Genomic DNA, 72,089 nt, shown 5'->3' with positions numbered 1-72,089 from the left:
AAAGCTAACTTTTTTGGAAAGGAAAGTGACATTTTTCCTTTAATGAAAGAGGAAAGGTTTTTTTGTTTTTTTTTTTTCAGAGAAGCTGAGATAGGTTATGGGAGAGTAATAAGGGGGAGCTTGAAGAAAGTGAAAGGGTAGGATTGGAAAAGTGAATATAAGGAAAGCAATAAAAGACTCAAACAAAGGAATTAAATAGCTTTTACCTGAGATCTTATAAAAGGCATTTCAAGTGTAACTAATCATTAGGGTTACATGACTTTCTCAAGCAATACTTGGGAGTTTTGAGAGGTGAGAAAATGGATAAGAAAGTTTACCCAGAGCTGGGAAGTGCCCAGATTGACTGGGCTGTAGGTCAAGGGAGTGAGGCATTTTGAGGTGCTACTGAGATCACATACAGATACACATTTGTTGAAATCTAAGCAAGGCTATTGACTTTGATATGAAATTTAGTATATTAAAATTTACACGAGGCTCCATTCCCTGACTTGGCACATAAAATATGTTGAAATCCAAATGCATTCAATGATAGGTAATGATGACTCTAACAGAGGAAGACGTTTTGGCTTCACATCGAGAAATGATTAGAATAGTGACCAGAGCCCTAAATAATTAATTTGGTAATTCACCTTTCCTGCTTTCAGGCAGGTCACATTTCAGGTATTGGCTAAAATATATAGATTTAAATATAGATAAAAATCAGGCCAATAAATACAAAGTGCTACTTCCATTGATTATGCTTTTTTTAATTCAACAGACAAGGCAGTTTCTGAAACATTGCTCAAGCTGAGGAATCTGTTCTGTTCTCCTAATCCAGATCTGAAGGCTCAAACTTCCCAGTTGTTTCTCAAACCTCATTTTAGCCACAAACCAGTTCATAAGTTTTATTTGTGACAGAATTTTTGAGATATGTTCCTCCAGACAGCCACGGAATTGAGCTTGGTACTTTCTGTTCTTTGAAATGCTCTCTTTCAGTTCTGAAATTTGGCACAAAATATCCCCTCTGCTTTGGAGAAGGCAATGGCACCCCACTCCAGTACTCTTGCCTGGAAAATCCCATGGACGGAGGAACCTGGTAGGCGGCAATCCATGGGGTCGCACAGAGTCGGACACGACTGAGCGACTTCATTTTCCCTTTTCACTTTCATGCATTGGAGAAGGAAATGGCAACCCACTCCAGTGTTCTTGCCTGGAGAATCTCAGGGACGGAGGATCCTGGTGGGCTGCTGTCTATGGGGTCACACAGAGTCGGACACGACTGAAGCGACTTAGCAGCAGCAGCAGCAGCAGTCCCCTCTGCTTAGAATGCTCTCCCACCACCTTCATTCCTTACCCTCCCACCCTGCCCTCTTCCCTCTTTTGTTTAGACAACTCCTTCAGGACTCCAGTGAAGTATTCTGGTAGGCTTTTTCTGGACATATAATCCCATAATATCGTGATCTTACTTCCTATTTCATACAGTGCATCCCAGTTTAATTATATGTCTAGAATTTTTCTGCCCTGCTAAACTGTAAGATTCACCAAGCAAGGACCATGCCTGGCATGTGGTAAGTATTCAATAAATATTTGTTGAATTTTTTAATGAATAACTGTGACTGGAAAATGAGTTGTATGGGAGAGAAACCAAGGCAGGTAGCTATCACAGTCAACAGACAGAGCAGACTCCTCTTCTGTCCACTCCATTCTGTTACAATTTGCAGCACACTGACCCCCAGTGTGCTTTCCCTCCCAACAGCCAGCACCTGCATCTCTTGGTCTGAGGACTGCCTCCAGGCTGCCAGAGCCTTCCTGTCGCCTGTTTTCAGAGCCGGCAGGGCCTGGAAATTGATGTCCTTTAGGGACAGCCCTTAAGTAATGACTGACAAGTACAACACTATAAATACCGCAGCTCCCTTGCCTCGTTAATAAATAGGCAAAACTAAACAATATGTTGTTTAGGGATATATAGGTGGCCAAATATAGAGAAAAGCAAGGGAATGATTAGCACAAAATTCAGGATTGTAGTTATCTCTGTGAGGAGGAGCTAGGAGGAGGAGAAGGGGGAGGATGTGATTAGAGAGGAGCTCCAACATACTACTAGTATTTTATTTCTTGAGCTGGGTATGGGTATATAATGTTCATTGTGTTATTTTTTTGTTATATATATATGGGCTTCCAATTGTAGCTCCATTGGTAAAGAATCCGCCTACAATGCAGGATATCCCAGTTCAATTCCTGGGTCGGGAAGATCCCCTGGAGAAGGAAAGGCAACCTACTCCAGTATTCTTGCCTGGAGAATCCCATGGACTGTAGCCTGTCAGGCTCCTCTGTCCATGGGGTCACAAGAGTCAGACACGACTTAGTGACTAAACCACCACCATCACATATATATATACACACACATATATACATATAAACAACAAAGGCAACAACAATAATGATCTAGTAGATTGAAGAGAAAAAGTAATGGGAAGCTTTTTTTCATACTGAAGGTGTATTGCGATGATTGTGGATGTAAGGCAAGGAAAAAGAATAAGGAGAAAAAAAGTGTTGGGAGAAATGAAGCAGGTTGTGCTAGCCTTGGGAAAATGTTGGACCATATAACCCAACAATCCCATTCCTAGGTGGAACCCAATAGGAAAGAATATATGTGTTCACCAAAGTATGTGTATAAGAATGCTTAGGAATGGCGTTGTGACACATGCTACCACATGGATGAACTTTAAAAAAGATCTAAGTGGAAGAACCCAGTCACAAAAGGACAAATATTATATGATTCCACTTATCTGAGGTACATAGACTAGGCAAATTCATAGAGACAGAAAGTAGAGTAAGGTTATGAGAGGTTGGGAGGAGGAAGGAATGAGAGGAGTTATTGTTTAATGAGTACAGGCATACCTCAGAGCATATTCTGGGTTTATTTCCAATAAAGAGAATATCATAATAAAGTGATTCACACAAATTTTTTATTTTCAAGTGCATATAAAGGTTGTGTTTAAACTGTAGTCTATTAAGTGTGCAATAGCATTATGTCTAAAAATGTACATAGCTTAATTTAAAAATAATTCTATTGGGAAAATGGCACCAATAGATTCACTTGATGCAGGGTTGCTACAAAACTTCAATTTATATATATATAAGAAAGCAAACAAACAAACAAAAAAAAAACAGTATCTGCAAAGTACAATAAAGAGAAGTGAAGTGAAGTCTCTCAGTCATGTCTGACTCTTTGTGACCCCATGGACTGTAGCCTACAATGCTCCTCCATCCACGGGATTATCCAGGCAAGAGTACTAGAGTGGGTTGCCATTTCCTTCTCCAGAGGATCTTCCTGACCCAGGGATCAAACTTGAGACTTTGGCATTGACAGGCAGATTCTTTACCATTGAGCTACCAGGGAACCCCAGATCCAGTTCCTCAGAGTAGAAGACCAATAAATTGTACATTTTAAAACTTATATGTAAAGATACTATATTTCCCCTTTGTCATCTTTTCTCCATGCTGAATCTCCCAATTACTTTCAACTTTTTTTTAAATATTTTATTTATTTATTTTTGACTGTGTTGGGTCTTCATTGCCTCACAGACTTTCTCTAGTTGTGGAGAGTGGGAGCTGCTCTCCAGTTGCAGTGCAAGGACTTCTCGTTGTGGTGGCTTCTCTTGTTGCAGAGCACAGGCTCTAGGGCACATGGGCTTCAGTAGTTGCGGCACAAGGGCTCAGTAGTTGCCGTTCCAGGGCTCTAGAGCACAGGCTCAATAGCTGTGGCATGTGGGCTTAGTTGCTTGGAGGCATGTAGGTTTTTCCCAGATCAGGAAATGAACCTGTGTTTGCTGTTTGGCAGGTAGATTATTTACCACTGAGCCACGAGGGAAAATCCCAAATATTATTTATATGACATGCTCCCCAGGCTTTTCAGTCTTGGATCTTGTCTTTTAGATATATGCCATTTAGTTACCATGCCACATGATACAGAATACATTACACCAAATATTATCTTAAAAATTTTTTTTATTAAAATATAGTTGATTTGCAATGCTGTTATTTAGTTCCAGGTATATAGTAAAGTGATTTAGTTATATATGTATTATATATATATTCAGTTATATATATATATTCTTTTATATGTGTATATTAATTTTTAGTTCTCTTCCATTATAGGTTATTACAAGATATTGAATATAGTTCCCTATACTATACAATAAGTCCTTGTTTTATATATATTTTATATATAGTAGTTTACATGTTAATCCCAAACTTCTAATTTATCCCATTCCCGCCCCACTTTGGTAACCGTATGTTTGTTTTCTGTGTCTGTGAATCTATTTATGTTTTGTAAATAGGTTTATGTATATCATATTTTAGATTCCACATATAAGTGATATTATATGATATTTGTCTTTCTCTGACTGAATTCAATATGAGAATCTCTAAGTCCATCCATGTTGCTGCAAATGGCATTATTTTGTTCCTTTTTATGGCTGAGTAATATTCCGTTCTCTATATGTACCACATCTTCTTTATCTGTTCTTCTTTTGATGAACATTTAGGTTGTTTCCATGTTCTGGCTATTGTGAGTGGTGCTGCAATGAACATTGGGGTGCATGTATCCTTTCAACTTATGGTTTTCTCTGGATATATGCCCAGCAGTGGGATTGCTGGGTCATATAGTAGTTCTATTTTTAGTTTTTTAAGGAACCTCCATACTGTTCTCCATAGTGACTGTACCAACTTGCATCCCCACCAACAGTGTGGGGGGGGGTTCTCTTTTCTCCACACCCTCCCCACTCTTTATTGTTTGTAGACTTTTTGATGATGACCATCAAGCCCCTAATCTATTACTTCCAGCCTAGAATACTTCTATGGTCTGAGAGGCTAGGGAAATGGAGGACCCCGCAACCCAGGAGCATGTATCTCCATAAGAACATCATCCTTAGAAGGTTTTTTTGAGAATCTATGATAGATGTGAAGGGATAATAAGCTGAAGAATGCTAATAAAACGTGAATTGTGGTTTTATTACAAGAAGTCTTCTTACAGAAAGGTCTCTGTTTGCAGCTCCTTGGCCACAAAACAAGAACTCAGAGAAGATGGCAGTGGAAATCATGGTCCATAGTTGGACCAATGTAAAAGTCAAAGTCACTACTTATTCTACTCTTTTCTTCTTGATTTGTATCCATAATGTTGTCTATACTAGCCAAATTTTAATTAGAAGAAAATGGAATAGTAAGATACAATTTTTCACCTATAAAATTAGCATATAGGTGGGAGTATTACAGCTTTCTTGGAAAGCAATCTGAGATACTGTTAAGAACTTAAAAGATGAACATGAGTACCTATCTTAAGGAATTAATTAGAGAGACCAATGAATATTTTGACAGGATTATTTATCATTCTGAATAATTGGAAACCTAAATGTACAATGTCTGATATTGAGTGAATGAATATATAAAATAGCATACTAAAAAAATTAGTGTATTCAGATAATATGCTGATATGCATTCATTAAAACAATGTTTTAAAATATTCATTTAAATGAATATGTTTATGATATAATGTTATAAAAATTATGTATAGCATAAAATCTCATTTGGAAGATAATATTGGTAAAATATTAGTAACTAGTTATCTGCAGGTATTGGCTTTAGAGTAATGCTAATTCCTTCTCTATCCTTTTATGTATTTTCCAAACTTTGCATAATACACAAATGTCATGATTATAATCAGGAAAAAAATCAATTTGAAAAATAAAAGAACTTGATCTGAAAGTGGAGATACCTATTGATCATAAGAAGCTTGGTTTCAGATGCTCTTCATTACCAGTATCAGTTAACAAGACTAAGACTTTGTTGGCAAGTGCCTGTGATCAGGTTTGCTAGAATTTTAAAAAGACCTCTGTCTGTGAGCAGTAGACGGGAACAGCTTAGTTTTATAACATGGTAAAAGAATGGGCAAATGGAGCCTGATTCTACCAGCCTGTCTGCCTTTGAAATTGTGTGCTATTTGTGTAACTGCTCGTGCTTGGTTGACAGATCAAGGGGCACCCTGCTGATCCTCACATGGCAAGAACTTAGATGGTAATTTCAGTCCACAACAGATGGGAACTGTAAGCGCAGAAGGTCACTCAAAATATTAGTTGCTTTATCTCTGTAAAGCTATGGAGAGAGGAAAAAAGTTGCAGACCTGCCATAAGATAATGTATTTGGTTCATTCCAGAATGCTCCTATCAGTACGCATGAAGGGCGGAGTACATACAAGCGCAGACTTTCAATTAAGTTACTCACCAAAGACCATTGGGAACAAGGACAGAGAATGACAGCCCGGCCAAAGACTGTCAATGACAGCCTGGCTAATAAACAGTGAATTAGGGGTTTCCATATACATATAATATCACAAGGCCCAACAAGTACAAAATATATTCTGGAAAAAAGCATGCTATACTGTTATTATTCTTAGTAATTTAGGGCCTTAAATGATTCAGAATGCAATTTAAATGAAAAAAAAGTTTAAAATATTGGTAACATAATACTTAAAGTGGTCGAATTTGCCACTGAAATCTTCTTTAGAAATGAATTTTCCTTTTTAGGACTGAGGTGGTGCCAGTTTTTATAGACAAAAAGTGTTTAAGGAGTGCAGCTAACTATGAAAAATGTTTTCCAGATCTTAATAAGATTACTGAGTTTATGAACAGGATACTTTTAAAGAGTAAAAAGTGATGAAGTCATGGGATGTGAATTAAATTTAGAATACATGAGACCAGTTGGGCTTTGAGGATCATGGCCCACAGTTTTTCCCCCTGCCTTTAGCTGAATTTAATGAAGACCTTTGAAATTTTCAAAAGTTTCAAAATTTTGAAATTTTCAAAATTTTCATCATTCAAAAGAACTCTTCAAATATGCTTCATTGTAGAAGGGTGACACCATCATAGACATATAATTAGATAAAGGAGAATAAAAAGTGACACAGAATTAAGATAAAAAGAAACAAAAAAAACATTTGAAAATTGCTTGCATTTAATTTAGAATATATTTGAAGGAGTTATTAAAGAAAAACAGGGAGAAAAGTGAAGTCGCTCAGTTGTGTACGAGTCTTTGTGACATCATGGACTGTAGCCTACCAGGCTCCTCCGTCCATGGGGTTTTCCAGGCAAGAGTACTGGAGTGGGTTGCCATTTCCTTCTCCAATTAAAGAAAAATAGGGAAAACTTTTATAAATAAAAATATTTATTTATTGTATTTTTTAAAACATTATGTCTGATGTCTTGACATCTGCTATTTGATCTTCTAAATGGACTTTTCTTAACTGGTACATAAACTATTTCCATAATAGGCAAATTGTCAGAAGAGTAAAAACTTTACAGATTAAGAAATGGTTAAACTGAATGATTTTATATTTAAGCAAATGAGACTCTTCTTAAGTCTTAATACAAAGATATAGAAAATCTTGACTGTGGATACATTTTTACGACTACACTTTACAAAGAATTTGAAAGTTGAAACTTAAAAACTATATGGACCACTTCTTTGAAGAAAGTAATTGAAAAGCACTCATAGACCTGGCCTGGGCTTTCTTGTTCACTCAAGCAGTTTAAGTGACATTGTTTTGTGTGTGACACCAATGGAGAGGCTCGTCTGTGCATATATGTCATAAAGTTGAGTAAGGAGATGGAGAATTTCTAAATATAGTCCTTCTTTTTGATTGTATGTTCAATGTAGTGAACATTTGTTTAGGTGACTACTATGTGCCAAACACTGGGACCACAATGACTAGACAAAGTGAAGTGAAGTTGCTCAGTCGTGTCCAACTCTTTGCGACCCCATGGACTATAGCCTACCAGACTCCTCAGTCCATGGGATTTTCCAGGCAAGAATACTGGAGTGGGTTGCCATTTCCTTCTCCAAGGGATCTTCCCGACCCAGGGATCAAACCCAGGTCTCCCACATTGTAGGCAGACGCTTTACCCTCTGAGCCACCGGGGAAGCCCTGAATAGACAAAGTCTCTATGCAAATTGTTCATAGCTCATGCTGTCCTGCCTCAGCCCCCAACCCACATATATAAGCAAAATGATGTCTACTTTGCTAATCATTGCCTTACTTCTTAACTTCTTCAACTTAATATGCCTCATTACTCAAAACCCTGGCCACAGATGATTAGACCACAGATGATTTGACCACAGTCAAAATCTCTTCTGGGAATGAAATTAAGACTGTGAATGTTGATTTCAATTAGAGATGGTGGACACTTAAACAGAAAGAACATGTGAAGTCAGAACTGTAGTCAACATTTGGTAATTAAGCCTCTAGAATCAAGTCTAGAATTAATGACTTAACATCGCTTCCTACCAAGACATCCTGACTTTTCTAATCTGGCAACTACCAAGAATAGCTATATCCATTTATATCTATGGGTTTTTACTCATTTTTCTATCATTACCTTTCCCTTTCCACCTAAATCAAAATTTTCCAACCTTTCAAGAAAAATCCTCAAGCCCTACTTCTTTTATAATTTTTTTTTTAAATTGAAGTATATTGATTTACACTGTTGTATTAGTTTCTGGCATATAACAAAGTGATTTACTTATACATACATATATATATGTGTGTGTGTATATTTTTCATATTTTGTCCACTATAGTTTATTACAAGATATTGAATATAGTTTTCTGTTCTATACTAGGACATTGCTATTTATCTATTTTATATATAGTAGTTTATATCTGTAAACCCTAAACTGCTAATTTATTCCCATCTCTACCCCTTTCCCCTTTGGTAACCATAAGTCTGTTTTCTATGATGTGAGACTGTTTCTGTTTTGTAAATAAGTTCATTTGTATCATATTTTAGATTCCACATGTAAGCAATATCATATATTTGTCTTTGTCTGACTGACTTCACTCACTCTGAGAATCTCTAGGTCCATCCATGCTTCTGCAAATGGCATTATTTCATTCTTTTTATGACTGAGTAGTATTCCATTGTCTATATATTCCACATCTTCTTTATCCATTCATCTGTCAATGAACATTTAGCTTGCTTCCATGTCTTGGCTATTGTGAATAGTGCTTCTATGAACACTGCATGCATGAATCTTTTTTAATTTATGGTTTTCTCTGGATACACAGCCAGGAATGAGACTGTTCTATCATATAGTAGTTCTATTTTTAGTTTTTTAAGGCACCTCTATACTGTTCTCCGGAGAAGGCAATGGCACCCCACTCCAGTGGGTGGATTTTCTTGCCTGGAAAATCCCATGTATGGAGGAGCCTGGAAGGCTGCAGTCCATGGGGTCGCTGAGGGTTGGACATGACTGAGCACCTTCAGTTTCACTTTTCACTTGCATGCATTGGAGAAGGAAATGGCAACCCACTCCAGTGTTCTTGCCTGGAGAATCCCAGGGATGGGGGAGCCTGGTGGGCTGCCATCCGTGGGGTCACACAGAGTCGGACACGACTGAAGTGACTTAGCAGTATACTGTTGTCCATAGTGGCTATACGAATTTACATTCCCAACCACAGTGTAGGAGGGTTCCATTCTCTCCACATCCTCTCCAGAATTTGTTATTTGAAAACTTCTTGAGGGGGTTCCCTGGTGGTTCAATGGTAAAGAATCCACCTGCCAATGCAGGAGATGTGGGTTTGATCCCTGGAGAAGGACGATCTCTTGGAGAAGGAAATGGCAACCCACTTCAGTATTCTCGCCTGGGGAATCCCATGGACAGAGGAGCCTGGCGGCCTAGAGTCCATGGGGTTGCAAGAGTCAGACACGATTTAGTGACTAAACAACAGCAATAAGACTTTTTGATGATGGCCAGTCCTGAATATTCATTGGAAGGACTGATGCTGAAGCTGAAACTCCAATACTTTGGCCACCTGATATGAAGAACTGACTCATTTGAAAAGATCCTGATGCTGGGAAAGATTGAAGGTGGGAGGAGAAGGGGACGACAGAGGAGGAGATAGTTGGATGGCATCACTGACTCAATGGACATGAGTTTGAGTAAACTCCGGGAGTTGGTAATGGACAGGGAGGCCTGGCGTGCTGCAGTCCATGGGGTCACAAACAGTCAGACACGATTGAGCAACTGAACTGAACTGAACTGATTCTGACTGGTGTGAGGTAATACCTTATTGTAATTTTGATTTGCATTTCTCTAATAATTAGTGATGTTGAGCATCTTTTCCTGTGTCTGTTGGCCATTTGTATATCTTCTTTGGAGAAACATCTATGTAGGTCTCCTGCCCATTTTTTGATTGGGTTGATTTTTTCTTTGTTTTGTATTTTGTTATACTGAGTTGTATGAGCTGTTTGTATATTTTGGAAATTAAGCCCTTGTCAGTTGCACCATTTGAAAATATTTTCCCCCATTCTGTAGGTTGTCCTTTTATTTTGTTTATGGTTTCCTTTGCTGTGCAAAAGCTTATAAGTTTGACTAGGTACTATTTGCTTATTTTTGCTTTTATTTCTATTGCCTTGGGAGACTGGCCTAAGAAACCATTGCTACGATTTATGTCACAGAATGTTTTACCTATGCTTTCTTCTAGGCGTTTTATGGTGTCATGTCTTATATTTAAGTTTAAAAGCCATTTGGAGTTTATTTTGTGTATGGTATGAGGGAGTGTTCTAATTTCACTGATTTACATGTAAAAGAAAGTAATTCAATAAGCAGAAACTAAGATGTTCTAAAAATATTTGTTCTAATAAGGGGCAAAAAAAGAAATATTGGAATAAGTTAGCCAAAGCAATAACTAATTTTTTGCTTATGATGAAAACGAAAATTATACATTCCTCTGAAACCATAAAGCTCCTAAAAGTTAATTAGCTTTGTATTAATATTTTGATGCATCTCTGCACTTCTTAATCTAACTGCAAATTATTATTACATCAGCCATTCTGTCTGTGGCAAAATTAGGAAGGACAACACAGCCCCCAAGGTTGCTTATCCTTGAAAGATTTTCAGCTTGATATTTTGCTATTTGTCTGTTGGCTTATTTCACCCAGGATAGAAAAAGAGGAATGATTATCGTGTGGGTGTTTTTGCTTCATTTCCTTAGCAGTAGAACTATATTTCATCCACCTATCGAGGGTTGAGAAACCTCAGCTTAGAAAAGGAAGTAAACACAACCCATTTTCAATAGAAAGGAAACAGATCAAGTTATACCTGACATTCAGGGAGCCCAAGGGACTCTATTCCCCACCAATTAGAACAAAATTGAGTCTAGTTCTTTCTGCAGCTATTCTAAAGGAAGGTTTGGGGTGAAGTTTTCTGAACCTTCTGTTCTGTTGATGAATGATGGGGAAGCCATTGTTGATATCAAGGGATTAGTGGAAATGAGAATGAAGTATTGGCTCTCAGAGTTGGAAGAGAATTCAGAAGTCATTTATGTTTAAATATCTCCTGCAATGTTCCCACCAACTGGTCATTGCCTATACTTAAAAGCATTCCAGAGAATACTTGGATTCCAAGGTTGATTCATTCCATCTTTAGGTGGCTCATCATCATATTAGAGTGAAACATTTCTTCCTTTCCAGTCCCTTCATAGTAATAAATTATTATTTTAATATTGCCATAACTAGATTTTATTATCATTATAGCAATTACTGTTTTATACTTATTACGGTGTGTATCTACTAACAAGATATTTGACAAGTATTTCCCCCACATATAAAATTATAATAATAGGTACTGTTTATTGAACCATTATAATAAGAGATCAAAAAAATTAGTTATTTTATTGTTATTGAGCACTTAGGAGATCTTTGAGGCATAATGTTAACCACATTATGGATACTTACTCATAAAATTCTCACAATCATATTATGATGCAGATGTCATGATTTTTGTATTGCAGATCAGAAAACTGAGACTCAAAGAAAACCATAGTTGTGTTCAGAGTCATACAGCTCAGTGGTAAAGTCAAGTTTCCTAGGTCCTAAGTTGGTGCTCAAAAAACTAGTCTGTACCACCTCCCAAATCAAGAGAGTAGCTCCATGCAAAGTCGCTGCAAACATTTCCTTGCATTGGATCAGATAAGTTCACTCACAAGGCTTTATGTAGTATTGCAAACATTAGTTCTGTGTGCATGTCTAATAGTAGCAAAAAAAACAACAAAAAGAACAAAACCTAAATTCACGAAAGCACATATTTTGCCAGTGTTGCTAGAAATCACTAGGGAAGAGTGCCCTCAGTTCATGCCATACTGGCAGACGAGAAAATGTCCCACTTTTATGGCCATGGCACCCATCCTTTGTTTCAGCTCAAGTACACCCTGAATTACTCTTTTCCACTTTCTCTGTGCCAAGGGGCAGATAAACATTGATTTGACATGAAGTCAACCCAATATATCCACCCAGAGCAGCATGTACTCTCAGCATCACAGAGGATAATATCTAAAGTAAAAGAAAATAAGAGAAAACTCATGTTCCACCTGATATCACATGAACATACTTTAAATGTTTTTGCTAGATTTTGAAACTCTATTAAATATGTAGTGGATCATTTTGATGTTGTTTCAGTTGTTCTTCCAGCCACTATTATTATATGCTTGTCTCTACAAGAATCATGTTTTAGTTGCCAATTCCACAAAACTCTAACTAGTATCTTAAGTAAACTTTTAAAATTTGATTGCTTATTTTGTTACTACACTGGACCTCATCTGTAAAGCTTGTTTAGTTGTCTGATTGTTTGCCTCCAAATACATGTAACCTACCAAAAGTCTTATAAATTAATGCAACTTCTTGGCAATGAAATTACTCTGCAAGAATCCTGTAGACACGGGAAGGCTGTCTTTTTTGTCTAGAGATTATAGCAAAATTCTACCAACAGTCTCTTCTGAGCTAAGTATTGAGTACAGTATACAAAAGTGTAGTCCATCTTCATTACCTATTGTCTTAGTCACATATCACATTCATGGGGAATCTTGGATGACAAAGTTACTGCTGAACCACTTCACACCCATGGTGATAGCTATAATTAAAAAAAAAACAATAAAGAAACAAGTGTGTGAAAAGAAGTGGAGAAATTGGAACCATTGTGCATTGCTGGTGGAAATGTAAAATGGTGCAGATGCTATGGGAAAGCAATTTGGTGGTTCCTCAAAAGTTAAACATAGGGTTATCATATGACCCAACAATTCCACTCCTAAGTATATTTACCCAAAGAAATTGAAAGCAGAGGCTCAAAGAGATACTTAAACAATAATGTTCATTGCAGCGTTAACAATGATAGCCAAAAGGTAAAATAACCTAAATGTGTATCAACAGATGGATGAATAAACAAAATGTACTATAATCATACAATGGACTCTTATACAGCCTTTAAAAGGAATAAAGTACTTGGAATTAACAGATATATACTACTACACATAAACCAGATAAACAACAAAATCCTACTGTATAGCACAGAAAGCTATATTCAGTACTTTGTAATAACCTATCATGGAAAAGAATCTGAAAAATAATACAAACTATGTATATATATAAATAAATCACTTTGCTGTATACCAGAAATTAACACAACATTGTAAATCAACTATACTTCAATGGAAAAAAAACAGAGAATGTGGTACTGACATATGCTACTACATTTATGAACCTTTAAAACATTATGCTAAGTGAAATAAGCCAGTCACAAAAAGACAAATATTGCATGATTCCACTTATTTGAGTTATCTAGAATTATCAAATTCATAGAAGGAGAAAGTATACTAAAGGTTTACAGGGGGTGGGAGAAAGTGAGAACAGAGAGTTATTGCTTAATGGTTTCAAAGTTTCTGTTTTGGAGTGATGAAAAATTTTGGAAATAGTAGTGAAGGTTGCAAAACATAAACATAACTAATACTACTGAATCTGTACACTCAGAAATGATGAAAATGTAAAATTTTTATGTTATGTATACCTTTACCACAGTTTAAAAGTATTAATAATGTAAAATACAAAAAAAATTGAATGGGTAAATTGTACAGTGTGTGAATTATATCTTTTAAAGCTGTTATAGAAGAAAAACAATATTGCTGCTGAACTAGCAACAGTAAATTTGATGATGATGATGAAAGACAATCATTCTAACAAAAGCAACAGCTACCATTTGGCAAGCATCATGCTAGGAGCTTTACACAAATTTACCTCACAATAATTCCTTAAGTTAAACATAACTGTATTGTCTCACTTTTCCATGAGGTGCAAGGAGCTCAGGTAGCTCATGTTATTTGTGTAGGATCACAGAACTAATCAATGGTGAACTGAAGTGTGTCTGAATCCAAAACGAATGCTCAAACTACCTCTCCAGACCATATCCCTTGAAATTTGGAGTATTTGTTGAAGTGTGAGCCTATAACTCCATTTGGGGTAAGGGAGAAAGGAGGAGTCCTACTCTTTCACTTTAATAAAAGAAATCTAATGCCTTCATGTGAGCATCTCAAGTTCCAAAACGATGCTAGTCTTGAGCCACATATACCTCTATGAGATAAAGTCTGAGTTGGAATAAAAGATATGATGACTAAAAGTATGGCAGCCAGATAGGGACTAATTAGGGAGACAGAATGTTGTTGAATTAAGAACTTGGTCTCTGTTGACAGATCAACTTGAATTTCAATCAATCTTCCACTTTCTCTCTGTGTCATTTTGTGCAAGTCACTAAATCTCTCTAAAACCCACTTATCTCATCTATAAGATGAAACTAATGCCTTTACTAAATAAGTCTGATGTGAGGATTAAGGGCAATAATGCTTGTAAAGCATCTGGAACAGTTCCTGGCATAGATTCAACACTCAATGCATGGCACCTTTTATTGCTACAGTGTAGAACTGGATGGTAACTTTAGCAAAATAGAGTAAAGAGGCAGAAACTGTACTAGTGAGGTAAGATACAGAAATCACAAGACGAGGTGAGTTCAATATTAGGGAAAAAAACAACTGTGTTTGTCCTGTGTTTTTCTCTCAACAGCAGAAGGAAATTAAACATCTTCTCCAGAGATATACAGGGCTGGGTGAATCTGAAGGGACTTGGGGGAGGAGAAAAAGGGCAGAGTTAACTTTCTGTGGACTCTTAGGACTTTATGGAATCAGTACAAAATTATTTTATCCCAGCCTCTACACTCAGTGTATATTGAAGATAATTTTATAACTATCCCTCTCCCTTCCTCTCTCTTTTAAGCAATGAACTTTATGTAGATGCCATCTCAGACATTACATACATAACTAAGAGATAAGTAAGAGGTTACAAATATTGTTACCATTAATAGTAGGGAGAGCCCAGATTCCACAGATGACTCAGATTTAGTACTAAACAATGTATATTGGGTCCTCCTCAAGTGGTTCTCTTGTCTCCTAATAATCTGAGGATGAAATGAAAGGGTTCAGTAAAGACTCCCATTCTGCCTCACTTTTTAAAATTATAAATATAATATTTACATGTGGGAATAAAAATTAAACCATACAGAGGTAAATAAAAGGAAAGCCTAAAATGCTTCTCCTTCCCACCTTTGTTCCACCTCTAATCTTAATTTCCAATTGTAACAGGCAGTTTTTATATTTAATTTTTCTTGTGGTTACTTCCATTACTATAAATTAGTGGTTCTCAAATATCTGTGTACATAAGAATTACCTGAAAAGCTTGCTGCTTGCTTAGAAAGCAGATTACTGGGCATCACTCCAAAAACATATGGGGTATAGCCAAGGAATCTGAATTTTTTAAAACTACAGTGGGTAATTTAGACTCAAGTAGTTTGTGGGATGAACTTTGAAAGACACTATTATAAATTATAAATTATGCATTTATATCTCTATATTTTAACCAAACAACTTATTAGCAGTGACTTTTCAATATTGAAGATGGGAAATTTTAGCACACAATTTGCTCTCCCTTTCAACATTTTGTAACATTATTTTAGTCTTTAGTTCTCTATTGATTGCCATTTTAATTTTATAATGCAACTAAACTTTCACTTATTGACACATCATGTGGTTCAGTTCAGTTCAGTCACTCAGTCTTGTCCAACTCTTTACAACCTCATGGACTGCAGCACGCCAGGCTTCCCTGTCCATCACCAACTCCCGGAGTTTACTCAAATTCATGTCCATTGAGTCGGTGATGCCATCCAATCATCTAATCCTCTGTCGTCCCCTTCTCCTCCTGCCCTCAATCTTTCCCAGCATCAGAGTCTTTTCAAATGAGTCAGTTCTTCGCATGAGGTGGCCAAAGTACTGGAGTTTCAGCTTTAGCATCATTCCTTCCAAAGAAATCCAAGGGCTGATCTCCTTCAGAATAGACTGGTTGGATCTCCTTGCAGTCCAAGGGACTCTCAAGAGTCTTATCCAACGCCACAGTTCAAAAGCATCAATTCTTCGGTGCTCAGCTTTCTTTATAGTCCAACTCTCACATCTATACATGACTACTGGAAAAACCACAGCTTTGTCTAGATGGACCTTTGTTGGCAAAGTAATGTCTCTGCTTTTTAATATGCTGTCTAGGTTGTTCATAACTTTATGTGGTATATATTGACTTTCACAGTATAGAGTAAGAAATTTAATCTTTCTTACACTTATCTACCTTTCATCCTTACTCCACCTCCCAGACATCTGTCAGCTTTGTGCTCTGTGCTCTGTCACTCAGTCGTTTCCAACTCTTTGTGACCCTTTGGACTGTAGCCCATAAGACTCCTCTGTCCATGGGATTTCCCAGGCAAGAATACTGGAGTGGGTTGCCATGCCCTCCTCCAAGGGATCTTCCTGACCTATGGATCAAACCTGAGTCTCCCGTGTCTCCGGCATTGCTGGGGAATTCTTTATTGCTGAACTATTGGAGAAGCCCAGCTTTACCTTTACTATAATCAAATTTACTATGAAATGATTCTACAACCAAAAGGCATAAACATATCTATATTGATATGATTAATGTAAACCTTATTTCCTTCTGAATCAAGGTGCATTTTTGTACAATCAGATCAGATCAGATCAGTCGCTCAGTCTGTCGACTCTTTGCGACCCCATGAATCACAGCACGCCAGGCCTCCCAGTCCATCACCAACTCCCGGAGTTCACCCAGACTCATGTCCATCGAGTCAGTGATGCCATCCAGCCATCTCATCCTCTGTCGTCCCCTTTTCCTCCTGCCCCAAACCCTTCCAGTATCAGAGTCTTTTCCAATGAGTCAACTCTTCGCATGAGGTGGCCAAAGTACTGGAGTTTCAGCTTTAGCATCATTCCTTCCAAAGAAATCCCAGGGCTGATCTCCTTCAGAATGGACTGGTTGGATCTCCTTGTAGTCCAAGGGACTCTCAAGAGTCTTCTCCAACATCAATTCTTTGGCGCTCAGCCTTCTTCACAGTCCAACTCTCACATCCATACATGACCACAGGAAAAACCATAGCCTTGACTAGACGAACCTTTGTTGGCAAAGTCATGTCTCTGCTTTTGAATATGCTATCTAGGTTGGTCATAACTTTCCTTATAAAGACATATAAATATATGTCACAAAACCTTAAGCACTAAGAATCTGTGCTACTGCTCCAGTTTTTCTTACACTGTATCAATTGCTTAAAATCAAATCAGTTTCCTCCATATTTGAGTTGTGACTTTCTTGTATATATTTTTCTTTCTGGAGAACTTATTTTATCCTAATGATCAGAAAATATATACTTTTATTACTATATCACTAAGATCATACAATTTCTTAGTCACACCACTACTTTCTGGGTTGGCTGAATCCTGGGAGCTTCTTTTTAGTATAAGACTATATTATTCTATTGCTTCTTAGAAGCACCCTCTCCTCAACTTCATGTTAGTTAAAAGTGAACTCAAATTTCCAAAATGGAAAATTATCTGAATCTTAGCACATCTGAAAATATCTTTATTTTGCCTTCATAAATGATTGCTATTTTAGGTGTGTGTAGAATTCTTGGTTGAAAATAATTTTCTAGGACTATTTGAAAATTTAAAACTTCTCTGCATCAAAGGACACAATCAGCCAAGTGTAAAGGCAACCTATGGAACAGGAGAAAATATTTTCAAATCATATACATGACAGAAAGTTGATATCTAGAATATATAAAGAGCTCCTACAACTCAACAACAACAAAATAACTCAATTAAAAGATGAGTAGGGAGGGAGTTTTCCTGGTGGTCTAGTGGTTAGGATTCAACAGTTTCACTGCCATGGCCCAGGCTCAATCCCTGGTCAGGGAACTAGATCCCACAAGCCAAAATGGGGGAAAAAAGATGAACAAAAGACTTGAATAGACTTTTATCCAAAGAAGATACATAAATGGTCTATAAGCATATGAAAAGATTCAGCACCACTAGTCATTAGGGAAATGCAAATCAAAACCACAATGAGAAATCACCATGTACCTATTAGAATGACTAATATAAAAAAAAAAGAAAGAAAATAACAATTGTTGGTGAAGATGCAGATAAATTGGAATCTTTGTACACTGTTGGGAATGTAATAAAATTATGCAGCCACCATGGAAAACAGTATGGTGGTTCCTCAAAAAGTTAAAAACAAAACTGCCACATGATCTAGTAATTTCACTTCTGGATATATCACCAAAAGAACTGAAAGCAAGGTCTCTCTATTCACCCATGTTCGTATGAGCATTGTTCACAATAGCCAGATGGTGGAAGCAACCCAACTGTTCATCAATGGACAAATCAGTAAACAAAATGTCATATGTATTACATACAATGGAATATTATTTAGCCTTTAAAAGGAAGGAAATTCTGATACAGGCTTCAATGTGGATGAAACTTGAAGATATTTTATTAAGTGAAACAAGTCAGTCATGAAGATAAATGCTAGGGACTTCCCTGGTGGTCCAGTGGATAAGAATCCTCCTTGCAGTGCAGGGAATGAGGGTTTGATCCCTGGTTGGGGAACTGAGATTGCACATGCTGCAGGGCGGCTAAGGCTGCATGCCACAACTAGAGAGTCCATATGCTGCAATGACTTCGGGTGCCACAACTAAGACCCCACACAGTCAAACAAATAAATAAATATTTTTTTTAAAAGACAAGACTGTATGATTCCTTTTATATTCAGTGCCTAAATGAGTTGGATCCATAGAGACAGAAAGTAGAGTAGTCTTTGCCAGGAGCTAAGGTAGGGGAATGGGGAGTTATTGTTTAATGGGTATAGAGTTTCAGTGCTTCAGGATGAAAAAGTTCTGGAAATTTGTTGGATAACAATGTGAACTTAACATCACTAATCCATACACTTAAAAATGGTAAGTTTTTAAGATGGTAAATTTTGTGCTATGTGCATTTTATACAATTTGAATTTTTTAATGCTAAAAATAATAATAATAATTTTCCACTAGAAATATGAAAGTATTGTTGTATTCCCTCCTGATAATTGACTAATACAATTTTATTGTGATTCTTTTGTAGCTAAGATGTTTTTTCCTCTCTAAAATACTTTATGTTCTTCTCTTTATCTTTGACATTCTGAAATTTCATAAGAATATGTCTAATTTGTCTTGCTGGACATTAGAAAGGTTTCTTTCAATCTGAACATTACAACTTTTCTTCAGTTCCTAGAAATATTATATTATTTTCCATAATTTTATCCCCTCATTCAGTTCAGTTCAGTTCAGTCACTCAATTACCACTGTCTTATTTTTAAGAATTTAGCATGGATCCACCTTCTTAATCTCTCTTCTCATATTTTTACATTCTTCATCTTTTTCTTCTGTCACAGATTTCTTTGATTACTTTATTCATGTCTTTTTATTCAGTTTATATTTTGGCAATAATGTTGTTCTTATTTGTACTCTGATAATTCTTTTTTCTTAGCAGATTAATTTTGTTTTATATACAAGCTCAAATGTCTCTGATGATACTCATTAAATTTTTTTTAAACTTTTCTTCTCTGAATTATCTGATTCCACTATAGACTTATCTGCTCTGTTTATTGACTTTTGTGCTGGTTGGCTTTTCTCAAATGTAGGATGGTCCTTAGTTGTCCCTTTATTGTTCTCTAAAGTCACTTTTCTGAATAATCAAATAGCTATCTAACAACATTTAGCTGTGACTAGGACACCATTGGAGAAGGCAATGGCACCCCACTCCAGTACTCTTGCCTGGAAAATCCCATGGACGGAGGAGCTTGGTGGGCTGCAGTCCATGGGGTTGCTAGGAGTCCGACACGACTGAGCGACTTCACTTTCACTTTTCACTTTCATGCATTGGAGAAGGAAATGGCAACCCACTCCAGTGTTCTTGCCTGGAGAATCCCAGGGACAGGGGAGCCTGGTGGGCTGCCGTCTATGGGGTCGCACAGAGTCGGACACGACTGAAGCGACTTAGCAGCAGCAGCAGCAGCAGGAGCAGGACACCATTAAATGGCAGCCCCCCTTTAAGTAACAGAAGCAAAGTAGCATTCAGGCAGGATGGCTGCAAACAACCTTTGCCTTACCAAACCTCCTTATACACACTATACATTCCCAGCTACCATTAGATAATATCTCAAGGCACACAATATAGCTAAGTCATGCTTCATCATCAGATAGGATGTACCTAAATCTGTATTTGAAATAGTTTATCAAAGAATTTTAAGGGTTGGCTTTGGCTGAAACTAATTATCATTGTATTCAATTCTTTTTTTTTTTTTTCCTTTGACTGCACCACGGGGCATGCGGTATCTTTGTTCCCCAGCCAGGGACTGAACCCATACTCCTGCAGTGGAAGCATAGAGTCCTAACCTCTGGACCACCATGGAACTCCCTGTATTTAATTCTTAAAGAGCACTTCAATTTTCTTTTTATTCATTTGTGCTTGAATTATTGTTGTTGTTGTTGTTATTCTTCACAGAAATCTTTTAGGCTATTTGTCAATTTTGTGACAAAGAGTCAATCATCTTGACTATAATTCAGTTCAGTTCAGTCGCTCAGTCATGTACGACTCTTTGTGACCCCATGAACCACAGCATCCCAGGCCTCCCTGTCCATCAACAATTTCCGGAGTTCACCCAAACCCATGTCCATTGAGTTGGTGATGCCATCCAATCATCTCATCCTCTGTTGTCCCCTTCTCCTCCTGCCCTCAATCTTTCCCAGCATCAGGGTCTGCTCTTTTCAAATGAGTCAGCTCTTTGCATCAGATGGCCAAAGTATTGGAGTTTCAGCGTCAGCATCAGTCCTTCCAATGAATATTCAGGACTGATCTCCTTTAGGATGGACTGGTTGGATCTCCTTGCAGTCCAAGGGACTCTCAAGAGTCTTCCCCAACACCACAGTTCAAAAGCATCAATTCTTCGGTGCTCAGCTTTCTTTATAGTCCAACTCTCACATCCATACATGACCACTGGAAAAATTATGATTAGAGCACATTTAAAGCAATTATGATTAGAGCACATTTAAAGTACAAGATAACACAATATACTGAAAATGAACAGATGAGTGAAAGTCTTAGTTTTGGTTCCCTCAGAAGCAGAGCCTAAGTAGAGGATTTGAGTGTAAGTAGTTTATTTGAGACGGAGAAGGCAATGGCAACCCACTCCAGTGTTCTTGCCTGGAGAATCCCAGGGACAGAGGAGCCTGGTGGGCTGCCATTTATGGGGTCACACAGAGTCGGACATGACTGAAGTGACTTAGCAGCAGCAGCAGCAGCAGTTTATTTGAGAACTGACTCTAGGAAGCTCCAGGAAGAGAGAGGGGAAACAAGAAACAGAAGTAGGCTAATGAAGAGTACATTATTGAGCAAATGACCACGGTGGATGACTGGGACAGAATCCTGCTGGCAATTTCTAGGAGATCACATAAGTTATCCTGTAGAGTTATATACTATATACTTCATAGTGCCTGCCCACCAGTTTTTCTTTTCCTTTCATTTTTTTGCCTAAAGGTTTCCTAATTTCTTGCAAGCTCAGCTATGACTCTAATAATTTTCATAATAGTTGTATTTTCTAACTATTTCTGTATTTTCTAACTATTACATTGTAGGAGAGTTTTCAGTTTAATTTACCATATTATCCATTTCCCCACAAATATAAATGTTAAGACTAAAGAAAGACTAAACAAAATCAATAAAATTATAAGATGTAAATATCTTAGAAAAATGCCTAGCACCCTATGAGAGCTTATTAAATGTTGTCATTTGCTAATAATGAGATGATAGTAACAGAAATCATAGATGTAGGTGCAGTATTGAAAGAAAAAGAGTGAAAAATTGATAGGACTACTCTTGGTGTTCCTGAAAGGAAGAACAACAAGAGTGTCCCAACAGTGTTCCATTTCTATTACTCTCACTAAAGTCCCATTCTCTGAACATGTCTCAGTTTGCATACTTGAACAACATATATGAATTATGTGAGAAAACATTTCATTTTATTAGCAGGTGGTATAAGAACATTTTTGTAGGGAAAGAACAGTTTTATTAAAAAGGGTTTGATAAGCTCACTATGGGGTAGAAATAATTTTCAGATTGCTGAAGTTTCATCAGAAATGAGAGAGGGTCACAGCCTATTAAATAAGAACATGTTTGGGAGTTTCCTCGGGGAAGGATCAAGGAGATGAGGCCCCTAACTGTTGGAGTGCCTGAAGAAAGATTTAGAGGAAGAATCAAAGTGTTGAATGGAGACATTTCAATACTGCTGTGTGTTGTGAACTAAAGCTTCTCTCCTGTAAGTCCCCTTTGAAATCCTTGATACAACTTTCACTATTCGCTAATCATTTTAAGTGAATGGAGTTTCAGTTTGGAGGAGCCCAAAAAGACCTGAGTGACATGGAATTCCCTGGTGGTCCAGTGGTTGGGATGCCACTCTTTCACTGCTGAGGGTGCAGGTTCAATCCCTGGTTGGGGAACTAAGATCCCACAATGCTCAACACACAGCCAGAGAAATAAAAAAGACCCGAGTGACAATACCAATACTCCTCCCCCTTGAGAGCGGGAGCAGTGAGATATTCTATGAACTGCCCCTCCAACTAAAGGACTGAATGGAGAAAAGAAGGGCCTTCTGGAGAGAAGGAGCAACGTGGAGCATCTTCTTGGAAATGAAAGCAGATCAATGACGATACATACCAGAGTACTGGGTGGTAATGAGGCAAGACGTTTGACCAGAAAAGGCAGGGGAGAGCCTTCAGTGCTGAGCCAAGGGCATATAATTTTTAATATAGATGATAAGGATCATTGAACATTTTTCAAGCCGGGTATGTATTCCCATTTAATAGGTAATTATTGAGAGTTTGAGATAATGCTTTGTAGAGAAGTAAGACCAAAGGCAGGCCAGAAAACTAATTTAGGACTATTGTACAGTCTCGGCCTAAGGAGGGTGAGAACATAGATTAAAAAAAAGGACAGCTGGCCTGGAGGTGATGGGAAAAATTCGATAACTATCAATAAGATAGAACTGATGAACTTAGGAACAGCATTGTACTAGTAAGGTAGGCTAAGCTGCAGTAAAAAATACACCTAAATATATACAATGGTATAAACAATATAAAAGTTTATTTCTTGTTTATTCTCCAAGAAAGATGTTCCTTGTCAGCTGGAGACTCTCCTTCATTTGATGATTCAAGAATCCAGTCTCCTTCCATCTTCTGATTCCAATATCCATTAGAATCTTCATGATAGTCAGCAAAAGGGGAGGGAGAATGTGAAGGGGGCACACCCTCATTTGAAAAACTGGCCAAGAAATGGCTCACAACATTTCCACACACATTCCACTCACTAGTACTTAGTACCATGGCCATATCTTACTGAAGTTTGAGAAATGTAGTCTAGCTGCATGCCCACAAAGAATGAAAAATGGATTTTGGAAAACATCTAGAATTCTCAACATGATCACTGAGGGAAAGAACAGATCTTAGAGTAACTCCCAGAATTCAGATTAAATAACTAGATGACTGGAATACAGGTTTGATTGGAGAGAGGCAGGATAATGAGTTCAGTCTGAAACATTACTGAGTTAGAGATGCTCATGAATTATTAGGTTGGTGCAACAGTAATTGCGGTTTTTACATTGTTGAAATTTGCCTTTGATATAGAAATACATTCTTAAATAAATGTGGTTATGTTATACATCATTTTAATGAGCATTTCTCAATTTATTATTTTTTTGCTAATGACTTACATATTTTAGACTTTGGAAATTATGCTAGACAAAAAGCAAATTTGAGCGATTTTCTTATTTGAGTTCAAAATGGGTCATAAGGCAGCAGAGACAACTTGCAACATCAACAATCCATTTGGCCCAGGAACTGCTAACGAATGTACAGAGCAGTGGTGGTTCAATAAGTTTTACAAAGGAGATGAGGGCCTTGACAATAAGGAGCATGTGGCCAGCCATCAGAAGTTGACAACAATTGAGAACCATCATTGAAGCTGATCCTCTTACAACTGCATGAGAAGTTGCTGAAGAACTCAACGTCGACCATTCTACAGTCATTCAGTGCTTGAAGCAAATTGGAAAGGTGAAAAAGCTTGATAAGTGGGTGCCTCATGAGCTGAATGCAAATCAAAAAAATTGTCGTTTTGAAGTGTTGTTGTCTCTTATTCTATGCAACAATAACGAACCATTTCTCTATTGGACTGTGACCTGTGATGGAAAGTGGATTTTATATGACAGCTGGTGATGACCAGCTAAAGTGGCTGGTCCTAGAAGAAGCTCCAAATTACTTTCTAAAGCCAAACTTGCACCAAGAAAAGGTCACTGTCACTGTTTGGTGGTCTGCTGCCCGTCTGATTCACTACAGCTTTCTGAATCCCAGGGAAACCATTACATCTGAGGAGTATGCTCAGCAAATCAACAGGATGCACTGAAAACTGCAGTGCCAGCAGCCTACACTGGTCAACAGAAAGGGCCCAATTCTTCTCCGTGACTACACCCAACTGCATGTTGCCCAACCAATGCTTCAGAAGTTGAACGAATTGGGCTACAAAGTTTGGCCTCATCTGCCATATTCACCTGACCTCTCGCCAACTGACAACCACTTCTTCAAGCATCTTGACAACATTTTGCAGAGAAAACACTTCTACAACCTGCAGGATGCAGAAAATGTTTTCCAAGAGTTTGTCAAATATCGAAGCACAGATTTTTATGCTACAGGAAAAAACTAACTTATTTCTCATTGGCAGAAATGTGTTAATTACAATGGTTCTTATTTTGATTAATAAAGATATATTTGAGTCTAGTTGTTTGTTGTTGTTGTTGCTACTGTTCAGTCACCAAGTTGTGTCCAACTCTTCATGATCCCATGAACTCAAGTACACCAGGCTTTCATGTCCCTCACTATCTCCCAGAGTTTGGTCAAGTTCATGTCCATTGCATTGGTGATGCCATCCAACCATCTCATCCTCTGTTGCCCTCTCCTCGTTCTGCCCTCAGTCTTTCCCAGCATCAGGGCCTTTGCCAATGAGTCAGCTGTTCACATCAGGTGGCCAAAATACTTGAGTTTCAGTTTCAGCATCAGTCCTTCCAATGTGTATTCAGGGTTGATTTCCTTTAAGATTGACTGGTTTGATCTCCTAGTTATAATGATTTAAAATTCAAGGTCTGAAACTGCAATTACATTTGCACCAATCTACCTGTGGGAAATATCCACTATATCAGTCTATGCACATCTTTAAGGATTATAGACATACAACTTTGGCTATTATGTTCCCCTGGAGCTTCCTGGGTGGCTCAGTGGTAATGAATTTGCCTGCCAAAGCAGGAGATGCAGGAGATGTGGGTTTGATCCCTGAGTTGGGAAGATACCGTGGAGGAGGAAATGGCAACTCACTCCAGTATTCTTGCCTGGACAATCTCATGGACAGAGGAGCCTAGTGGGCTACAGACCATGGGATTGCAAAGAATTGGACACGACTGAGCACACATGCACTAAATCTTGTATAAGCTTTAAATGTGTATGCAACATGCAGAAGATTTATTTGAATCAAATCTCTGAAAACTTTTCCATTGAATCCTCCATTGGTCTGTACTCACAGGCACAGATGGGAAAAATACAACTTAATATTATTCCAAAGCAGGAAGCAAATTGATTTCCCATGAAAGCTAAACGATATGTTCTATTCAAAACAGAATTATTACACAGTGCACAGCCATCCACAATCGAAAGAGACTGTGAGCATTATCCTGGCATGGCTGTGCTTAATTTCAAATCATGGGACTGGCAGAGGTGGGATTCTTTGCTTGTTTATTTTTCAGAGATCTCCTTTTAAAAATAAGCTCTATGCACTTGAGGAAGCTGAAAAGGAGCTGTTAAAGTATCTGATGCTTTGAGAGTAGGCTCACTTCAGTTCTGATTCTCTCAAAGTAAATTGCTTCAACATGAAATCAACTCTCAAATTCTAAGGTACCATCTTCTCACTGTCTGTAAACCAGCCATTAAGACAAATCTGAGTGTTGTTAAGCTCACTTGGTAAGTCAACAAGACTTCAGTGTTTTTGATGATTATCTTGGGGCCTGAGAGTGTCTTGTCACCTATAAGACAGGTTTTTCACTTGAATGATCCAGGTGACTGGATAAATTTAAATAGTTCCATCTTTTTTTACCTTCAAGAAAATAATAAAGTATGTATCTTCATTATTAATAAACCCATATAATAACACTTAAATTAAGACTTTCTGAACCTTTTATGTGTCAAACTTTGTTTCATTATTAATTGTGTGATATTGGTACAAGATAAATGCCTCACTTGGTACCATCACAAAACAGGAAGTTTGGTGAGTCTACATATTTTAACACATTCAGTCAAGGTCAGCTGAGATAATATAATTCAATAATAAATGGCTATAAAGTATGCTTAAGGATTGTCCAAAATATTATCATGTGAAATATAGGAAAACAGGAGAAAAAAATAAAATAAAATATATAAAATAAAAACATTATGGAAACCTGTATATCACAAATATACCCAAGTATTTCAAGAGAGAAAGGGAGAGAGACACACAGAGAGAATGTGTACACAGTGCTTTTTGCCTTTGGAGGAAAAAGACTCTGGCTGTACAATAGTTTGAGTGTTAGAAAAGACCCGAGCACAAAATGCCAAAATGATATAAATGAAAAAGGCTCTCTTGCTATCCTTCACAGAACAAATATTTTTCTACTCATACCAATGAAAACCCCAGATACTAAACAGCCAGCCAATGTGTGTTTACTTCTCCCTATTATGTAACCTGTCTTTCCCCTAACTCTCATACTCCACAGGGAAGTCAGAGTTCTACAAACAACCTGAGATGAAATCATCATTATTATGGCTTTTGCATGCCGTGTTATGGCCTGGTCCCATAATTCTAAGGGCTAAGCCCATAGAGATGAAAAAGATTAGCAAAAGCTCTTTGCCACTCTAGCTGCGGGAGTCCACTTGGAGGGCTTCTCCACTGACTAACCCCCATGGAAATCTAGTGCCGGATTTTGTATCACTACAAAACACAAGGCTGCTTTATACACCTCTTTACGTGGATGCCAGATGGAGCTGCCAGTAGGAGAAAATGACTAGGTCTTGAATCTATATTTCTTCCAGGTTTGAGGGAAAAAGGAAAATCCGTCACATGTCAATTGATAACATGTCTTTGTCAGTCTTTGTCCTTCTCCCTCATTGGGAGTTCATTGCTTCAATTAATTTCTACCTTAATTAATATTCATTAAGTGTCCACAGTAAGTTAGGCCCAGCTGGGGGTAGGGGACCAAATAAGGACAGTCACACTCTCTGCCCATATTACTAGTGTGGAATGTATTCATCAATATGGAAATTTCCAGCACCCCCACTGACCTTGAATTGCTGGCCTACATGAACTCTTCAGAAGTAATTATTAAGCCATCTGCCTTATGTAGACATATATGACCCTAGAGGAATTCCAGTGCAAGTAAGAGGTACATCTGTCTGATAGATCTGCCTTTGCCTGTGCCAAGGACCTTTTTATACAACTCCCTGTAATAAGATGTTTAGAGGATGTCAACAAACCACAATCCCAACTATAGAAAAATATGCACATTTATTTTTCTCTGCAAAAAACAAAATGGAGAGTAATAATGTTGACACTTAGAATGTATTTGGCAACTAGTTTCAGATGAATCTGGTTACAAAAGAGAAGGCATAAAGAGATAACCTAGTGTTCTCTCAGCTCTCTATGAAACAAAACTGAGTTACAAGATTTCCAAGTGTGAAATGATGACAATTTTCTAAGTTTCCTTTGCTCTGAAATTTATTGCTTAATATTTCTCAGTGGCAGGCACAGTCAGTGGCAGTCCTCTGTATTCTTTTCAGGATAAAGAGCAAACCTGAATTTGCCTAGTCTATTAGCTTTAGAGCTACCTATAAATGCAAATAAACTCTTACCTGTATTTCCTATATTTGAAAACTTGCACATTGATAGGTAGACATGAATATTTTTATACAAGTCCACACCAAGGTTGAGGCATTTTTTAAGATTATTTTGAACCATTCTAAATTATTGATTCTGGCTTAAGGGGAGTAATGAAAATTATTCTGTTTCCACAGGAAATTAATTTTGTTACCTTTCTTGGTAATAAAGGCAAAGCTCTCTGGATCCAGTGTTTCACTAGTACCTTCAAAAATGTCCATTGTTTATTCTGCTTGTTTTAAATTGAAGGTTTTAAAATGTTTGCATTATCAACAGATCTTCTTCACAACTAATGGGCACCTCAATTTGTCTTAAATGACATGCAACAATATTCTACACTGCAGCAATGCCCACCTTTGCATAATACTCCAGGTTTCACACTTGGGCTATAACTAATTCATTTACTGATATCTGGGGCTTAGAAAGTCAAATGTCCTTTTCTATCAATTTAGCTTACAGAGAGCATAATAGAGTAAAAGGTCAATGATCTGACATAATCTTATAGTCTACTATGGTATAGTGTCCTAGGTTTCTGCAGAAAGAGATGGCACACTCAACCGGATAACTGAGGAGGATTTAAGGACTGGACCATTTACAAAGGTGTGGGAATCTGAAGCCTGAAGAAACAAGGGGAGGGTGTCATTACTAGAAGCTGGAGAGAGTATCTATAAGGAGACAGTTATGACCTTCATTAAGAGGGAAGAAGTGAGCTTCTGGTGACTAGGCAGAGATGGAACCAGGGGTAAATATTTTCATTCTTCTCACTTTCCTATTTCTTGCAGGTGCCTCATATTGGCCAAATGGGAAGTCAAATGGCAAAGGGAACTTACTGAAGCAGTCTGCAGAGGTCAATGTCTCTGGGCACAGAGTAGCAAGCAGAGTAATACAAGGATATGGGACATAAAAGGGCACATGTAAGACATTCAGCCAAGAAGCCCTGCCTTATCATTGGGTGTTTTTGGACATTAATGATAATGCCAAGACCTCTTCATGTCACAGGGTGAAAGGCAAGATTAATACAGCATGTACTGTACCATAAATATATTAATTTAATAAACTATATAATAAATTTGGCTTAATAAGTTATAATAAATAGTACACTGTATTGTAAATGTGGTAGTCTTCCCAGGTGGCACCATGGTAAAGAATTCACCTGCCAACACAGGAGACTCAAGACATGCAGGTTCGATCCCTCGGTCAGTGAGATCCCTTGGAGTAGGAAATGGCAAACCACTTCAGCATTCTTGCATGGAAAATTCCATGGACAGAGGAACTTGGAGTGTTACAGTCCACAGGGTCACAGAGAGTTGGAGATAACGGCTGAACCATAAATATAATAATTTAAGTAAACTATATAAGAAATAGTACATTGTATTGTAATTGTGGTGGCCTATAGTTATGATGCACTGATAAACTGTTTTCTGAAAATTCAGCATCCCAGAGCTATACTGGTTTAATAGATTATAGGTATTTATCAATAACATATCAGAACTTCATGAAGTGAAATAATCTGTTGCAGGAGATTAATGTGCAGTTCTGAGTCTGCATTAACACATTTTGAAAAACTTTACAATATTTGTAACTTAATCTTTCATTTCTTTTTATGTTTTCCCAAATGTCACTGTATATATAGTAATTATGCCTTTAATTTAATGGATTGTTCATGTTAACACAACTGGTTTAGTCTTGAATACAAAATGTCAATAATTTGACAAAAAATGTGCACTTAACTCTAGATCATGAAGTTACTTGAATAATCAAATAAATACTCCATTGGAGTCTTGAGTAGAAATGCTTCCAAACACTATCCAGACACATTATTTCTGCTGCATTAATGACTTTTGGACTCAACATATTCAACCATGTCGTGATGTTTGGGTTAATCTACTTCTGGACTTTTGTCTCTTCCATTGCTTGAAGCATTTCTGGATGAATAATATTTTGAATAACTCATTCACCAGTTGGCTATTCTACTACTGTAATTCTTCCATTAGTATCAGTTGATTCTCATTTCCTCTCGTAGAACTGAATTAGGGGACTCCATCTATAAAAGCTAAGTCATCCCTTGAAATCCGGTTCATTATATTAAATCCTTCAGGCTCCTCTAAAGAGTGCTAACTCTTCAAGTACTCCTCAAACAGAATATTTGGCTGCTTGGCTGATACTGTGACACTACTCAAGGAGTCTTTAATGGCCAGGCAGGGAGCTGGCCCTCCTAAATGACTCATTCTGCCTATCCACCACTGAAATTCCTCATAGTAATCTGTTTGTGTATTGAGACAAAGCCTAGGTGCTAGGTGGCCAGGACTTTGTAGGGTCCTTAAAAGTGTTTCTCAACTTTCTTTTAACCCTTTTGGTAGGTCAACTGAACTGTTAAATTCATCTTTTTATTGAAGGATAATTGCTTTACAGAATTTTGTTGTTTTCTGTCAAATCTCAACATGAATCAGCCATAGGTATACATATATCCCCTTCCTGTTGAACCTCCCTCCCATTTCCCTCCTCGTCGCAAACCTCTAGGTTGATACAGAGCCCCTGTTTGAGTTTCCTGGGCCATACAGCAAAGTCCCATTGGCTATCTATTTTACCTATGGTAATGTAAGTTTCCATGTTACTCTTTCCATACATCTCACCCGCTCCTCCCCTCTCATGTCCATAAGTCTATTCTCTATGTCTCTTTCTCCATTGCTGTCCTGTAAATAAGTTCCTTAGTACCATTCTTCTAGATTCCATATATATGCATTAAATATGATGTTTATCTTTCTCTTTATGACTTACTTCACTCTGTATAATTGGTTCTAGATTCATCCACTTCATTAGAACTGACTCAAATGCATTCCTTTTTATGGCTGAGTAATAGCAGAGATATTACTTTGCCAACAAAGGTCCATCTAGTCAAGGCTATGGTTATTCCAGCGGTCATGTATGCATGTGAGAGTTGGATTGTGAAGAAAGCTGAGCACCGAAGAATTGATGCTTTTGAACTGTGGTGTTGGAGAAGACTCTTGAGAGTCCCTTGGACTGCAAGGAGATCCAACCAGTCCATTCTGAAGGAGATCAGCCCTGGGATTTCTTTGGAAGGAATGATGCTAAAGCTGAAACTCCAGTACTTTGGCCACCTCATGCAAAGAGTTGACTCATTGGAAAAGACTCTGATGCTGGGAGGGATTGGGGGCAGGAGGAGAAGGGGACGACAGAGGATGAGATGGCTGGATGGCATCACTGACTCCATGGACGTGAGTCTGAGTGAACTCCGGGAGTTGGTGATGGACAGGGAGGCCTGGCGTGCTGCGATTCATGGGGTCGCAAAGAGTCAGACACAACTGAGCGACTGAACTGAACTGAACTGAATATTCCATTATGTATATGCACCACAAATTCTTTATCCATTCACCTGCCGATGGACATCTAAGTTGCTTCCATGTTCTAGCTATTGTGAATAGTGCTGCAACAAACAATGGAATACATGTGTCTTTTTCAATTTTGGTTTTCTCAGGCTATATGCCTAGGAATGGGATTTCTGGGTCATATGGTGGTTTTATTCCTAGTTTTTAAAAGTATCTCTATACCGTCTTCCACAGTGGCTGTATCAATTTACATTCCCATCAATAGTGCAAGAGTGTTCCCTTTTCTCCACACCCTCTCTGGCATTTGTTGTTTGTAGACTTTTTGATGATGGCCATTCTGACTGGTATGAGGTGATATCTCATTGTAGTTTTGATTTGCATTTCTCTAATAATGAGCGGTGTTGAGCATCTTTTCATGTGTTTGTTAGCTATCTGTATGTCTTCTTTGGAGAAATATCTGTTTAAGTCCTTTTCCCACTTTTTGATTGGGTTGTTTGTTTTTCCAGTACTGAGTTGTATGAGCTGCTTGTATATTTTGGAAATTAATCCTTTGTCAGTTGTTTCATTTGTTATTATTTTCTCCCATTCTGAGGGTTGTCTTTTCACCTTGCTTATAGTTTCCTTTGCTGTTCAAAACTTTTAAGTTTAATCAGGTCCCACTTGTTTACTTTTGTTTTTATTTCTGTTACTCTAGGAGGTGGGACATAGAGGATCTTGCTTTGATTTATGTCATCAAGTGTTCTGCCTATGTTTTCCTCTAAGAGTTGAATAGTTTCTGGTCTTACATTTAGGTATTTAATCCATTTTGAGTTTATCTTTGTATATGGTGTTAGGAAGTGTTCTAATTACATTATTTTACATGTAGCTGTCCAGTTTGCCCAGCACCATGTACTGAAGAGGCTGTCTTTGACCCTTTGTATATTTTTGCCTCCTTTGTCAAAAATAAGGTACCCATAAGTGCATGGGTTTATTTCTGGGTTTTCTATGCTGTTCCATTGGTCTATATTTCTGTTTTTGTGCCAGTACTATACTGTCTTGATGACTGTAGCTTTGTAGTATAGGCTGAAGTCAGGAAGGTTGATTCCTCCAGCTCCATTCTTCTTACTCAAGACTGCTTTGGCTATTCGGGGTCTTTTGTGTTTCTATACAAATCATGAACGTTTTTGTTCTAGTTCTGTGAAAAATGTCATTGGTAATTTGATAGGGATCACATTGAATCTGTAGATTGCATTTGGTAGTATAGTCATTTTCACAATATTGATTCTTCCTACCCAGGAACATGCAATATCTCTCCATCTGTTTATGTCATCTGATTTCTTTCATTAGTGTCTTATAATTTTCTGTGTACAGTTCTTTTGTCTCCTTAGGTAAGCCTATTCCTAGATATTTAATTATTTTTATTGCAATGATGAATGGGATTGATTCCTTAATTTCTCTTTCTGATTTTTCATTGTTAGTATGTAGAAATACAAGTGATTTCTGTGTATTGACTTTGTATCCTGCAACTTTGCTAAATTCACTGATTAACTGTAGTAATTTTCTGATACTATTGTTAGGGTTTTCTGTGTACAGTATCATGTCATCTGCAAACAGTGAAAGCTTTACATCTTCTTTTCCAGTCTGGATTCCTTTAATTTCTTTTTCTTCTCTGATTGCTGTAGACAGGACTTTGAGAACTTTGTTGAATAATAGTGGTGAAACTGGACACCCTTGTCTTGTTCCTGATCTTAGGAGGAATGCTTTCAGATTTTCCGCCATTGAGAATAATGTTTGCTGTGAGCTTATCAGGCCGTTACTGTGTTGAGGTAGGTTTCTTCTATGCCCATTTTTTGAAGAGTTTTAATCATAAATGGGTGCTGAGTTTTGTCAAAGGCTTTTTCATCATCTATTGAGATTATCATATGGTTTTTATCTTTCAATTTGTTAATGTGGTGTATCACATTGATTGATTTGCATATATTGAAGAATTCTTGCATCCCTGGAATAAATCCAACTTGATCATGGTGTATGAGCTTTTTAATATATTTGCTGAATTCTGTTTGCTAAAATTTATCTATGTTCATCAGTGATATTGGCTTGTAGTTTTATTTTTCTGTGTTGCCTTTGTCTTGTTTTGGTATCAGGGTGATGGTGGCCTCATAGAATGAGTTTGGAAGTGTTCTTTCCTCTGCAATTTTTTGAAAGAGTTTTAGAAAGATAGGCATTAGCTCTTCTCTAAATGTTTGATATAATTCTCCTGTGAAGCCATCTGATCCTGGGCTTTTGTTTTTTGGGAGATTTTTTATCACAGCTTCAGTTTCAGTGCTTGTAATTGGGTTGTTCATAGTTTCTATTTCTTCCTGGTTTAGTCTTGGAAGATTGAACTTTTCTAAGAATCTGTCCATTTCTTTCAGGTTATCCATTTTATTGCCATATAGTTGTTCATAATAGTCTCTTATAACCCTTTGTATTTCTGCATTGTCTGTTGTAACCTCTCCTTTTTCTTTCTAATTTTGTTGATTTAATTCTTCTCTCTTTTTTTCTTGATGAGTCTTGCTAAAGGTTTATCAATTGTGTCTATCTTCTCAAAGAACCAGCTTTTAGTTTCATTAATCTTTACTATTGTTTCTTTCATTTCTTTTTCATTTATTTCTGTTCAGATCTTTATGATTTCTTTCCTTCTACTTCTTGGCTTCCCTGGTGGCTTAAAAGGTAAAGCATCTGTCCACAGTGTGGGAGACCCAGGTTCAATCCCTGGGTCGAGAAGATCCCTGGAGAAGGAAATGGCAACCCACTCCTGTACTCTTGCCTAGAAAATCCCATGGACGGAGGAGCCTGGTAGGCTACAGTCCATGGGATCACAAAGAGTCAGACACAACTGAGTGACTTTCTTTTCTTTTTCCTTTTCTTCTACTAATTTTGGGGTTTTTTGGTTCTTCTCTTTCCAATTGTTTTAGGTGTAATGTTAGGTTGTCTATTCAATGTGTTTCTTCTTTCTTTAGGGTGTCCACTTTCACCACTATTATTCAACATAGTTCTCGAAGTCCTAGCTACAGATTATATTGCTAAACTTCCCTCTTAGAACTGCTTTTGCTTCATCCCATAGGTTTTCAGTTGTGTTTTCATTGTCATTTGTTTCTAGAAATTTTTTGAGTTCCCTTTTGATTTCTTCTGGAACCTGTTGGTTATTTAGGAATGTGTCGTTTAATCTCCATGTGTTTGTGTTTCTTACAGCTTTTTCTTGTAATTGATATCTAGTCTCATAGTGATCTGTTAGGAGAAGTTGCTTGATATGATTTCAATTTTCTTAAATTTACTGAGGTTTGATTTGTGTCCCAAGATGTGATCTATCCTGGAGAATGTTCCATGTGCACTTGAGAAGAAGGTGTATTCTTCTGCATTTGGATGGAATGTCCTGAAAATATCAATGAGATCCATCTCATCTAATGTATCATCTAAGACTTGTGTTTCCTTATTAATTTTCTGTTTTGATGATCTGTCCATTGTTGTGAGTGGGAGTGTTGAAGTCTCCTACTATTACTGTGTTCTCTTTTTATGTCTGTTAGTGTTTGTCTTATGTATTGAGGTGCTCCTATGTTGGGTGCATAGATACTTACAATTGTTATGTCTTCTTCTTGGATTGATCCCTTGATCATTGTGTAGCGTCCTTATCTCTTGTAATCTTCTTTATTTTAAGGTCTACTTTGTCTGATATGAGGATTGCTAATTGAGCTTTCTCTTGCTTTCCATTTGCATGAAATGTATTTTTCCATCCTCTCACTTTCAGTCTATATGTGTCTCTAGGTCTGAAGTGGGTTTCTTTTAGACAGCATATATATGGGTCTTGTTTTTGTATCCATTCAGCCAGTCTGTGTCTTTTGGTTGGAGCATTTAATCCATTTACATTTAAAGTAATTATTGATATATATGTTCCTATTGTCATTTTCTTAATTATTTGGAGTTGATTTTGTTGATCTTTTTTTCTTCTCTTGTATTTCTTGACTATATAAGTTCCTTTAACATTTGTTGAAAGCTGGTTTGGTGGTACTGAATTCTCTTAACTTTGACTTGTCTGAAAAGCATTTTAATTTCCATCAATTTTGAATGAGATCCTTGCCGGGTACAGTAACGTGGGTTGTAGATTTTTCCCTTTCAGTACTTTAAATATATCCTGCCATTCCCTTCTGCCCTGAAGAGTTTCTGCTGAAAGATCAGCTGTTGCTTTTCCCTTGCTGCTTTTAATATTATTTCTTTGTGTTTAGTCTTTGTTAGTTTGATTAGTTATGTCTTGGCATGTTTCTCCTTGGGTTTATCTTGTATGGGACTCTTTGTGCCTCTTGGACTTGATTGTCGATTTCCTTTTCCATGTTGGGAAAATTTTCAACTATAACCTCTTCAAAAATTTTTCTCATACCATTTCTTTTTCTCTTCTTCTTCTGGGACCCTTATAATTTGAATGCTGGTGCATTTGATATTGTCCCAGAGGTCTCTGAAACTATCCTCAGTTCTTTTCATTCTTTTTACTTTATTCTGCTCTTCAGAAGTTATTTCTACCATTTTATCTTCCAGCTCACTGATTCATTCCTCTGCCTCAGATATTCTGCTACTGATTCTTTCTAGCATATTTTTAATTTCAGTAATTGTGTTGTTTGTATTTGTATGTTTATCCTTTAATTCTTCTAGGTGTTTGTTACTTGATTCTTGCGTGTTCTCCATTTTGTTTTGAAGGGTTTTGAGTATCCTTACTATCATTATCTGAATTCTTCTTCAGGTAGTTTGCCTATTTCCTCTTAATTTATTTGGACTTCTGGGTTTCTAGTTTGTTCCTTCATTTGTGTAGTATTTCTCTGCCTTTTCATTATTTTTTTTTTTTTAACTTATTGTGTTTGAGGTCTCCTTTTCCCAGGCTTCAAGGTTGAATTCTTTCTTCATTTTCATTTCTGCCCTCCTAAGGTTGGTCCAGTGGTTTGTATAAGCTTCATATAGGGTGAGATTTTTGCTGAGTTTTTTGTTTGTTTGTTTTTTCTCTGATGGGCAAGGCTGAGTGAGGTGGTAATCCTGTTTGCTGATGACTGGGTCTGTATTTTTGTTTTGTTTGTTGTTTAGATGAGGCATCCTGCACAGGGTGCTACTGGTTGTTAGGTGATACCAGGTCTTGTATTCAAGTGGTTACCTTGTGTGAGTTCTCACTATTTGATACTCCCTCAGGTTACTTCTCTGGTAGTCTAGGTCTTGGAGTCAGTGTTCCCACTCCAAAGGCTCTGGGCTTGATCTCTTAGCACTCCTAATCTTCTCAAATCTTGAATGCAATGTTCAGAGCAACATTGGGGTTGAGATAATCTGCTCAGGCCACCACCAGAGGGATGGTTTTTGTAACCTCCACACAGGTTCTAAGACAGCCTTTTCCAAGTCTCTGAGGACCGAGGTTTCTTCCAGGTCTGTGGTGAAGTTTGTGGTGAAGTTTGTGTGCAGACAGCTTCTGCATCTTACTGGGGACTCTCTTCACCCTGAAATTCAGCATCCTAATTGTTTGCATATCTTCTGATTACTTTTATCTTTCTTGATTTGGTGCTGAACTGCTAGCTCTGATATGGTCCTCCAGTGGCTAATTATAATCAACCTGCATATGGGCACCGCCCCACAGGAGACCTCAGCAGATCCCCGTGTGTGTGGAATCCATGAAACACCTTGGTGTCTCACTCCTCTCAAACTTTTTTGATTATTACTCCCCACCTAAGGAGACTTTTTAAGACATATTTGCCCAAGTAATTTCTCAACACCGTGAAATTTTTAATACCAGGTCACTTTGCACCTGTTTATGTACTATGTAGGGCCACAAAGCATTATAATACCTAAGATATTTTTGGCTCTACCAAGAATCAGTTTGCTCCCTTGGAGGTGATATCACCTCCATTGAGAAGGCATGTCTTACTTGGAGGAATTTAAGGACTACTTGGAGGCCTTGAAAATTACAGGATACTGGTTCACTTAATTTCCATTTTATCTGAAGGAGAAGGAAGAAGAGTGAAGGGTAATGGCAGAAATGAGATAAAAATAACACTACCGTGACTTTGAACTGAGGTCCTAATCAATCAATCAACAAGTGAGTTACTGCTTTCTGACTGTGCTGTGTAGGCACGCAGATACAAAAGATATAGAGTACAGTGTTTAAAATAAAAAATGGCTCCATTCTATAAATATCCATTTCATATGCACAGGCCCTCTTCTGATGTGCCCCAAGTTTGTGCCATAAATTTCAAGCATAATTGTATTAAGACTTTACTCTGTGGAAGGCACTCTTTAAAAATACTTTCCTATGTACAGGTATGCTTACAAGGATGTGAAAATTCACAAAACTTCAGTGGAAACTCAGGCTTAGTCATTTTGCTATAGAGTCAGGGGAAAGAATATATGATCTGCTTTCTAAGCAGGAGCTTCTAAGTTTTATGCCAGTCCAAGAAAGAGTAATTGTTATGCCAGTAATGTAATTCCCTTCATTTCCTATCTTAGTAATATAAATATTCCTATTAACGCCTATTCCATCACCATAGTAACAATGAAGTCTTCCTGGACCTGAATTTAAAATAAGTACCTAAGAGCACTTGGGCACAGAGCTATGTCCTGGGAAAGTGATTCCTAGACTCAGGTCAGTTGATCTCTCACATCAGAATCACCTGTGGAGCTTGTCAAATGTACAGACCCATATGTTACAGCCAGACTTAGTGGAGAAGAATTACCAGAAGTAATGCCTAGGGATCAGCAATGTATTTTTTCAAAATCAGAATTCCAGTGATTCTGATTCACAGCCACATTTGGAAGGCACTGTGGGACAGTCAAAGGTATCTGTTTGTTATAGAAGCAGAAAGAAAATGGCTAAATAGAATTCTGATTCAGATGTTGCTAATCACTGAGTTTGTGACCTTGGGCCAAGCATTTAAAATTACACTGACTTCACACTCTCCTCTGTATGTTTTCTAGTTCCTCCTCATTCCTAGCTTCCTCTCATCCATGAATTTCTCACAGTCCAAGTTGTCTCAGGGCCTCTCTCACCAGCTTCTCTTTGTATTTCTTTCAGCTTCTGCTGCTCCTAACAATTTCCTTGCTCTTCCCTTTTGTTTCTTAATCCAACTAACTGAAGGAGATTAAATTGATTCAGTCCATCACCATCATCCCTGATAGACAATTTTCTCACAGGCCACTGGAACTACTAGGACCTCTAGGCCAGTAAATCACTCGATAGCCTATAGTTTGGCTGCTTTAGAGTTGGATGGTCTCCCCATTCCAGGCAGCTGAGGCCAAGCATATGGCACACAACAAGGTCATCTGAGCATCTGAAACTGCCTAGACCATTTTCCTTAGTAAACCTTACACTTGAAGTGATAGTTGCCTAAAATAGTCCCTTTCCTCTTTAAAATTGTATAATTTTATTAATATCCGAGCCAAGCATGTGGACAATGACAAGTGTATGCTTGATGCAGTATTATAATCCTAAATAAGTCACCTACTTCTTAAATGAGCTTAAGGAACCATGAAGCAGCCATATTGGTTTCTTATTAGCTTAAGGTCATCCTTGACATGTGGATGTATGATGTATGGATGACCTTATTAGCTTAAGGTCATCCTTACTTATTCCTTAAAAAATACAAGGTTATTGTGGTATCATTCATGAATATTTAAAACAATTATATTTCACTTTTTTATTTTGTTTTTGAAGAAGGGGGTCACCATTAAAACCTAACTCCTACATATGTGCCATGGATTGCATTGCCTCCCATAAGCTTCGGGAACAGAACTTATGGATTATCCTTAACTGTCTTTATCTTCAACTTTTCTTTTCCCCTAGCTCCTTCCTCTCAGTCTATACCCATGTTCACTTCGTTGCCATCTTCAAAAGAAAACTTTCCTCAGACCAAAATCTCAATACAAGTGATGAGCTTGTAGTTTCTTCCTCTGCAATTCAGGGGGAAAAAAAAAAAAGTGATTAGCCCTCATATTTCTTCCCAGTTTTACTCTCACACTTTAATCTATTGCAGTCTGATATTTGGCCCCAGTCGTTCATCTGAAATGATTTTGTACAAAGTGACCAGTACCAGCCTACTTTCTGAGCCCTTTAATCGGGGGGTGGGGGGGTGGGCATGGTTCTTACTTGAAATTTGATACTGCTGAACATTCTTTCCTTCCTAAAACTATCTCTTACCTTGGCTTTTGTGACATAATTCTTTAGTGGTTCTCCTCTTGCATTTCAAATGAATTACTTTTACAGACCATTCATATACAAGGCACCACACTTTGATTACCATCTCTACTCATTTCATGGTCTGAACACTAGTCTTTCCCTAAGGTATTTCCAACTAGTTCTTCTAATATTTTTTCAACTTATAGCTATGTCTTGAGAAGCATTTAAAGATTTCACTTTGAGAGAATGTAGTCAGGTGCAGCAAAAATTTCTTTGCTTCCCCTTTCCTCTCAAGCATTTGCTCACAGTCCAAATGTATCAGTCAGATTTGGCACAAATTTTAAGATATGTCCTTGGTTCCATTCTGAGTATAGTAGATACTGTGTTGTGCCATCTAGATCCTTTTTCATTCTCTCAGCTTCTGGTAATGCAACCAAGAGGCAGTCTTCAGTTGTCAACCCTCTCCAAAAACTGCAGCTAGAAAGAGCTGCTACGCTTAGTCATGTGTCTTTCCCAGGGGCAACTTGCATCCCATGAACATAATGGAGAATTATATACACATAGCCCCTTTGTTGTAATGTGGGTCAATCCTTCAGGATGCAGCTTTGCCTGTGGGATTGGTTAAAGTCTCTTTTAAGACTATTAACGCCCAAGTTCTCCCTCTGCCCAGTACACTTCCTTCCCTTCTCCTCCAGGTTTTGGTCTGTAAAGCACTCCCCAATAAACCTTCTGGAAGCTAATTTCTCTCTCAGAGTCTGCTTCCCAGTGAGCCCAACCTGTTACTCTGAGTCACATAGGCAGTCAACCTGATTATTCACTATGTCCAGCTTATCACCACCACATGTATGCACACACTTTGCATTTCAACATTCTCTATGTTGCCAGACCTCATGGAAGCCCACCTCTCACTTGGTTCCCAGCAATTAAAAAGGTAGCTAATAATATTCAGTGCAGGGGGTAATGCATGTGAAACACTTTGAAAAGGCATGAAAGAAACTTGAAAATGTTCTTGTAAGTTGATCAGGGAAGCAAACAAATCAAAGAAAAGAAAGCCATAGTGGCATAAAGTTCTGAATTAAGGGAAGTTTTAGAAACAAATAGTCCTCTACAATGTCCTAGAACTAGGATAAGCACACAGTGAATTTCCTGGGACAGTTCCCCAGACTAACAAAGCATGAGATGGAAAAGTGTGGACAGAAGAATCAACCTGATTATTCATTCTGCCTCAAACAAACTTTTAAGTGTGTGCAATCTAGCACTGGATGAGCTCAAAGAAAGCCTAGCATGACTCTGAGAGCCAGGAGAGCAAGACTTGCCCTTTAAGATTTAATCCCTAGCCTTACAAAACACTTAGTGCCGAATTTAAGAGGATGAAGCGATGGACAAATGTTCAAGTAGTTTCCAAATTCCCCTTGTTTGTTTTCTCTCTGTAGTTTGTGGCCCAACCCTATTCACTCTCCAGATCCATCTACTTTCCCAACTCTCAACTGTGGCCCTTGATTTCACAGACCCTTAAGTTCCTCCTCATAGCCTACTGTCACTGGAAACTAGTATTCCTGTGACAGATGCTTTGTGACCCAATTCTCATAATCTCCCTCATACTTGTATGATCCTTCAAGAGTAGTTTTGACTTGTTTTAGGTTGTGCTCTTGTTTAATCAGTTACAAAGAAAAAATAAAGTGTGGATAAAGTTATAGAGAAGGAAATGGCAACCCAGTCAAATATTCTTGCCTGGAGAATCCCAGAGACAGAGCAGCCTGTGGGGCTACAGTCCATGGGGTCGCAAAGAGTCAGACACGACTGAGTGACTAAACAACAACAAAGTTATAGAGAGAACCACTCTACTACTGAAATATGCATGATGGAATGTTAACAGTCAAAGTACTGGTTCAAGCAGTGATATCTGTCTCTTTATGCTCATATGCATGAGTATTGGAAAAAAAATCACCATTATATTGCCAAAATCCAAATGTGAAATGGCTCTTTGATTTGCAGCTGTGACCACTGTATGCAGAGTCACTTGGTTCTCTACCCTGCCTCTCATAGACACTGTTGTCCTCAAGCTATTGTTCTAACTGGGCTCTCCTGCATCCTTCAGATGTTTGCCAGCCCTATCCAACAGCTGCTAGTGTTTCCCAGCCATGCCTAGCAATGTTGTCCTCTCTTATAGCTGTGATAAAAGTGGTTTTTAAAAGGTTCCTTTTTTGCTTTCTCAGTTTATGGTTACTTCAGTTCTCCATTTGATAGGGGTTTGAGTGTTTATTGCCTACCATTGTATAGTAGGACTAGATTAGTCCAAGCATTTCATCAATGCAAGCAAACTGATAATGTTTTATAGCCCTCTGTCTAATTTAATTGTTGATATACGTTCTGGTTGTCCATTACTGCATAACAACAACTCCACACTTAGTGGTATAAACCAGCAACAATCACCTATTATTATTACTATTATTATTTCACATTTCTGAGGTTGACTGGATTCACCTAGGTACTTCTTGCTCATGGTTTCTTGTTCAGCTACATGCAGGAAGTTGGACTCATCTCAAAGTTTTCCTCACTCCCATGTCTCACGGTGGTGCTGGCAGTTGACTAAGACCTCAGTTGGCTGGAATTGTTGGCCAGAACATGAACATATGACCCCTCTATGTTGCCTAGACTCCATCACAGCATGGCAGTTAGGTTCCAAGAGCAAGCATCCCAGAGAGAAAAAGCCAGATGAAAGCTCTACCACCTTTTATAACCTAATCTTGGAAGTAACATGGCTTAACTTCTGCTATATTCTACTGATCCAAATAGCCATAGAAATTCACCTGGTTTCAGGAGGAGGGAATATAGACCACCTCTCTATGAGAGAAAGGCAAAGTACATTTTAAGAAGAGAATGTAGAATGAGAGATATTGTTATGGCCATCATTAGAAAATAGTCTCCAACAATATACATTTTTTAAATTGCACAAATACTATACTCAGTGCTGAAAATTTTGAATACATATAGGTAGAAATTCTTTTTTAACGTTAAACAGGACTTATAATCTGATAAGGAAAATAGAAGCACAGTAAACTTTGGGGTGTTCCATACCTATATGAAAATCATATTTTCTAATCCCAGTGTTAAGATTCTTTGGTGTTTGTGCTGCTTCCAGATATAAAAAGCAGTCTGAGAGATAGTTTGATTGCTTAAATACTGAAAATTTTGAACATCTGATGATTAATGGGGGGTCAGAAAGATAAAGTATATAAAGACAAAGTCCTCTCAGAAACCTCAGTGGATGTTTATTCCACTTACAGAATGTTATAGAGAACTATTCCTTTTTAAAACTTCACTTAATTTGGAGCTTTATTCCACTTTGCCTTTCTTACCTTTGATATGTTTACTTTCCTGAATCAATTATAAGAATATTTTCAGAATTGCTTTCATGCCTTTTCAAAGTGTTCCATGTGTATTACCCCCATTTGATCCCCTGTAGTGCTGTCAGTCATTTGTAATGCAACTAGAACAATTAAGTAACAACTTTGTATTGTCATTTAAAATACTCATTTGCACAGTACAGCCTGAGAAGATAAAAGATGGTAAATCAATGTCATGGCAAATCACAAGGCCACTAAAACAGTATCTAAGAATATATATTGTAAGGGGAAATGTGCATAATATATTAATTTTAATATAAAAGCTGTATGTATATACATTGCAATATCTGTTGTTTCAATTACATGTGTGTATATGAAGAAAATGGCAAGAGGGTAGTGAGATTATAGATAATTTCATTTGCTTCTTTAAGCTATTTTATATTTTCCAAGTTTTCTACAGTGAACATGTATTAGGATTTTAACTTAAAACTAAAAGTTTATACATTTAAAAGCAAGGTCAAAAGAAAATAGGAAGAGAAAAAAATCCTCAACACCATCCCTGATGAGGTTTGTATACATCCTTAATTTACCTAATTTTCATTATATTGCTGTGCATCCAACCATTTAACCAATCCTGAAAAGTAGAGTAACTTCCACTTCATATCTTTTGAGAGGTATATTTCAAGTGACATAGTTATACTACCTAGATAGATCTCGTTGAAACATGCTGATACTTACAAGAGAAACACAAAGCAAAGTGTTATCAACAAATTCTACTTGTAAAATTATAATGGCGGAACTGTATTACCAGTCTAAACTACTAAGAGTTGTGAATTTACACTTGATTCTACAGTTATATTTGTCATCAATATAAGAGAGTGGAATGGAGTTCTTTTTGAGATGGCTTAACCTTTTAAATTCACATTCCCACTTCAAATGACTCATTTGGTGAGAGCAACAATGTCACACGCCAATATGAATAGAGAAGAGGGAGCAAACATAAGAACGGAGGAGACAGAAGCAGCATTTTATAATTTATCAATATGTGAAAGCTTACAATTAGTTTTTATTTAAAAAATAAATACTGGAAGAATAAGTGGATGCTGTGAATATGTGGCAACAGACAGTACAATGGGCCCGTGAACTGTAATGATGAATCAACCATTTGAGCTGTGAGTCAAAGTATAGCACATCTACTGCTATGTGTGAGTAGAAAAATAATCCTTGTGTTTCATTCCTGTCTTGCATTGCATTCATTTAACAGGTTTACCAAGTATTACAAAGGTAAATTGATATATTTTAACCAAATAAATGCAAATACTTATAAATTACAAAGGATAATTTCCAAGGATATGTGGGGGACATTTATTCAATCATCATATTACACATTTGCTATAACTCATAGAGAGAGTACCTCTTGGTTTTCCTTCTACCTATCTGGCAACTCTTCACTCTACCTTATGAGTACCTCCTCCTCTCCCCTCCCTTTTTGATTTTGCTGCTGCCACAAATTCACATTCTGTCCTCTTTTCTTTTTACACTGGATAATCTTTTGGGGAGGTTCTACCTTCACCCAAGGCTTCCACCAATACTAACGACAAATGACTAACATCTATGTCACCAATCAGAATATCTCTTCTGTGTTTCAGACCCATAAATCCAACAACTTCTAGACACCTCATCTGAAAGTACCAGAAGGACTTCAAACTCACAGAGTCTAAAACTGATCTCATGATTTTCCCAACCAAACATGGCATAACTTCAGCATCAGGCCTTCATTTTCTCTTTTGATTATAGAAAAAAATCCAAACTACCCTCTCCACGTCCAGTTGTGCAACTTTCAAACATTCAATTCAGCACTTGGGAATTTGGAGGGAATCATTCAATTGTTTAAAATTCTTCATTACCTCCCTATTATTTTCAAGACTGTTATTCTAACTGCCTAGGTCTCCAGTCTTAATTCTTATCTCTCACTTCAGTCCCTTACTGAACTACTTGCAATTTCTTGGACACAGGTAAAATTAGACCCTTTAGATTACAGGAAACGGAGACTAATTCTGTCCACCTAAGGTATTTGGAGTTGTTGCAAAACTTTTATTGTAGCAGAAAAGAATCTCACACAAAACTAGGAATAGCTGCCACTCAGGACCTAAGGCATCAAGACACTTGGTCAACCCATAGAATCAAGCAACAAGATTCTATGGAACTTTGCAATAGTGTTCTAACACTATTCTTTTCACTCCATGCTATCTTTATCTTTCTGTATTACATCTCTTTCTACTAGCAATTATTTGATACTTTCCATACTTTGTTGAGATGCCAAAGGTACAGTCAATGATTGACACAATTAATTGTCACTACTTTTCTAGGCACAGTTTTGGGCCACAAATTTCCTCATATATTACTAGCCAGCCAACCAGGGTTGTCAGTTCTTGAGGCACTTCTAGCCATTAAGTGGCTAATGTTCACCAAGATGCCTTTCCTCAGGCTGGAGGATTGAGTTAGGCGATTCTCCTCAAAAAGAGATAATGGGCTTTCTGCTGTAGGCCCGAGTGGTCGCTGTCAAAATGGACAAGTTCACAAAACTTGGGAAGGTGATACTCAGTCAGACAGTTCAGTCACTCAGTTGTGTCCGACTCTTTGCAACCCTGTGGACTGCAGTACACCAGGCCACTCTGTCCATCACCAACTCCCGGAGCTTACTCAAACTCATGTCCATTGAGTTGGTGATGACATCTAACCATCTCATCCTATGTTCTCCTCTTCTCCTCCTGCATTCAGTATTTCCCAGGTTCAGGGTCTTTTCCAATGAGTCAGCTCTTCACATCAGGTGGCCAAAGCATTGGACTTTTAGCTTCAACATCAGTCCTTCCAGTGAATATTCAGGACTGATTTCCTTTAGGATGGACTCGTTAGATCTCCTTGCAGTCAAAGGGACTCTCAAGAGTCTTCTCCAACACCAGAGTTCAAAAGCATCAACACTTTGGCACTCAGCTTTCTTTATAGTCCAACTCTCACATTCATACATGACCACTGGAAAAACCATACCCTTGACTAGATGGACTATCATTGGCAAAGTAATGTCTCTCCTTTTTAATATGCTGTCGAAGTTGGTCATAACTTTTCTTCCAAAAAGTAAGCATCTTTTAATTTCATGACTGCAGTCACCAACCACAGTGATTTTGGAGCCCCCCAAATTAAAGCCTGCCAATGTTTCCACTGTTTTCCCATCTATTTTCCAGGAAATGATGGGACGAGATGCCATGATCTTAGTTTTCTGAATGTTGAGCTTTAAGCCAACATTTTACTCTCCTCTTTCACTTTCATCAAAAGGCTCTTTAGTTCTTCTTTGCTTTCTGCCATAAGGGTGGTGTCATCTGTGTTTCTGAGGTTATTGATATTTCTCCCGGAAATCTTGATTCCGCTTGTGCTTCTTCCAGTCCAGCGTTTCTCATGCTGTACTCTGCATAGAAGTTAAATAAGCAGGGTGACAATATATAGCCTTGACATACTCCTTTTCCTATTTGGAACCAGTCTGTTGTTCCATGTCCAGTTCTAACTGTTTCTTCCTGACCTGCATACAAATTTCCTGGGAGGCAGGTCAGGTGGTCTGGTATTCCCATCACTTGAAGAATTTACCACAGTTTGTTGTGATCCACACAGTCAAAGGCTTTGGCATAATCAATAATGTAGAAGTAGATGTTTTTCTGGAACTCTCTTGCTTTTTGATGATCCAGCGGATGTTGGCAATTTGATCTCTGGTTCCTCTGCCTTTTGTAAATCCAGGTTGAACATCTGGAAGTTCACATATTATTGAAGCCTGGCTTGGAGAATTTTGAGCATTACTTTACTAGCATGTGAGATCAGTGCAATTGTGCAGTAGTTTGAGCATTCTTTGGCATTGACTTTCTTTGTGATTGGAATGAAAACTTAACTTTTCCATAGTCCTGTGGCCACTACTGAGTTTTCCAAATTTGCTGGCATATTGAGTACAGCACTTTCATGGCATCATCTTTCAGGATTTGAAATAGCTCAACTGGAATTCCATCACCTCCATTAGCTTTTTTCATAGTGATGCTTCCTAAGGCCACTTGAATTTGCATTCCAGGATGTCTGGCTCTAGGTGAGTAATCACACCATTGTGATTATCTGGATGGTGAAGATCTTTTTTGTATAGTTCTTCTGGAGAAGGAAATGGCAACTCACTCCAGTATTCTTGCCTAGAACATCCCATGGATGGAGGAGCCTGTGCAGTCTACTGTCCATGGGGTCGCAAAGAGTCGGACACGACTGAGCGACTTCATTTTCACTTTCACTTTCTGCGTATTGTTGCCACTTCTTAATATCTTCTGCTTCTGTTAGGTCCATACCATTTCTGTCCTTTATTGTGCCCATCTTTGCATGAAATATTACCCTAGTAGCTCTGATTTTCTTGAAGAGATCTCTAGTCTTTCCCATTCTATTGTTTTCCTCTATTTCTTTGCACTCATCACTGAGGAAGTCTTTGTTATCTCTCCTTGCTATTCTTTGGAACTCTGCATTCAGATGGGTATATCTTTCCTTTTCTTCTTTGCCTTCAGCTTTTCAGCATTACTGGTCAGAGCATAGACTTGGATTACTGTGACACTGAATGGTTTGCCTTGGAAACGAACAGAGATCATTCTGTCATTTTTGAGATTGAATCCAAGTACTGCATTTCAGACTCTTTTGTTGACTATGATGGCTACTCCATTTCTTCTAAGGGATTCTTGCCCACAGTAGTAGATGTAATGGTCATCTGAGTTAAATTCACCCATTCCAGTCCATTTTAGTTCATTGATTTCTAAAATGTCGACATTCTTTCTTGCAATCTCCTGTTTGACCCCTTCCAATTTGCTTTGATTCATGGACCTAACATTCCAGGTTCCTATGTAATACTGCTCTTTACAGCATCGGACCTTGCTTTCATCACCAGTCACATCCACAGCTGGTGTTGTTTTTGCTTTGGGTCCGTCGTTTCATTCTTTCTGGAGTTATTTCTCCACTGATCTCCAGTAGCATACTGGGCACCTACTGACCTGGGAAGTTCATCTTTCAGTGTCCTATCTTTTTGCCTTTTCATACTGTTCATGGGGTTCTCAAGGCAAGAATACTGAAGTGGTTTGCCATTCCCTTCTCTAGTGGACCACATTTCATCAGGACTCACCACCATGACTCGTCTGTCTTGAGTGGCCCTACATGATATGGCTCATAGTTTCACTGAGTTAGACAAGGCTGTGGTCCATGTGATTAGATTGGTTAGTTTTCTGTGATTATGGTTTTCAGTCTGTCTACCCTCTGATGGAGAAGGATAAGAGGCTTATGGAAGCTTCCTGATGGGAGAGACTGACTGAGGGGGAAACTGAGTCTTGTTCTTATTGGGGGGGGGGGGGTGCATGCTCAGTAAATCTTTAATTCAATTTTCTGTTGATGGGTAGAGCTGTGTTCCCTCCCTGCTATTTACCTGGGGCCAAACTATGGTGGAGATAATGAAGATAATCATGACCTCCTTCAAAAGATCCCATGCATGTACTGCTGCACTAGCGCCCCCAACCCTGCAGCAGGCCACCACCAACCCACGCCTCTGCTGGAGTCCTGGACACTCACAGGCAAGTCTGGGTCAGTCTATTGTGGGGCCACGGCTCCTTTCTCCTGGGTCTTGGTGCACAAGGTTCTATTTGTACCCTTCAAGAGTCTATTTCCCAGTCCTGAGTAAGTTCTGGCAGCTCTATGTTGGGGTTAATGGTGACCTCCTCTAAGAGGGCTTATGCCATACCCAAGTCTGCTGCACCAAGCGCACCGTCCCCACGGCAGTCCACTGCTGACCCATACCTTCACAGGAGATGCTCAAACACAGTTCTGTCTCAGTCTCTGTGGGGTCCCTGGGTCCTGGTGTGAACAAGGTTTGTTTGAGCCCTCTGAGTATCTCTGGCAGGAATGGGATTTGATTCTAAACATGAATTTGCCCCTCCTACCATCTTGCTGGGGCTTCTCCTTTGCCCTTGGACAAGGGGTATCTCTTCAAAGCCACTCCAGCACCTACCATCTTACTGCGGTTTCTCTGACCCCAGGTGATGCTGGTGAGGCTCTTCCTGGCCAGTTGCTATTCTGGACACAAAGTGATCATCGTGAAGAACATTGATGATGGCATTTCAGATTGACCCTACAGCCATGCTCTGGTAGCTAGAATTGTAGCTATCCCTACAAAGTTCCGTGGGCAAGAAGAAAATCTCAAAGAGATCAAAGATCAAGTCTTTTGTGAAACTGTATCATCACCTCATGCCCAAAAGGTTTTCTATCAATAGCCCCTTGGACAAAACTGTTGTCAACAGGGATGTCTTCAGAGACTCTGCTTTCAAATGGCAAGGCTCAATGAGAGGCCAAGGTCAAGTTCAAGGAGAGATACAAGACTGGCAAGAATAAATGGTTCGTCCAGAAGCTGTGGTTTTAGTTTTATTTCAGTCATTAAAAATACAAAAATAAATAAATAAAGGAGAGAGAGAGATAGTGGGCTTGTCTGCGACAACTAGCACATACAGTGGATAAAATAGTTACAGACTATGAATTGAGGTAGGCAAAAAAATACATTTTATTTCTCTATAACTGAACTAAATCCCTATTTTGAAACTTTATTCTAGTGATAGCAAAAAGTCAGAGTTTGTTAATTTAAGGTAAGTCACTCAATTCAGGATTTTCTAGGTCAAAAAAGAGTTCTCCCTTACCACTTTTTCACATTTCTTAGTTTGGGTGCCATAAAAGCAACATCGGAGATGAAGAATTGGATTCCAATAGTTTATATGAGGTGTATCTTTGGAAACTAACAATGAGAGAGCAAAAAGACTGAGACATGGAAGAAGAAAAATCAGTACAGAATTTTTTTATTGAGCTGTTGGCAATTGGGGTTCTATCCCACTGTGACCCCTTAATAGGTGGTTAGAATGCAACCCATAATTGCCTCTGGAAAATAGGGTGTTGGAACACTTATCTTTCAATGCTCACTCCTCATTGGTTTAAAATTTTTCCTGGAGGTATTAATTGCCCTGTACTTCTGCACTACCTTGCATGCAGGTTGAAAAAACCCCTATATCTTCAGAAAATGTCAATTAAAAAAAGACAATAAAGTATAAATCTTGTGTGCATGCTTGGGGTAGTTTTGCTGAGCATACAAGAACGATCCGCTGGAGTTGCAATTAATCTGAGGATTGCCAAAAGAATGTGATATGGGACACCAAAATGTTCTACCACAGTCCAGGAGAAAAGACATGGTGACCACTGTGTGACTGATATCCAGATGTCAGAATCTATCCACGATGGAATCTACTGTGACAATTAAGGCTCCATTTATCTAGTCTTTATCTTCTAGCTCTGCTCAGATTCTGATGCATCCTCATTTCCTTCTAGTCTCCAATTGTCAAAGAAATGCAGGGAAATCTGTGCCCTCCTTCCTATGACCATACAGCCCCATACATCCTTTACCATCTCTACCCTCAGTTCCTTCTTCTTTCCTCGCAGAGAGAGGTCTGGGATGGGGACTCAAGGAGCGGTTTTCAGAAATGAGACCTGAGGACCCATTGTCAGGGACGCACACCAAAATATATATCAATAATTGTGTCTCCTTCTGAATAACCAACAAATCACAGGAGAAATCAAAAATGAAATCAAAATATGCATAGAAACAAAAAATTAAAACACAACAACCCCAAACCCATGGGATTCAGTAAAAGCAGTACTAACGGGACGGTTCAGAGCAATACAAGGTTATCTCAAGAAACAGGAGAGAAATCAATAAATAACCTAACTCTACACCTAAAGCAACTAGGAAAAGAAGAAACGAAGCACCCCAGGGTTAGTAGAAGGAAAGAAATCATAAAAATTAGGGCAGAAAAAAATGCAAAAGAAACAAAGGAGGCCATAACCAAAATCGGCAAAGCCAAAAGCTGGTTCTTTGAGAAGATAAATAAAATAGACAGACCAGCAGCCAGACTCATCAAGAAGAAAAGGGAGAAGAATCACATCAACAAAATTGAAATGAAAATGAGGAAATCACAACACAGTACAGAAATACAAAGGATCATAAGAGACTACTATCAGCAACTATATGCCAATGAAATGGACAACTTGGAAGAAATGGACAAATTCTTAGAAAAGTATAACTTTCAAAAACTGAACCAAGGAGAAATAGAAAATCTTAACAGACCCACAACAAGCACAGAAGTTGAAACTGTAATCAGAAATCTTCCAACAAACAGAAGCCCAGGACCAGATGGCTTCACAGCTGAATTCTACCAAAAGTTTAGAAAAGAGCTAATACCTATCCTACTCAAACTCTTCCAGAAAATTGCAGAGGAAGGTAGACTTCCAAACTCATTCTATGAGGCCACCATCACCCTAATACCAAAACCAGACAAAGATGCCACACAAAAAAGGAAAACTATAGGCCAATATCACTGATGAACACAGATGCAAAAATCCTTAACACAATTCTAGCAAACAGAATCCAACAACATATTAAAGAGATCATACATCATGACCGAGTAGGCTTTATCCCAGGGATGCAAGGATTCTTCAGTATTCACAAATCAATCAATGCAATACACCATATTAACAAATTGAAAGATAAAAACCATATGATTATCTCAGTAGATGCAGAGAAAGCCTTTGACAAAATTCAACATCCACTTATGATAAAAAAAAAAAAAACCTTCCAGAAAGCAGGCATAGAAGGAATGTACCTCAACATAATAAAAGCCATATATGATAAACCTACAGCAAACATGGAGAAGGAAATGGCAACCCACTCCAGTATCCTTGCCTGGAAAATCTTATGGACAGAGGAGCCTGGTGGACTGCAGTCCAGGGGTCGCAAAGAGTCTGGCATGACTGAGCAACTAACACTAACACTAACTAACAGCAAACATTAACCTCAATGGTGAAAAATTGAAAGCATTTCCCCTAAAGTCAGGAACAAGACAAAGATGCCCACTCTCACCACTAATATTCAACATAGTTTTGGAAGTTTTAGCCACAGCAATCAGAGAAGAAAAAGAAATAAAAGGAATCTAGATTGGAAAAGAAGAAGTAAAGTCTCACTGTTTGCAGATGACATGATCCTCTACATAGAAAACCCTAAAGACTCCACCAGAAAATTACTAGAGCTAATCAATGAGTATAGTAAAGTTTCAGGATATAAAATTAACACACAGAAATCCCTTGCATTCCTATACACTAACAATGAGAAAACAGAAAGAGAAATTAAGGAAACAATTCCATTCACCACTGCAACGAAAAGAATAAAATACTTAGGAATAAATTTACCTAAAGAAACAAAAGACCTATATATAGAAAACTATAAAACACTGATGAAAGAAATCAAAGATGACACAAATAGATGGAGAAATATACCATGTTCATGGATTGGAAGAATCAATATAGGGAAAATGAGTATACTACCCAAAGCAATCTATAGATTCAATGCAATCCCTATCAAGCTACCAACAATATTTTTGAGAGAGCTAGTACAAATAATTTCACAATTTGTATGGAAATACAAAAAAAACTCAAATAGCCAAAGCAATCTTGATAAAGAAGAATGGAACTGGAGGAATCACCCTGCCTGACTTCAGACTATACTACAAAGCTACTGTCATCAAGACAGTATAGTACTGGCACAAAGACAGAAATATAGATAAATGGAACAAAATAGAAAGCACAGAGATAAATCCACACACCTATGGACACCTTATCTTTGACAAAGGAGGCAAGAATATACAATGGAGAAAAGACAATCTCTTTAACAAGTGGTGATGGGAAAACTGTTCAACCACTTGTAAAAGGATGAAACTAGAACACTTTCTAACACCAGACACAAAACTAAACTCAAAATAGATTAAAGATATAAATGTAAGACCAGAAACTATAAAACTCCTAGAGGAAAACATAGGCAAAACACTCTCTGATGTAAATCATAGTAGGATCCTCTATGACCCACCTCCCAGAATAATGGATATGAAAGCAAAAATAAACAAATGGGACCTAATTAAACTTAAAAGCTTTTTCACAATGAAGGAATCTATAAGCAAGGTGAAAAGACAGCCTTCAGAATGGGAGAAAATAATAGCAAATGAAGCAAATGACAGAGAATTAATCTCAAAAATATACAAACAACTTCTGCAGCTCAATTCCAGAAAAACAAATGACCCAATCAAAAAAATGGGCCAAAGAACTAAACAGACACTTCTCCAAAGAAGACATACAGATGGCTAACAAACAGATGAAAAGATGCTCCACATCACTCATTATCAGTTCAGTTCAGTTCAGTCACTCAGTCGTGTCCGACTCTTTGCGAGCCCATGAATTGCAGCACGCCAGGCCTCCCTGTCCATCACCAACTCCTGGAGTTCACCCAGACTCAAGTCCAACGAGTCAGTGATGCCATCCAGCCATCTCATCCTCTGTTGTCCCCTTCTCCTCCTGCCCCCAATCCCTCCCAGCGTCAGAGTCTTTTCCAATGAGTCAACTCTTCGCATGAGGTGGCCAAAGTACTGGAGTTTCAGCTTTAGCATCATTCCTTCCAAAGAAATCCCAGGGCTGATCTCCTTCAGAATGGACTGGTTGGATCTCCTTGCAGTCCAAGGGACTCTCAAGAGTCTTCTCCAACACCACAGTTCAAAAGCATCAATTCTTTGGCGCTCAGCCTTCTTCACAGTCCAACTCTCACATCCATACATGATCACAGGAAAAACCATACCCTTGACTAGACAGACCTTTGTTGGCAAAGTAGAGAAATGCAAATCAAAACCACAATGATGTACCATATCACACCGGTCAGAATGGCTGGTATCCAAAAGTCTACAAACAATAAATGTTGGAGAGGGTGTGGAGAAAAGGGAACCCTCTTACATTGTTGGTGGGAATGCAAACTAGTACAGCCACTATGGAGAACAGTGTGGAGATTCCTTTAAAAACTGGAAATAGAACTGCCATACGACCCAGCAATCCCATTGCTCGGCATACACACTGAGGAAACAAGAATTGAAAGAGACACATGTACCCCAATGTTCATCGCAGCACTGTTTATAATAGCCAGGACATGGAAGCAACCTAGATGTCCATCAGCAGATGAATGGATAAGAAAGCAGTGGTACATATACACAATAGAGTATTACTCAGCCATTGAAAATAATACATTTGAATCAGTTCTAATGAGGTGGATGAAACTGGAGCGTATTATATAGAGTGAAGTAAGCCAGAAAGAAAAACACCAATACAGTATACTAATGCATATATATGGAATTTAGAAAGATGGTAACAATAACCCTGTATGCGAGATAGCAAAAGAGACACAGATGTATAGAACAGTCTTTTGAACTCTGTGGGAGAGGGAGAGGGTGGGATGATTTGGGAGAATGGCATTGAAACATGTATAATATCATATATGAGACGAATCGCCAGTCCAGGTTTGATGCATGATACAGGATGCTTGGGGCTGGTGCACTGGGATGACCCAGAGGGATGGTACAGGGAGGGAGGTGGGAAGGGGGTTCAGGATGGGGAACATGTGTATACCCATGGCAGATACATGTTGATGTATGGCAAAACCAATACAATACTGTAAAGTAATTAGCCTCCAATTAAAATAAATAAATTTATATTAGAAAAAGAGTCTACAAACAATAAATGCTGTAGAGGGTGTGGAGAAAAGGGAACCCTATTACACTGTTGGTGGGGATGCAAACTAGTATAGCCACTATGGAGAACAGTGTGGAGATTCCTTTAAAAACTGGAAATAAAACTGCCATACGACCCAGCAATCCCACTGCTGGGCATACACACTGAGGAAACCAGAATTGAAAGACACACGTGTACCCCAATGTTCATTGCAGCACTGTTTATAATAGCCAGGACATGGAAGCAACCTAGATGTCCATCAGCAGACAAATGGATAAGAAAGCTGTGGTACATACCCACAATGGAATATTACTCAGCTATTCAAAAGAATGCATTTGAATCAGTTCTAATGAGGTGGATGAAACTGGAGCCTATTATACAGAGTGAAGTAAGTCAGAAAGAAAAACACCAATACAGTACATTAATGCATATGTATGGAATTTAGAAAGATGGTAACAATGACCCTGTATGAAAGACAGCAAAAGAGACACAGATGTAAAGAACAGACTTTTGGGCTCTGTGGGAGAAGGCAAGCGTGGGATGATCTGAGAGAATAGCATTGAAACATGTATATTATCATATATGAAATAGATTGCCAGTCAAGTTGCGATGCATGAGACAGGGTGCTCAGGGCTGGTGCACTGGGATGATCCTGAGGGATGGGATGGGGAGGGAGGTGGGTGGGAGGGTCAGGATGGGGAACACATGTACACCCATGGCTGATTCATGTGAATGTATGGCAAAAACCACCACAATATTGTAAAGTAATTAGCCTCCAATTAACATGAATTTTTAAAAAACTGTGTTTCCTGACCCTGTAATCCTTTACACCAGTCTGTGAGAACCCTATCTAATTTAAACAGGTGGGGAAAACTGACATGACTTATTTTGTATTTTTTCATGTCTTCTATTTATGTCATTAACATTGTCTACTGAACCCTTGAGGCTCTGACTCTTCAACTCAAAATTTTTTACTCTCAACATTATCGTCTCTTTGGGGAGATTCAAAGGGCTGTTTTGAGCCTAAAAAGCTGAACACTGACTCCTTTCTTTGCCCTTTGTATTTCTTTTGAAATAACTCTACCCTGATAAGCAATAAGCATAGAATATTCTCTCATGTTGGGTCTCCAGGAGCAGATCATGAGATGAAGATTTGTGTGTAAGTAATTTATTAGGACATGTTCTCCTAAAAAGACAGTAGAAGGATATAAAATTGGAATACAGAAAGGAAGGAGGCCAAGCAAGTGTGTAATATTAAGCTAAGTCTTATAAGAGGGTAACTTTGACTTTATCCGAGTCTATCCCCAGAGACAGTGGAGGTCACTTCCCAAAGTGATCCCCCTCATGGGACATGAGTTGGAATATTTATCCTCTCATCCTATCAGTAACTGGTTAAGAGTTGCCTTCTGGGAGAGGAGAAAAGAAGGGAGAGAATGTGGAGACTGGCATAAAATCCCAGTCTGCAAATTCTGCTCTGTCAGTATCTGTTAGGACTATGTTTACCATTATCTGAATGAATGATCAGTTTGAGAAACAAGAAATAATAGGGAAAGAAACACAGGATAATGTTTCAGAATATAATCATACCCTGCATATTTGGTAGATTTAACTCCTGTGCCCTCTTGCATCACCATGAATTTTATAGGAGGATATTAAGTTTTGCGTACTCTCCTTTTCCTTCAGGTCAATTGCTCTTTATGCAAAACTTAGTCTCCCCAGTCACAAGCTCTCTTTCTCTCTGCTCTCATTATATCCTCTGAGAATAAGTCTGTCAGCGTTGGGTTCCCCCTATTAGAATTTCTAGTCCTTAAGAGCAGAGACCAGCTTGTTCTTTTCAGTATGCTGCTGCTGCTGCTGCTGCTAAGTCACTTCAGTCGTGTCCGACTCTGTGCGACCCCATAGACGGCAGTCCACCAGGCTTCTCCGTTCATGGGATTCTCCAGGCAAGAACACTGGAGTGGGTTGCCATTTCCTTCTCCAATGCATGAAAGTGAAAAGTGAAAGTGAAGTCGCTCAGTGATGTCCGACCCTCAGCGACCCCATGGACTGCAGCCTACCAGGCTCCTCTGCCCATGGATTTTCCAGGCAAGAGTACTGGAGTGGGGTGCCATTGCCTTCTCCTCTTTTCAGTATACACATGTCCAAATGTTCTGTGAATGCTTGTGAAAGAATGGGCTTCCCTGGTGGCTCAGATGATAAAGAATCCACCTACAATGCAGGAGACCCAGATTCGGTCCCTGGGGTGTGAAGATACCTGGAGAAGGGAATGGGAATCACTACGCACTCCAATATTCTTGCCTGGAGAATCCCATGGACAGAGGAGCCTGGTGGCCTATAGTCCATGGGGTTGCAAAGAGTCAGACATGACTGAGAAAATAAGCATACACACATGAAAGAATAGATGAAGTGGACAGGTCATTTGGTTCAGTTCAGTTCAGTCACTCAGTCGTGTCCCACTCTTCGTGACCCCATGGACTGTAGCACGCCAGGTCTCCCTGTCCATCATCAACTCCAGGAGTTTACCAAACTCATGTCCACTGAGTTGGTGATGAAATCTAATCATCTCATCCTATGACATCTCATCCTATGTCGTCCCTTTCTCCTCCCACCTTTAATCTTTCCCAGCATCAGGGACTTTTCCAATGAGTCAGCTCTTCGCATCAGGGGGCCAAAATATTGGAGTTTCAGCTTCAATATCAGTCCTTCCAATGAATATTCAGGACTGATTTCTTTTAGGATGGACTGGTTGGATCGATTTCCTTGCAGTCCAAGGGAATCTCAAGAGTCGTTTCCTCACCACAGTCCAAAAGCATCAACTCCTTGGCACTCAGCTTTCTTTATAGTCCAACTCTCACATCCATACATGACTACTGGGAAAACCATAGCCTTGACTAGATGGACCTTTGTTGGCAAAGTAATGTCTCTGCATTTTAATACGCTGTCTAGGTTGGTCATAACTTTTCTTCCAAAGAGTAAGCATCTTTTAATTTCATGGCTGCAGTCACCATCCACAGTGATTTTGAAGCCCCCAAAATAAGGTCTCTCACTGTTCCCCCTGTTTCCCATCTATTTGCCATGAAGTGGACCAGATGCCATGATCTTAGTTTTCTGAATGTTGAGCTTTAAGCCAACATTTTCACTCTCCTCTTTCACTTCCATCAAGAGCCTTTAGTTCTTCTTCGCTTTCTGCCATAAGGGTGGTGTCATCTGCGTATCTGAGATTATTGATATTTCTCCTGGCAATATTGATTCCAACTTGTGCTTCCTCCAGTCCAGTGTTTCTCATGATGTACTCTGCATATAAGTTACTCTGCATATAAGTTAAATAAGCAGGGTGACAATACTTGACATACTCCTTTCCCTATTTGGAACGTCTGTTGTTCCACATCCAGTTCTAACTGTTGCTTGTTCACCTGCATACAGATTTCTCAAGAGGCAGGTTAGGTGGTCTGGGAATCCCATCTCTTGAAGAATTTCCCACAGTGTGTTGTGATCCACATAGTCAAAGGCTTTGGCATAGTCAGTAAAGCAGAATTAGACATTTTTCTGGAACTCACTTGTTTTTTTGATAATCCCACTGGAAATGTGAAGGTAAACCCTGCCTTGTGCCTCCATTTTCTTGCATTTTTATTCAGATCAAATCAGTTTACAATGAACATCAAGGGAAATCATTAAGGGGATAACATGTCAAAAATGGTGACATGTGATTTCAAGAATGCATATGAAAGGGAAGGGAAGAAACTGGCTTAGCCCAGTTTGCTTTGATGATAAAAAAGGCTGGTGGATTGAAGGTAGTTTGTTTATGAGAACAAATGTGATTTTTAGCACAGACCAGGAAGGCTATCTCCTTGATCTATCCTAAAAAATGGGGGTCCCCCCAAAAATGTCAGGTTGTTCTCCTAGATTTGCTACAGCCTGAGGAAAGTTCTCCATGTACATGTGCAATTGACAAAGATTAATGATGATATGAATAGATGGGCTGATAAGATAAGTGGATGAGTGGATGATGTGTAGGTACATTTGCCTATACTACCAAACTTTAATAGAAATAAGGCATTATTAACTAGGAAGAAGGTTACTTTCAGGACAGAAACTTAAAAACATATCAAAATAATATTTTAGAGCTTAAAATGTATTCATAGATTAGATTATGATAAGGCATTTATAAGAGGAAAAATGAGAAAGGTGAGCATGAAGCGAGCAATCTGATTTATTTAATAAATAGAGGGTAATTATTGGGACTGAATGATTTTCAAAGCAAAGCAAATCCTATAATTGTCTATATTAAACCTGACAAGGACATAATAACATGTTGTTATTTTAGTGGGCTGGAAATAAAACTGCCTAGCTGGACCCTTCATCTAATTCTTAGGATTGATGACATCTATGCCAGCTTAATGGAGGGACATATTCAGTGAGTGTTCCCCTCACACCAAAATGTAGAACTCATGCATTTTTCATCCACACAGAATTTTGCTGCCTGTTCAACTTTCTTTGAGGGAATTTACTGACCTGTATTATATTCTAAACCACACAAAAAGAGATTTTTGTATAGGAATTTTGTTTGCAGACATGAACTCCCCTCTACATGCACTCCTCCAGGACAGACTATATCTCTACATTTCAGTCCTCTCATTGCACTCTGTGCTTCTAGAACAGTAGGACTGCATAATACAGTTTACATCTATGTCTATTTCTTTTGTTAGATTAAGACTTCCCCCAAAGTATCTAGAATTGTGCCCAGCATGCAGTCTCTGTCTTTTCTGTGTAGGAATCCCTTACTGATCTTTTTTTTTTCTTTTCTTTTCTTTTTTTTTTAAATTTTATTTTATTTTTAAACTTTACATAATTATATTAGTTTTGCCAAATATCAAAATGAATCCGCCACAGGTATACATGTGTTCCCCATCCTGAACCCTCCTCCCTCCTCCCTCCCCATACCATCCCTCTGGGTCGTCCCAGTGCACTAGCCCCAAGCATCCAAAGGCTTAGCTCAGAAGTCAACCGTCATGCTCCTCAAGAACAGTTACTTGCTTCCTATTCTGATCTCCCACCACACTTCATTCGTAATGCTGTTAAGGTGCTTACCTCAATATACATGAACACCTAAAGGGAAAAATGCTGCATTTTCACCATCTTTGCCTTAGTGCCTAACATATTGTCTGCCACACATTAGATACTAAATATGTATCTGTTGAATTAAACTGAGATGAATAGTTTTTCCAACAATACATAACAAACTAAAAACAAAACTCTCTGAAATAAACTCTCTGAAATAGAATTGCAGTTCAAATTAGTAAATGTGAGTAAATTCCAACTCTCAGGATAATGATTAGGGATGAAGAAGAAATGCTCTTGGGCTTGATAAAAGATCAAATAGGCATTTGCACTAGAAAATTATTATATGTGCTTTCATTTCTGGTCCTTTGCTGGGAGGTGACCACTAGGTTAGCATCATTTTGTATTATAAATATTGTAGGAATAAATTCTTAATCAGGGTCACCAGAAAATTACATCACTCAGCACATATAAAACTCTAAAATCTAAATTTAAAAGGAGGCTTCCTAGTGATGCTAGTGGTAAAGAATCTGCCTGCCAATGCAAGAGATGTAAGAGACATGGGTTTGATCCCTGGATCAGGAAGATCCCCTGGAGAAGGAAATGGCAACCCACTCCAGTATTCTTGCCTGGAGAATCCCATGGATAGAGGAGCCTGGCAGGCTATAGTCCTTAGGGTCACCAGGAGTCGGACATAATTGAAGCAACTTGATCCACACTTGCAGAAAAAAATCCATGTTACTCCTCTTTATTCTCTAAAACTAGCATGTCAACAAGAATAGTTCAAGTAACCAAAAACTACTCACACTTTTTAAATTAGACATCTACATCAGATTTGGATTTTTATATAACTCAATAAGGCATTGAGACGACTCATTGTTAGAAACATTTCACATATAAAATTTAAAACTTGGAAGAAGAGAATTTAAAAAGAAAGGAGTTAACGTGAATCTAATCATGATGAGATAGTTGGCAAATTAAAACAAAGGAATAATCTACAAACCAATGGCTACAGTCCATAGGGTCGCAAAGAGTCTGACACAGCTGAGTGACTGAGCATGCATGCAAGCACTACAAACCAATTGACCTCTATTCTTCCAAAAGATCAACATAGTAATGGTAAAATTCAGTCCAAAAAATTGTTCTTAATTAAAGAAGACTAAAAAAATTTGGCAAATAAATGCAACAAGTGACCTTGGATAAAAATAAAAAGCATTAAAGGACATAAATAAAACAATTCAAGAAATTTGAATGATTATGTTATATAAGATAATGCTATCATATCAGTGATAAATGTCCCAAATTGAATAATTTTATTATGGTTATTTAAAAGAATGCATTATTCCTGGGAAACACATGTTGAAGTATTTTTAGGTCAAGAGATATCATGTCTGTAACTTCTTGCCAAATGATTCTGTGAAAAATAACAACTATGAATACAGATTAATTTATTCTTACAATTTTTGAAGAATTCTAACATAAAAAATAAAAATGATAAAAATAAATAAAGGGACTAATCTAGAGAAACTCTTGTACATGTGTATCAGGAGACATGTATAAGTTTATAGCAGCACATGCACGCTCATATCATCAAAAAGTTAAACAACCCTACAGTTATTCACTAATCATGGGTAAATAAATTACAGTATATGTATACAATGTAATACTACAGAGCAGTAAAATGAATCAGCTAGAGTTACACAGCACAACATGGGTGAATTTCTAAAACATAAAAATCAGAGAATGAAGTTGGAAAAGACATCATGTTGCATGACTCCATTTATTTAAAGTTCAAAATCAGGCAAAAGTAAAGATAACTATAAGGTAAAAGTCTAAGATAATCAAGGATAAAAAGTCATTATTATAAAACCATTTATCATCTGAAAAAAAAATAATAGCTTTATTTGTATTGAATACCTTGCTGCCCTTTACTAGTTGTGCTCTTCTCCCGCTCCCCTTCACCCTCCTGGTTTTATTAACTCTATGGGACTGTGCTCAGGAAGCTTCAAAAACTGTGGTCTCATCACCTGTGGGAGCTCAGTTGAGGGTTTCTGTTTGTTTGTTTCATATTTACAGTCATTCTAATGAGTATCATAATTCATGAAAGAGGCTGGTGACAGAGAAACCACAAACTATCATGTTGAGATGCCTGCCATAAATCTATTTATCGCTATCTATATGTATTTTTTTTATCTCAGCACTGGAAAAAGGATATTATATTAGAAATTTGTTCCTAGGATCCTTAGTCCTTTTTCCATTCATCTTCTCCATTAAGTGCCACTTCCTTTTCTTCTATCATTGTGAGGTTACAATGATATTTTACAATGTAAAATATCTACCATTTCTTCTCAAAATAGCACCTCCCCTAGAAAAGGACAGAAATGGAAGTCTACTCATAGTCACAGCTAACACAGCCATTAATAATGCTTGGAGACACACTTTGAGCTTGGGAATAGAGATAAATAGACTGGAGATTTAGATACCCAAAGCCATACGGCATGGTAAACATTTTAAAGAATTTGATTAGTAAGCTCTGGAGAAGAATATGGGGGCAAGGGAAACACTTTTGATAACTGAATTCAGGTATCTAAAGAAGTGTCACATGCAAGCTGGATGTGATTTGTTCTTCATGACCTCAAGGGACAGAACTTGGATCAATGGGTGAAAGCTTCAGGAAGATTGATCTGAATCAACATAAGGGAGAGCCATGAAGAAATATGATAGCACCATAGGGAAGTGAATTGCATATTTCAAGAAGCATTATGAAAGAGGCTAACCAAGTAATGGCATAGGACTGAAGGGTAAAATAATTAATTTTTTAGGGTTCTAAGTTTCTAGGTTCTGTGCAGTTTCCAGGTATGAAAGAGGATGCTGAACTAGCAGTTAAGAGTCCAGAGTCATTGCACTGAAGTTCAGTTCAGTCGCTCAGTCATGTCTGACTCTTTCTGATCCCATGAACCGCTGCACACCAGGCCTCCCTGTCCATCACGAGCTCCCAGAGTTCACCCAAACCCATGTCCATCAAGTTGGTGATGCCATCCAACCATCTCATCCTCTGTCATCCCCTTCTTCTCCTGCCCTCAATCTTTCCCATCATCAGGGTCTTTTCCAATGAGTAAGCTCTTCACATCAGGTGGCCAAAATATTGGAGTTTCAGCTTCAACATCAGTCCCTCCAATGAACACCAGGACTGATCTCCTTTAGGATGGACTGGCTGAATCTCCTTGCAGTCCAAGGGACTCTCAAGAGTCTTCTCCAACACCACAGCTAAAAGCATCAATTCTTCAGTGCTCAGCTTTCTTTATAGTCCAACTCTCACATCCATACATGACTACTGGTAAAACCATAGCTTTGACTAGATGGACCTTTGTTGGCAAAGTAATGTCTCTGCTTTTTAATATACTGTCTGGGTCATAACTTTCCTCCCAAGGAGTAAGTGTCTTTTAATTTCATGACTGCAATCACCTTCTGCAGTGATTTTGGAGCCCAGAAAAATAAAGTCTGACACTGTTTCCACTGTTTCCCCATCTATTTCCCATGAAGTGATGGGACTGGATGCCATGATCTTAGTTTTCTGAATGTTGAGCTTTAAGCCAACTTTTTCACTCTCCTCTTTCACTTTCATCAAGAGGCTTTTTAGTTCCTCTTCACTTTTTGCCATAAGGGTGGTGTCATCTGCATATCTTAGGTTGATATTTCTCCCAGCAATCTAGATTCCAGCTTGTGCTTCTTCCAGCCCAGTGTTTCTCATGATGTACTCTGCATATAAGTTAAATAAACAGGGTGACAATATACAGCCTTGCCATACTCCTTTTCCTATTTGGAACCAGTCTGTTGTTCCATGTCCAGTTCTAACTGTTGCTTCCTGACCTGCATACAGGTTTCTCAAGAGGCAAGTCAGATGGTCTGGTATTCCCCTCTCTTTCAGAATTTTCCACAGTTTATAGTGATCCACACAGTCAAAGGCTTTAGCATAGTCAATAAAGCAGAAATAGATGTTTTTCTAGAACTCTTTTGCTTTTGCTATGATCCAGCGGATGTTGGCAATTTGATCTCTGGTTCCTCTGCCTTTTCTAAAACCAGCTTGAACATCAGAAGTTCACAGTTCATGTATTACTGAAGCCTGGCTTGGACAATTTTGAGCATTACTTTACTAGCATGTGAGATGTGTGCAATTGTGTGGTAGTTTGAGCATTCTTTGGCATTGCCTTTCTTTGGGATTGGAATGAAAGCTGACCTTTTCCAGTCCTGTGGCCACTGCTGAGTTTTCCAAATTTGCTGGCATATTGAGTGCAGCACTTTCACAGCATCATCTTTCAGGATTTGAAATAGCTCAACTGGAATTCCATCACTTCCACTAGCTTTGTTCATAGTGATGCTTCCTAAGGCCCACTTGACTTCACATCCAGCATGTCTGGCTCTAGGTCAGTGATCACACTGTCATGATTATCTGGTCCATGAAGATCTTTTTTTGTACAGTTCTCTGTATTCTTGCCACCTCTTCTTAATATTTTCTGCTTCTGCTAGGTCCATACCATTTCTGTCCTTTATTGTGCCCATCTTTTCATGAAATGTTCCCTTGGTATCTCTAATTTTCTTAAAGAGATCTCTAGTCTTTCCCATCCTATTGTTTTCCTCTATTTCTTTGCATTGATCGCTGAGGAAGGCCTTCTTATGTGTCCTTGCTATTCTTTGGAACTCTGCATTCAAATGGGTATATCTTTCCTTTTTTCCTTTGCTTTTCCCTTCTCTTCTTTTCACAGCTACTTGTAAGGCCTCCTCAGACAGCCATTTTGCTTTTTTGCATTTCTTTTTCTTGAGGATGGTCTTAATTCCTGCCTCCTGTACAATGTCACAAACCTTTGTCCATAGTTCATCAGGCACTCTGTCTATCAGATCTAGTCCCTTAAATGTATTTGTCACTTCCACTCTATAATCATAAGGGATTTGATTTAGGTCATACCTGAATGGTCTAGTGGTTTTCCCCACTTTCTTCAATTTAAGTCTGAATTTTGCAATAAGGAGTTCATGATCTGAGCCACAGTCAGCCCCCAGTCATGTTTTTGCTGACTGCATAGAGTTTCTCCATCTTTGGCTGCAAAGAATATAATCAATCTGATTTTGGTGTTGACCAAAATCTCATGTTCAAGAAGAATCAACTTGAGAGGAATTACCCTCCAAGAGTTGTTTTGGCTTTGGCTTCTATGAAATATCAGTATATTACCTGGAATTAAGTATCACAGTTTCTTTTTCATTATTTTGTTTTGTTACTAAGTAATACATAGGAGCAAAATTAATTGGTCACATATTGCTCACAGTATAAGTCTTTATAGTGTGTATGAATAGCTTACAGCATCCTTGATACCCCAGGAACCAGAGAGTCAGCTGTGTTTGTGTTTCATTATAAATTTTACAAAAGAGGGAAAACTCTTTATCTTGGCACTAAGATTCAGGACTATGGACAGGAAAGAAGGCTCATTTCCTGTCCTACTATTCCTATCTCTATACAAGGAATTCATATCTACCCTTCAACTGCACTATAGTTTTTAGCAATTTCTAATAGAGAAGTATATCAGTCAGGGTTCTGGCAGGAAATAGAATTCTACTGGGTGACTCAATGAGGAGATTTTAATAAAGGACTACATTCAGATATGTGAATGGGGTTTAGGAAAACAACAAGGACGGTTGAGGCATCCAAGGATGAGTCATAACTGGAAGCCATTACCAACCCTAGGATTGAAGAGGTAATGGGAGGAAATAGTATCACATAAACTACTGAGAGCTGAAACCGTGGAGGAGACACGGAGCAGAAGCTATACTCATGGAGAGATTTGACCACAGCCCGAACCAAGGCACAGAGATGAGTGAAATAGGGAAGAGATATCCCAACTTTTCTATCTTCTTGTTCTGTGGTCTCATGCTGGTGCCTCCATTTAGCTGAGTCAATGAAGTAAACTCAGAAACTCAGTACAAGCTCATAAGTGCTTGTCTCCTAACTCCCATTTCAGATCTCTTCCCATAGCAGCATAGTTTCATGGGGACATAGTCTAGGAATAGTGATGACACACACCTGTAAGTAATTTAGCCCATATGCCACTTGGAGACAAAAATGATGCACAGGGTCACATTTATCGAAATTTCATCTTCATCTAAAAATTAATTCAGAAACTATATGGTGCTAGAGACAGAAATTATCTCAGACCTCATGGATCTTGTGCAAATATAAAAGTACCTGGAGACATTCTCAGAAAAAAGAAGAGGGGATATAGATGCTATAAGCAAAAATAAATGTTTGCCTATACAGATATATGTATCTGGGGTATATTGTGTAGATGTCTCTGTGTGTGTGCTTTTGGTAAGTATGCACACATCTGTATATGTATACTGAATATCCTCCATTTCCCTTCTCATATCCCTCCCCAGATCTACTCTCCACTCTTCTCTATCTACTTTGTATTCTGGGAGCCTGAGCTATGTAAATTATGTCAATAGGTTTACTCACCCTCTGGCCTCCTGTTCAGACTATGGGAGGAGCAATAGCTGAAGATTAGAAGGCAGTAAAAAAGGAAGGTCCTAATATTTATTCCTCTGACTCTCCTTATTCCCCTGATTCTCTTTGTAGGGTCACTATGGCTGGCCACCTCCTGAACTGAAAATCACAGTTTCTATCATGTAATCTATTTTTCTTTACAGGTTCCCTTGTTTCTCCTTCTCTTGTCCCTTCAGGGTTGATGGTACCTTGCTGTTACTGTCTTTTGTAACTCTGGTTTCCCTGAACCCTGCTCACTTCTTGTTAATAGTACCTTTATTAAAGTCTTCTCAGAATACTCAGTTTGAGTGTGCCATCTGTTTCCAGCAGAAACTCTGACTGATACAATATGTCTTAACAGCTTATAAGGATCAATAGTGTTTTTCTAGTCTACTGTAACTTTCCATGTTTTAAAAAATTATATTTGCTTGGTAATAATCTGGGTCTGTTAGACTGTGAGGTCTTCAACAGATCCTTCGGCAAGGATCATATCATATATGTGGTTGTAACATTTGCAGGCCTAAATAGCTCCTGACCATAGCTGGCAGTCAACAATTATTCTGAGGAATTGAGTTTAACTGAAATACAACAGCTATTCCTAGATGCTGATCTTGAATGAACAAGATAAATATTATTTTAATCATTATATAAAAAGTCACATGATCCTAAAGAATTTGGGGATGTTAACTTGCTGAACATAATACCCATTTTAATGTCTTCTTCATGCAGAAATAAATGGTGTTTAAGGGTATTATAGAGCTTGCTGTGTAATTACATTAATCAGAGAGTGTCTCTTCTGTTGGTTCCTTTGCTGTTGCCATGGTAGCAACTACATGTTTGCAAGTAAAGAGCACATGTAGAACCCATTCTTAATTACAAGTATAGCACTACATTTCAGAGAACACAATAAATACGGAGGTCATGGAGAGCATAGAAAAGAGATATGATGAAAAGAGATTTGCTTTCCTATCTCTTGGTTATTCCCAAACCCTTTATTAATATGTTCTGACTCCCTATTACCCTTTTCTTTCACTGCAGTAAAAAGGCCTCTGCAGACACCCAACAAATTATAATCCTCTGTTCCTGAAATGATCCAGAACTTTTCCTGAAAAAAAATGTCAGTAGGAAATTAAGTCCTGTCATAACAAAAATACAGTGGAATAAAATTGTCCAGTGCCAATTTTCTAAGAAAACTGACACTACCTTCCATCTTTTCTGATATCATGGCCAAGTATCAAGGCTTTCCTTCTTTGTATTATTAAGAATTCTTATTTGTGTTTAAATACCTTGCTTGGCTGTGCATTGTGGGTAATAGCTCTTGCCATTCACAAGGATATTGCCAAGATTAGCTAATTACTGCATACTAAAAAATAAATAAACCAAAAGGTATAATGTAAAGGCTAAAAAGAATTTTCCAAAGGTTTCTCATTAAATCAGGGATATATAATACTTTTTCTTTCTTTCTCCCTACTTTTCAGATATTGCTTAAGGAAGATAACACATTCTTTGGAGAAATAAGAGATGGTCTTTCCTTAATTCTAATTAAGATATTCCAAAGAAGAACCATATGCCAACTCAATCTAGTTGAAAATTTTCTATTTATTTTAAATAGTCTCAAAGTTTAATCACATAATTTAGCATTCCTTTTTTCCAATAAAAATAATCTTACATTGGCAATAAATTATTATGCAGTAACACATTTGTTTTGCCTCTTTTTGGTCTTCAACTCATCAATGTTGATCATTTGTTTATTTATCCCTTCTATTAGCATTTTGCCAAATACTTATTATGTACTTGACATTTTCCCAGACTCAGAGGATACTGAAATGAATAGTTATAACTCTCCAAGAGCTTATATCTACTGGAAGAGATAGACACAACTATTTATGGTCTATGAAAATCTTAGTGGGAACCACTTATCTCTGCTTCCTGAGCATGTTCATCCTCCAGAAGCCTAGCCCAAGATAGTTCTCATGGAAAAGGGAAGGGAAAAAATGACAAGAAGTGCATAAGGGCTCCTGAGTCCTAGGCTTGAAACTGGACCACTGTCACTCCAACTTTATCCTATTGGTCAAGTAAAGTCACAAGGCCAACCCAGATTTATCAGGTAATTATATGGGCTCTACGATTCCCTGCTGGCTCAGACGGTAAAGTGTCTGCCTGCAATGCAGGAGACCCGGGTTGGATCTCTGGGTCAGGAAGATCCCCTGGAGAAGGAAATGGCAATCCACTCCAGTACTCTTGCCTTGAAAATTCCATGGATGGAGGAGCCTGGTGGGCTACAGTCCATGGGGTCGCAAAGAGTCAGACATGACTGAGTGACTTCACTTTCACTATCTCCAGATAGAAGAAGCAGCAAAGTATCAGTGCAAAAGGAGTGGATGTAGGGAGGCACGGAGGACTGGGGCCATTTTTGCAATCTCTATAGCACCAAATATGGGCTTCCCTGGGGGCTCAGTGGTAAAGAATCTGCCTGCCAGTGAAGGAAACATGGGTTTCATCCCTGGATTGGGACGATCCCCTAGAGGAGGAAATGGCAACCCACTCCAGTATTCTTGCAAGGGAAATCCCACGAAAAGAGGAGCCTGGCAGGCTAAAATTCATGGTCACAAAAGAGGACACAACTTAGCAATTAAACAACAACAATAGTATCAAATGTATAGTAATCAACTGAGTGAGAATCAGAAAAGGTTGAGTACAGTCTTGAAAGATGAGTAGAATTTTCCATAATGATACACTTTAAAGGATAAATAAATACTTAAATTGACAGTATAAAACAGAGTCCAAAACATATAATTGAGTAATACCCTGGAGAAATGTGTCCCATTGCTATGTTTCTCACTTAGCTATACCTCTGAAAAGTAAAGTAAGACCTTTTTTTCTGAGCTAGCTAAATTTAAACTCTGATTAAAGTTAATTAAGATCTTACATTCCTACAACCACTTCAATTGTGGGATTATAATGTTTAAGAATACTTAAGAACTCTTATCTGCCGACAACCAGAGAATCACAAAAATTCCAGAAACTAGCCTATAATAAGTGCTCCATAAGTATTTCTTTGGTGAATAAATTAATAAATGAGTAAATGAAAGGATGAATAAAGTAACTTTAAAAGACTGGGATGATTTGAGAGAATGGCATTGAAACGTATACATTATCATATGCAAAATAGATAGCCTGTGTGATGTATGATGCTGGGCACCCAAAACTTGTGCTCTGTGACAACCTGGAGAGATAGGGTGGAGAGGGATGTTGGGAGGGAGGTTCAGGATGGAGGGGACACATGTATACTGATGGCCAATTCATATTGATGTGTGGCAAAAAATCATCACAATATTATAAAGTAATTATCCTCCAATTAAAATAAATTTATTAATTTTTAAAAGATTGGCTTAAAAAAAAAAGCCAGGTAGTACCAAGAGAAGTGCTGCCACACAAAGCAGTCCAATCTGAGAAGCCTATTTATCCCCACAAGCTTGAGACAGATTCTCTTCTCCCATCGAAAGAAACTGGACATCCCAACCTGGAGAAACTCTTTCCACATCCTCAGACAACACCAGCAGAGACCAGTGGGAATTCCAGTGGCACCAGATAAACTGAGCAGACCAAATTAATATAAGAACGCTGAAAATTGAACTGCCATTGGAACTAGAGCCCACAAAAGTAGACTAAGGCCTTTTTGCTAAACCTAAAATGGGTGACAGCCTACTTAAAGAAAAGATTTAAGTAAGACTCTGAGTCTCCTAACATAATAGCAAAATATTTTGCTACCTTATTTAAAAATCTTCCCTAATTCCAAGAAGCGAGAAAATCACAACTTCACTGAGAAAAAACAATCATCCAATACCAACATCAGGACAAGTCAGACGTTGGAATTATCAGAGAAAGATTTTAAAGCAGCCATCATAAAAAAAGAAAATGTTTCAGCAACCAATTACAAATTCTCTTTTAACAAATGAAAAAATAGGAAATTTCAGCAAAGAACCAAAAGTTATAAAAGAACCAAATGGAAATATAAAACTTAAAAATACAATAAGAGGTTAACAAAATACCTTGCTGGATGGGTTCAATAGTAAAGTTAAGATGATATGAAATAGAAGCAGAGAACTTCAGGATATATTAACAGATTTACCTAACCTGAAAACAGAAAAACAGACTGAAAAGAAAAACAAACAGAACCTTAAAGACTTGTGAGAGAATGGCAAAGGATTGAAGTTTCCTATCATCAAAGTTATAAAAAAAAAAAAAAAAAGGAAGTAAAGAATGGGGCTGAAAACTATAAGAAGAAATAATAGCTGAAAAATCACCAAATTTGGCAAGACACAAACCTACAGACTTCAGAAGCTGATTGATACTCAAGTAGGACAAATCCAAAAATATTCACACGAAGACACCTCAGATTTAAATGTCTGGAAATCAAAGAAAAAGGAAAAGTTTCTTTAAAACTCAGCAAGAGAAACATCAAATTACCTACAGAGGAACAACTATTAAAATGATATCTGAAACCATGAAAGCCAGAAGGAAGTGGAAAACTTTTTCAGGCACTGAAAGAAAAGAACTATGAACTTCAAATTCTATATCTAGTGAAACTATCTTTCAATATATAATGAAGGGGAAATAAAAAAAATTTCAAATTAAGGAAAACTAAAAGGATTTCTCACTAGCAAATACAGCCTTAAAGATTGCTTAAAGAAATATCTTCAGATGAAAATGAAATAATAAAAGAAGGAATCTCAGATCATCAGGAAGAAAGAAAGAATAATGGAAAGAACAAAAAATATTGGTATATAAAATAGATTATCATCTGCATGAATTGTCCAAGCAATACTTGATAATTAAAACAAAAATTATAATACTATCTGATACTAAAGACAATGATATTTAAAGGTGGGGAGTGTAAATGAAATGGTAAATGGAATAATAATGGTAGTCAAATAAGATCAGTCGCTCAGTCATGTCTGACTCTTTGCGACCCCATGAATCACAGCACGCCAGGCCTCCCTGTCCATCACCAACTCCCAGAGTTCACTGAGACTCACATCCATTGAGTCAGTGATGCCATCCAGCCGTCTCATCCTCTGTCATCCCTTTCTCCTCTTGCCCCCAATCCCTCCCAGCATCGGAGTCTTTTCCAATGAGTCAACACTTCGCATGAGGTGGCCAAAGTACTGGAGTTTCAGCTTTAGCATCATTCCTTCCAAAGAAATCCCAGGGCTGATCTCCTTCAGAATGGACTGGTTGGATCTCCTTGAAGTCCAAGGGACTCTCAAGAGTCTTCTCCAACACCACAGCTCAAAAGCATCAATTCTTCGGCACTCAGCGTTCTTCACAGTCCAACTGTCACATGCATACATGACCACAGGAAAAACCATAGCCTTGACTAGATGGACCTTTGTTGGCAAAGTAATGTCTCTGCTTTTGAATATGCTATCTAGGTTGGTCATAACTTTTCTTCCAAGGAGTAAGCGTCTTTTAATTTCATGGCTGCAGTCACCATCTGCAGTGATTTTGGAGCCCAGAAAAATAAAGTCTGACACTGTTTCCACTGTTTCCCCATCTATTTCCCATGAAGTGGTGGGACCGGATGCCATGATCTTCATTTTCTGAATGTTGAGCTCTAAGCCAACTTTTTCACTCTCCACTTTCACTTTCATCAAGAGGCTTTTGAGTTCCTCTTCACTTTCTGCCATTAGGGT

The 72,089-nt window shown here is 38.2% G+C and overlaps 1 pseudogene; it reads left to right on the top strand.

Moving 5' to 3' along the window:
• Positions 1 to 45,688: 45,688 nt before the first annotated feature.
• Positions 45,689 to 49,590, top strand: LOC133242902 (large ribosomal subunit protein eL27-like; annotated as a pseudogene).
• Positions 49,591 to 72,089: the final 22,499 nt, after the last annotated feature.

This window comes from Bos javanicus, chromosome X, assembly GCF_032452875.1.
Source record: "Bos javanicus breed banteng chromosome X, ARS-OSU_banteng_1.0, whole genome shotgun sequence".
Classification (NCBI taxonomy): Eukaryota; Metazoa; Chordata; class Mammalia; order Artiodactyla; family Bovidae; genus Bos; species Bos javanicus.
Note: the sequence above shows the minus strand (reverse complement) of the source record. Positions and strands in the feature narration are given on the sequence as shown.